We start from the raw sequence: 72089 nt of genomic DNA, 5'->3' as shown, positions 1-72089 counted from the left end.
GGGAAAAATAGCTTAAAAACTATTGTGGTATTGAATATGTACTTATGCACTTTATCTCTTATTAAGTTGCTTGTTGTGCGATAACCATGTTTCCGGGGACGCCATCAACTACTCTTTGTTGAATATCATGTGAGTTGCTATGCATGTCCGTCTTGTCTGAAGTAAGAGAGATCTACCACCTTAATGGTTGGAGCATGCATATTGTTAGAGAAGAACATTGGACCGCTAACTAAAGCCATGAATCATGGTGGAAGTTTCAGCTTTGGACACATATCCTCAATCTCATATGAGAACATTAACTGTTGCCACATGCTTATGCATTAAAGAGGAGTCCATTATCTGTTGTCCATGTTGTCCCGGTATGGATGTCTAAGTTGAGAATAATCAAAAGCGAGAAATCCAAAATGCGAGCTTTCTCCTTAGACCTTTGTACAGGCGGCATGGAGGTACCCCTTTGTGACACTTGGTTAAAACATGTGTATTGCGATGATCCGGTAGTCCAAGCTAATTAGGACAAGGTGCGGGCACTATTAGTATACTATGCATGAGGCTTGCAACTTGTAAGATATACTTTACATAATACATATGCTTTATTACTACCGTTGACAAAATTGTTTCATGTTTTCAAAATAAAAGCTCTAGCACAAATATAGCAATCGATGCTTTCCTCTTTGAAGGACCATTCTTTTACTTTTAATGTTGAGTCAGTTCACCTATTTCTCTCCACCTCAAGAAGCAAACACTTGTGTGAACTGTGCATTGATTCCTACATACTTGCATATTGCACTTGTTATATTACTCTATGTTGACAATTATCCATGAGATATACATGTTATAAGTTGAAAGCAACCGCTGAAACTTAATCTTCCTTTGTCTTGCTTCAATACCTTTACTTTGATTTATTGCTTTATGAGTTAACTCTTATGCAAGACTTATTGATGCTTGTCTTTAAGTACTATTCATGAAAAGTCTTTGCTTTATGATTCCAGTTGTTTACTCATGTCATTACCATTGTTTTGATCGCTGCATTCATTACATATGTTTACAATAGTATGATCAAGGTTATGATGGCATGTCACTCCAGAAATTATCTGTGTTATCGTTTACCTGCTCGGGACGAGCGAGAACTAAGCTTGGGGATGCTGATACGTCTCCGACGTATCGATAATTTCTTATGTTCCATGCCACATTATTGATGATATCTACATGTTTTATACACATTATATGTCGTATTTATGCATTTTCCGGCACTAACCTATTAACGAGATGTCGAAGAGCCGGTTGTTGTTTTCTGCTGTTTTTGGTTTCGAAATCCTAGTAAAGAAATATTCTCGGAATTGGACGAAATCAACGCCCGGGGTCCTATTTTTGCATGAAGCTTCCGGAAGACCGAGGGGAAAGGAAGTGGGGCCACGAGGCGCCGCCACAACAGGGCGGCGCGGCCCAGCCCTAGGCCGCGCGGCCTCGGCGTGTGGGGCCCTCGTGTGGCCCCCGCGTTGCCCTTCCGCCTACTTAAAGCCTTCGTCGCGAAACCCCCGATACCGAGAGCCACGATACGGAAAACCTTACTGAGACGCCGCCGCCGCCAATCCCATCTCGGGGGATTCTGGAGATCACCTCCGGCACCATGCCGGAGAGGGGATTCATCTCCCGGAGGACTCTTCACCGCCATGGTCGCCTCCGGAGTGATGAGTGAGTAGTTCACCCCTGGACTATGGGTCCATAGCAGTAGCTAGATGGTTGTCTTCTCCTCATGTGCTTCATTGTCGGATCTTGTGAGCTGCCTAACATGATCAAGATCATCTATCCGTAATTCTATATGTTGTGTTTGTCGGGATCCGATGGATAGAGAATACTATGTTATGTTGATTATCAATCTATTACCTATGTGTTGTTTATGATCTTGCATGCTCTCCATTATTAGTAGAGGCTCGGCCAAGTTTTTGCTTTTAACTCCAAGAGGGAGTATTTATGCTCGATAGTGGGTTCATGCCTCCATTAAATGCAGGACGGTGACGAGAAAGTTCTAAGGTTGTGGATGTGCTTGTTGCCACTAGGGATAAAACATTGATGCTATGTCCGAGGATGTAGTTATTGATTACATTACGCACCATACTTAATGCAATTGTACTGTTGCTTTGCAACTTAATACTTGGAAGGGGTTCGGATGATAACTCTGAAGGTGGACTTTTTAGGCATATATGCATGCTTGGATAGCGGTCTATGTACTTTGTCGTAATGCCCAATTAAATCTCACAATATTCATCATATCATGTATGTGCATTGTCATGCCCTCTCTATTTGTCAATTGCCCGACTGTAATTTGTTCACCCAACATGCTATTTATCTTATGGGAGAGACACCTCTAGTGAGCTGTGGACCCCGGTCCATTCTTTTACATTGAATACAATCTCTTGCAATACTTGTTCTACTTGTTCTCTGCAAACAATCATCATCCACACTATACATCTAATCCTTTGTTACAGCAAGCCGGTGAGATTGACAACCTCGCTTGTTTCGTTGGGGCAAAGTACTTTGGTTGTGTTGTGCGGGTTCCACGTTGGCGTCGGAATCCCTGGTGTTGCGCCGCACTACATCCCGCCGCCATCAACCTTCAACGTGCTTCTTGGCTCCTCCTGGTTCGATAAACCTTGGTTTCTTTCTGAGGGAAAACTTGCTGCTGTGCGCATCATACCTTCCTCTTGGGGTTCCCAACGAACGTGTGAATTACACGCCATCATGCACCTGGATGCTCTGCATAGCCGTTGCTTTGGTTCCACCCGTCAGTTTTACTGTCTCCAGGTAGTATACTAGCCAGTCCTCAGGATCTTGCAACCCGTCGAACTTCTTATAGTTGTCAGGCAACTTGAATCCAGACGGGACCCGCGTTTTGAAAACTCGTCGAGTAAAACAAGGGAGACCGCACATATCTTCCTCATCTACCTCAGGTGACTGCCGACGTTCTCTCCTTTCTTGTCGCGCCCTATCAACCCACGCCTGTGTCGCTGTATCTCTTGCCGACGTTCTTTGGAGGATCTTGCGCTGCCATTGTAGGTCGTGGACTATTTTGTCTTGCAGTACCTTCGGGAGGTGTACTTGTACCTGCGAATGCCGTCCCCATGACTCCAACTCCTGCCATGGCCATGTTATACAATGCCTCTCTTGGATCTCCAGCAGGTGGCCTACTTGCCAGTATGTATGCTTGTGTCACCATATATCCTGCTTCCGGTGTTTTAGGGATAATGTTTCCTCTCGTGTCTATTGACATAAAAGACATGTCGAGGTTTTGGATCAGATGCTCCCTCTCGCCTTCAGGTATATTCTGCATCCGAGATCTTCTCCTGTTGCGAGCGTCTCTGTGATTATTCCCCGAAGTTCCTGATTCTCGACTCAACTCAGCTCTTCGCCTGCTTGACGCGGAAGCGGTGGCTCTCCTCTTTTCAAGTTCAATTCTCTGTTTTTCGAGTTCTCATCCAGCACGGGCGAGTTTATATTGGTACGCATGCAACTCTTCAGCTGTTGCAGTTGTATTCATCGGCTTTGTGTCGTTCATGGCTCTTGCCGCTCTGTCCCAGGCTACTTGCGGGAGTTGCACCATCTGTCGCGTTGCAGGCCCGACATATTTTGTGCCTAAACCTCACATAAAGGTCAGCAAGATCGATGTATGGATTTCCCACATCATCGAAAGCTTCCGACGTTTCTGCCTTCGGTCGACTTAACTCTCCAATCACATAAATTTGATGATATTTTGAAGTTTGATTTTCATCAGGGTCGATGACACCGTCGTATAGATCGGCGACGACCTCCCGAATAGAAGTGGATTGGTCGATGAAGTCGATAGTATCGACGCTGTCTGAGCCGCTGCTTATATTTGAGTCCGCAGACGACCCGAAGGACATGTTGCTGAAGATCTTGACGAGTTTTCCGCTTGAAGCGGGCTTGGCGAAGATTGCCGACGAGATCTCTTCGTCGCTGGATTCGAACGACGACACCAATCCCGAGGAATCGGAATCGACTTCGACTGATCTCGACGAATCCGGTATCGCGAGACGGTAAGATCCTTCCTTCCCGACGTGGAAGTGGAACCTTCCGAACTTCATCTCCATGGGCTCCTCCAGATTTGCATATGCATCCACACGGGAGGGTGGGTGAGGAACAAAATCGACTAGAACAGTTTCGATCTATTTACCTCGATCCATCGTGTTGCTTGCTACCGAGGACGTTATCGATGTTGCCGAAGATGTTGGTGATGCCATCAAGATCGTCTCCTTGTCGCCTCTAATTCCCACAGACGGCGCCAATTGACAAGGTATTAACTTATCAATGCCTACAAGTTGTAGACTAGGGTTTTGTTGGAAGTAGAGGGCAAGTAGATCTCGAAGGTTTCAGCCGGAAAAGTACTCGACTGCTATGAAAACTAGGGTTACATGGACAATGATTCGATCCTCTCTTTGTCCCTCGACTCCCCCTTATATAGGAGGCGGGCCGAGGGTTTAGTGATGTACAAGTTACAAAGTCCGGGAGACTCTTTGAGTTCGTCCCGTAATAGTTACAAGTCGATATTCCTAATACAACTCTATATTTCCAAACTATTTCATAACTGGGCTTTCGGGCTTCATAAACTTCGGGTCGTGGGCCTTCAGTAAACCCCGAGTACCTTCTTCGGCAGGCCCATTGGGGATGCCTATGTCACTGAGCAGCTCTAAGTAGAGAAATGGTGAGTGATCGATCGTCCCCCCGCATGAGAGGGGTAGCGCAGCTTGTATAGGCGCTGGCAGTTTACAAAGAAGTCCCTATGACCTACCGGCCGGCACCGCCGGCTCCGGCTTTAGCGCTCCTTCCCGAGGCGCTGGCGTCAGTAGCCGTTGAGGCATGTCCGTCCTTCTGTCGAGGTCAGCGGCGACAGGACGTGCCAGGCGATGTGGAGGAGGTGTCTCTGTCGGCACCTGTAGCCTGTATCAGTACGGCGCAACCTAGGCCACGATGGCTTATTCGACGTGGGGCACTGTTTCTCCACAGTGCCCCTTACTTTACGGGAGATGAGATCAGCGTGGACTTCTGCACCCGGATCACCTTTCCAGTTCCTTCTCCTTCAAGGATCACCAGCCTCGAGCCGGTCAGGGGAGAGACAAAACCAAGACGGACATGGCACGTAGAAGCCGGCCCAGCCACAACGCAGACGGCCGTGGCCAGACCAGCATAGATTTGGAGCCAGCCAGCTCTCAAGGCAGCCGGCCACAGCTCCAGCCGGCTGCTCCTCATTCGGCCTTTGCCGCGGGCCAGCCGGCCTCGAGCCAACTGCTCCCAATCCTTTGCCATACCCGGGGTCTTCCCCCCGACATTAGCCCCTGAAGCTGGCAAGGTCCTGCGTAGAGAAGGGCCTGGGCAGGTTTTCCTGGCCGTTAGTCTTTGATCCCATGAATCTTGTTTGAAAAGCACTCGAGGGGCCGGGTGAGAATTCTCCTTCAGCCGGCTGCACCCTCATTCGGTTCGCTTCATCCGGCTGCTCTCGAGCCGGACGCCGCTTAGGTTTCGTGGATTTGTTTTTCATAAGTACTGGAGGCATCTCCGCCTTGTTAGGAGAAAACGGGCCGGCTTGGGAAAGGACGTCCGGCTGCGGCTTGGGCGCCGGAGTCTCCGCCGCCTCGGGACCCGAACCCTGACTCGACCGGCCCTGACCGAATCTTCGCGTCACGTCGCTTCGTCTGGTCACTTCATTGTCCCCTCCGGATTTTATGCGGTCGTGGCTGACGTGGCCAGCGAACCGTTACAGCCTTATAGGAAACCGTCGGAGAGGTGGGGGTCGTGGGCGCAATTAATCCGGCCCACGACCCCACTTGCCGTGGTCTTTAAATAGCGGCGGGGAGGGCACCGAGGGGGCTCCCCGCACACTTCATCTTCTTCCTCTCCTGCGCCCGAAGCTCTCTCTCGCTCCTGCGCTCGATCTCGCCGGCGCCAGCTCGATTCCACCGACGATTCTTCGGCGAACTTCTGCAATCGGCCGCGGTTGACCTACTCCGCCGTTCCGCAGCCGCCGCGCCGCCGTTCCGGCACCACGGGGGCCCGCACGTCCACGGTACGCTCTCCTCCGCCGCGCTCTTCCTCTTCGAGCTCTTCTTCACCATCTTCTTCTTCCTCTTCGGCCACGGCGGACGTGGCGCATCCGAGCGGATCATGGGAGGGATCAAGCGTCACGGACGAGGAAATCGCGCGCCTCGTTCGGCTGCACCGCATTCCACCGCAGGTGCAGGCGCGCGCTCCGGGGGAGGAGGTGGAGCCGCAGCCCAGCGAACGGGTGGTCTTTGCCTCCCACTTCGAGCGCGGGTTCGGGCTGCCGGCTTCCGCCTTCTTCAGGCACTTCCTTGACTTCTTCGGCCTGCAGCCGCATCACCTGCCGGCCAACGCCTTCGTCACGCTGAGCTGTTATGTGGCCTTTGATGGCGTGTAAGACACACGTCCGTTGGGAACACCAAGATGAAGGTGTGATGCGCACAGCAGCAAGTTTTCCCTCAGTAAGAAACCAAGGTTATCGAACCAGTAGGAGTCAAGGAAGCACGTGAAGGTTGTTGGTGGCGGAGTGTAGTGCGGCGCAACACCAGGGATTCCGGCGCCAACGTGGAACCTGCACAACACAATCAAAGTACTTTTCCCCAACGTAATAGTGAGGTTGTCAATCTCACCGGCTTGCTGTAAACAAAGGATTAGATGTATAGTGTGGATGATGATGGTTGTTTACGAAGAACAGTAACGAACAATTGCAGTAGATTGTATTTCAGATGTAAAGAATTGGACCGGGGTCCACAGTTTACTAGTGGTGTCTCTCCCATAAGATAAACAGATGTTGGGTGAACAAATTACGGTTGGGCAATTGACAAATAAAGAAGGCATAACAATGCACATACATATATCATGATGAGTACTATGAGATTTAATCGGGGCATTACGACAAAGTACATAGACCGCTATCCGAGCATGCATCTATGCCTAAAAAGTCCACCTTCGGGTTATCATCCGAACCCCTTCCAGTATTAAGTTGCAAACAACGGACAATTGCATTAAGTATGGTACGTAATGTAATCAACACAAATATCCTTAGACAAAGCATCGATGTTTTATCCCTAGTGGCAACAGAGACATCCACAACCTTAGAGGTTCTTGTCACTCCCAGATTCGATGGAGGCATGAACCCACTATCGAGCATAAATACTCCCTCTTGGAGTCACAAGTATCAACTTGGCCAGAACCTCTACTAGCAACGGAGAGCATGCAAGAACATAAACAACATATATGATAGATTGATAATCAACTTGACATAGTATTCAATATTCATCGGATCCCAACAAACACAACATGTAGGATTACAAATAGATGATCTTGATCATGATAGGCAGCTCACAAGATCTAACATGATAGCATAATGAGGAGAAGACAACCATCTAGCTACTGCTATGGACCCATAGTCCAGGGATGAACTACTCACACATCACTCCGGAGGCGACCATGGCGGTGTAGAGTCCTCCGGAAGATGATTCCCTCTCCGGCAGGGTGCCGGAGGCGATCTCCTGAATCCCCCGAGATGGGATTGGCGGCGGCGACGTCTCTGGAAGGTTTTCCGTATCGTGGCTCTCGGTACAGGGGGTTTCGCGACGAAGGCTTTAAGTAGGCGGAAGGGCAGGTCAGGAGGCGTCACGAGGGGCCCACACGCTAGGGCCGCGGGCCAGGGCCTGGGCCGCGCCGCCCTAGTGTGGCGTCGCCTCGTGGCCCCACTTCGTATCTCCTCCGGTCTTCTGGAAGCTTTGTGGAAAAATAGGACCCTGGGCGTTGATTTCGTCCAATTCCGAGAATATTTCCTTTGTAGGATTTCTGAAACCAAAAACAGCAGAAAACGACAATCGGCTCTTCGGCATCTCGTCAATAGGTTAGTGCCTGGAAAATGCATAATAATGACATATAATGTGTATAAAACATGTGAGTATCATCATAAAAGTAGCATGGAACATAAGAAATTATAGATACGTTTGGGACGTATCAAGCATCCCCAAGCTTAGTTCATACTCGCCCTCGAGTAGGTAAACGATAACAAAGATAATTTCGAAGTGACATGCTATCATAATTTTGATCATACTATTGTAAAGCATATGAGATGAATGCAGCGATTCGAAGCAATGATGAAGATAATGAGTAAACAAATGAATCATATAGCAAAGACTTTTCATGAATAGTACTTTCAAGACAAGCATCAATAAGACTTGCATAAGAGTTACTCATAAAGCAATAAATTCTTAGTAAAAGCATTGAAGCAACACAAAGGAAGATATAAGTTTCAGCGGTTGCTTTCAACTTCAACATATATATCTCATGGATAATTTTCAACACAAAGCAATATAACAAGTGCAATAGGTAAACATGTAAGAATCAATGCACATAGTTGATACAAGTGTTTGCTTCTAAGATAGAAGGAAGTAGGTAAACTGGCTCAACAATAAAGTAGAAGATTGGCCCTTCGCAGAGGGAAACATGGATTACTATTTTTGTGCTAGAGCTTTTCATTTTGAAAACATAGAAACAATTTTGTCAACGGTATTAATAAAGCATATGTGTTATGTATAAGATATCCTATAAGTTGCAAGCCTCATGCATAGTATACCAATAGTGCTCGCACCTTGTCCTAATTAGCTTGGATTAACATGGATTATCATTGCATAGCATATGTTTCAACCAAGTGTTACAAAGGGGTACCTCTATGCCGCCTGTACAAAGGTCTAAGGAGAAAGCTCGCATTGGATTTCTCGCTTTTGATTATTCTCAACTTAGACATCCATACCGGGACGACATAGACAACAGATAATGGACTCCTCTTTAATGCATAAGCATTCAACAACGGTTAAAATTCTCATAAGAGATTGAGGATTGATTGTCCAAACTGAAACTTCCACCATGGATCATGGTTTTAGTTAGCGGCCCAATGTTCTTCTCTAACAATATGCATACTCAAACCATATGATCATGAAAATCGCCCTTACTTCAGACAAGACGAACATGCATAGCAACTCACATGATATTCAACAAAGGTAAAAGTTGATGGCGTCCCCAGAAACATGGTTACCGCTCAACAAGCAACTTATTAAGAAATAAGACACATAAGTACATATTCTTTACCACAATAGTTTTTAAGGCTACTTTCCCATGAGCTATATATTGTAAAGACAAAGGAATAGATTTTTTAAAGGTAGCACTCAAGTAATTTACTTTGGAATGGCGGAGAAATACCATGTAGTAGGTAGGTATGGTGGACACAAATGGCATGGTTATTGGCTCAAGGATTTGGATGCACGAGAAGAATTCCTCTCAATACAAGGCTAGGCTAGCAAGGTTGTTTGAAGCAAACTCAAGTATAAAAGGTGCAGCAAAGCTCACATATGAACATATTGTAAGTATTATAAGACTTTACATTGTCTCCTTGTTGTTCAAACACCTTAACCAGAAAATATCTAGACTCTAGAGATCAATCATGCAAACCAAATTTTAACAAGCTCTATGTAGTTCTTCATTAATGGGTACACAGTACATGATGCAAGAGCTTAAACATGATCTATATGAGCACAACAATTGCCAAGTATCAAATTATTCAAGACATTATACCAATTACCACATGCGGCATTTTCCGTTTCCAACCATATAACAATGAATGAAATAGTTCAACTTTCGCAATGAACATTAAAGATAAAGCTAAGAACATATGTGTTCATACGAAACAGCGGAGCGTGTCTCTCTCCCAAACAAAGAATGCTAGGATCCGATTTTATTCAAACAAAAACAAAAACAAACAGACACTCCAAGTAAAGCACATAAGATGTGACGGAATAAAAATATAGTTTCACTAGAGGTGACCTGATAAGTTGTCGATGAAGAAGGGATGCCTTGGGCATCCCCAAGCTTAGATGCTTGAGTCTTCTTAAAATATGCAGGGATGAACCACGGGGGCATCCCCAAGCTAAGACTTTTTCACTCTTCTTGATCATATTGTATCATCCTCCTCTCTTGACCCTTGAAAACTTCCTCCACACCAAACTCAAAACAAACTCATTAGAGGGTCAGTGCATAATTCATATATTCAGAGGTGAAATAATCATTCTTAACACTTCTGGACATTGCACAAAGCTACTGAAAGTTAATGGAACAAAGAGATCCATCAAACATAGCAAAACAGGCAATGCGAAATAAAAGGCAGAATCTGTCAAAACAGAACAGTCCGTAAAGACGAATTTTTTAGAGGCACCAGACTTGCTCAGATGAAAATGCCCAAATTGAATGAAAGTTGCGTACATATCTGAGGATCACGCACGTAAATTGGCAGATTTTTCTGAGTTACCTACAGAGACTACTGCTCAAATTCGTGACAGCAAGAAATCTGTTCCTGCGCAGTAATCCAAATCTAGTATTGACTTTACTATCAAAGAATTTACTTGGCACAACAATGCAATAAAATAAAGATAAGTAGAGGTTGCTACAGTAATAACAACTTCCAATACTCAAATATAAAACAAAAGTGCAGAAGTAAAATAATGGGTTGTCTCCCATAAGCGCTTTTCTTTAACGCCTTTCAGCTAGGCGCAGAAAGTGTGAATCAAGTATTATCAAGAGACGAAGCATCAACATCATAATTTTTTCTAATGATAGAATCATAAGGTAACTTCATTCTCTTTCTAGGGAAGTGTTCCATACCTTTCTTAAGAGGAAATTGATATTTAATATTACCTTCCTTCATATCAATGGTAGCACCAACGAGTTCGAAGAAAAGGTCTTCCCAATATAATGGGACAAGATGCATTGCATTCAATATCCAAGACAACAAAATCAACGGGGACAAGGTTATTGTTAACCATAATACGAACATTATCAATCCTCCCCAAAGGTTTCTTTATAGCATTATCAGCAAGATTAACATCCAAATAACAATTTCTCAATGGTGGCAAGTCAAGCATATCATAAATTTTCTTAGGCATAACAGAAATACTTGCACCAAGATCACATAAAGCATTACGATCAAAATCATTGACCCTCATCTTAATGATGGGCTCCCAACCATCTTCTAACTTCCTAGAAATAGAAGTTTCAAGTTTTAGTTTCTCTTCTCTAGCTTTTATGAGAGCATTGGTAATATGTTTTGTAAAGGCCAAATTTATAGCACTAGCATTGGGACTTTTAGGAAGTTTTTGTAAGAACTTTATAACTTCAGAGATGTGACAATCATCAAAATCTAAACCATTATGATCTACAGAAATGGGATCATTGTCCCCAACATTTTTAAAAAATTTAGCAGTTTTATCAGTTTCAGCAGTTTTAGCAGTTTCAGGCAATTTTGCACGCTTTGCACTAGGAGTAGAAACATTGCCAACACCAATTATTTCACCATTGATAGTAGGGGGTGTAGCAACATGTGAAGCATTATCATTACTAGTGGTGGTAATAGTCCAAACTTTAGTTACATTATTCTCTTTAGCTAGTTTTTCGTTTTCTTCTCTTTCCCACCTAGCATGAAATTCAGCCATCAATCTAATATTCTCATTAATTCGAACTTGGATGGCATTTGCTGTAGTAACAATTATATTATAAATATCCTTATTAGGCATAATTTTCAATTTTAAAAGATCAACATCAGAGGCAAGACTATCAACCTTAGAAGCAAGAATATCAATTTTATCAAGCTTTTCCTCAACAGATTTGTTAAAAGCAGTTTGTGTACTAATAAATTCTTTAAGCATGGCTTGAAGACCAGGGGGTACACTCCTATTATTGTTGGAAGAATTTCCATATGAATTACCATAACTATTACCATTAGCAGCAGGATATGGCCTATAGTTGTTACCAGAATTATTCCTATAAGCATTGTTGTTGAAATTATTACTTTTAATGAAATTCACATCAACATGTTCTTCTTGGGCAACCAATGAAGCTAAAGGAACATTATTAGGATCAAAATTAGATCTACCATTCACAATCATAGACATAATAGCATCAATCTTATCACTCAAGGAGGAGGTTTCTTCAACAGAATTTACCTTCTTACCTTGTGGAGCTCTTTCCGTGTGCCATTCAGAGTAATTTGTCATCATATCATCAAGAAGCTTTGTTGCCGCCCCCAAAGTAATGGACATAAAGGTACCTCCAGCAGCTGAATCCAATAGGTTCCGTGAAGAAAAATTCAATCCTGCATAAAAGGTTTGGATGATCATCCAAGTAGTTAGTCCATGGGTAGGGCAATTCTTCACCAAAGATTTCATTCTCTCCCATGCTTGAGCAACATGTTCATTATCCAATTTCTTAAAATTCATTATGCTACTTCTCAAAGATATAATTTTAGCGGGAGGATAATATCTACCAATAAAAGCATCCTTACATTTAGTCCATGAATCAATACTATTTCTAGGCAGAGATAGCAACCAATCTTTAGCTCTTCCTCTTAAGGAGAAAGGAAACAATTTTAATTTTATAATGTCACCATCTACATCCTTATACTTTTGCATTTCACATAGTTCAACAAAATTATTAAGATAGGCAGCAGCATCATCAGAACTAACACCAGAAAATTGCTCTCTCATAACAAGATTCAGTAAAGCAGGTTTAATTTCAAAGAATTCTGCTGTAGTAGCAGATGGAGCAATAGGTGTGCATAAGAAATCATTATTATTTGTGCTAGTGAAGTCACACAACTTAGTATTCTCAACAGTACCCATTTTAGCAGTAGTAAATAAAGCAAACTAAATAAAGTAAATGCAAGTAACTAATTTTTTTGTGTTTTCAATATAGAGAACAAGACAGTAAATTACCCTAAAGTCACCGGATGAATTAACAAAATTGCACCAGTTTTGAGAAAGATTACCCCTCACAAATTAACGTGAGAAAAAAGAAGTTTGTATGAGATAAGAAAATATAATCAAATCCCAAAAAACTGAGTGGTGCAACACAATATGCCCTATATTTTGGAATTTTTTTTTCTCAAAAAAATATACATCATATATCAACGAACAGAGGGAGTGTATTTCTCTTTGCCCTTCGGTAGTTTAAGTATCCTTATTTTGACAATGTCACTAGGCCTAACTTCCAAGTGCATTCGTGGACGCGGTTGTACCAATGAGAACGTACAATGTGCGTCTCTGTGTCGATCGAAAAAATTCTCCCGATGCAACGCACGGGCTTATTTTCTAGTAAAGTAAAACTAGCAACTAATTTTTTTTGTGTTTTTCATATAGAGAGCAAACAAAGCAGTAAATAAAGTAAAACAAAGCAAGACAAAAACAAAGTAAAGAGATTGGATGTGGGAGACTCCCCTTGCAGCGTGTCTTGATCTCCCCGGCAACGGCGCCAGGAAAAGAGCTTGATGGCGTGTAAGACACACGTCCGTTGGGAACCCCAAGAGGAAGGTGTGATGCGCACAGAAGCAAATTTTCCCTCAGTAAGAAACCAAGGTTATCGAACCAGTAGGAGTCAAGGAATCACGTGAAGGTTGTTGGTGGCGGAGTGTAGTGCGGCGCAACACCAGGGATTCCGGCGCCAACGTGGAACCTGCACAACACAATCAAAGAACTTTGCCCCAACGTAACAGTGAGGTTGTCAATCTCACCGGCTTGTCGTAAACAAAGGATTAGATGTATAGTGTGGATGATGATGGTTGTTTGCGAAGAACGAGTAACGAACAACTGCGGTAGATTGTATTTCGGATGTAAAGAATTGGACCGGGGTCCACGGTTCACTAGTGGTGTCTCTCCCATAAGATAAATAGATGTTGGGTGAACAAATTACGGTTGGGCAATTGACAAATAAAGAAGGCATAACAATGCACATACATATATCATGATGAGTACTATGAGATTTAATCAGGGCATTACGACAAAGTACATAGACCGCTATCCGGCATGCATCTATGCCTAAAAAGTCCACCTTCGAGGTTATCATCCGAACCCCTTCCGGTATTAAGTTGCAAACAACGAGACAATTGCATTAAGTATGGTGCGTAATGTAATCAACACAAATATCCTTAGACAAAGCATCGATGTTTTATCCCTAGTGGCAACGAGCACATCCACAACCTTAGAGGTTGCTTGTCACTCCCAGATTCAATGGAGGCATGAACCCACTATCGAGCATAAATACTCCCTCTTGGAGTCACAAGTATCAACTTGGCCAGAGCCTCTACTAGCAACGGAGAGCATGCAAGAACATAAACAACATATATGATAGATTGATAATCAACTTGACATAGTATTCAATATTCATCGGATCCCGACAAACACAACATGTAGGATTACAAATAGATGATCTTGATCATGATAGGCAGCTCACAAGATCTAACATGATAGCATAATGAGGAGAAGACAACCATCTAGCTACTGCTATGGACCCATAGTCCAGGGATGAACTACTCACACATCACTCCGGAGGCGACCATGGCGGTGTAGAGTCCTCCAGGAGATGATTCCCCTCTCCGGTAGGGTGCCGGAGGCGATCTCCTGAATCCCCCGAGATGGGATTGGCGGCGGCGGGGTCTCTGGAAGGATTTCCGTATCGTGGCTCTCGGTACTGGGGGTTTCGCGACGAAGGCTTTAAGTAGGCGGAAGGGCAGGTTAGGAGGCGTCACGAGGGGCCCACACGCTAGGGCCGCGCGGCCAGGGCCTGGGCCACGCCGCCCTAGTGTGGCGTCGCCTCGTGGCCCCACTTCGTATCTCCTCCGGTCTTCTGGAAGCTTCGTGGAAAAATAGGACCCTGGGCGTTGATTTTGTCCAATTCCGAGAATATTTCCTTTGTAGGATTTCTGAAACCAAAAACAGCGGAAAACGACAAGCGGCTCTTCGGCATCTCGTCAATAGGTTAGTGCCAGAAAATGTATAATAATGACATATAATGTGTATAAAACATGTGAGTATCATCATAAAAGTAGCATGGAACATAAGAAATTATAGATACGTTTGGGACGTATCAGCCTTCTACGAGCGCTACGCCGGTATGTGGCCGGATGTGGACTTCTGGAGCCGTCTCTTCTTCATCAAGGCCCAGACCACCGACGGCCAGATGCGGGCATGCGGCGCCGCCTCCCTCTACTCGCGCCCGTCGACACCCTTCCCGAGGATTCCGACTGTGGACTCGGTGAAGAAGTGGCAGGCGACGTTCTCCTACGTGAAGAGCGAGAACCCGACCTTCGACTGGGTGAACCTGCCAGAGTTCTCCCCCGCGCCACCTACCGCCAAGCTCAACTGGGGCTACAACTACAAGCCAGCTGACGCGGAGGCGGAGGTGAACATGCTCTGGAGGCTTATCCGGGAGTATGTCGCAGACGAGCGGCTGTGCGCAGCCGACCTCCTCTACTGCTATGCCTCCCGCCGGGTGCTGCCACTGCAGGCACGCGCCCACAAGATCTGCCACATGAGTGGCCGCTTCGTCCCGACCCAGATGTTGAAGCTGGAGCTCTCCAAGGCCAGCATCGCCAAGCGGGTCAACTTTTTTTTTTTGAGGTAAAACAGTGGGAAAGGCTCCCACTGCAATATATATATATATATAAAAGTAAACTGTACAAACATATTTACAAAAGAGGAAAAAATAAAACAAAAAAAGAATTATACATCCGAGGCTAGCTAACTGTCATAGCAAGTTTTGTGTTTCTTTTTTATCCTAAAAGATAGCAATTTCAGCTCTTCCCTGTAAATAGTTTTCCATCCTTGAAAACTTGGTCTCTGTCCTTTGAAGATTTTGTTGTTTCTTGTCATCCAAATAGCCCAGGAAGCTAGAATGATAATCTCCATTGAAAAAGGCAGTTTCAGTTTGTCCTTTAAATCTTGGAAAGCCTCATTTACAGAAAGGTTTCTTTGTCTCATTGGGCAGATATAGTTCCAGCATTCTTCTGCAAAAGGACAGGTCCAGAAAAGGTGTTGAAGGGTTTCTTCTCTGTTGCATTCCAAAGTGGCACAATTATAGGGGGGCAAAATCATTCTCTTCCTTCCCAGCAGATTTCTTGTGTTAAGTCTATCATTGAGCAAGAGCCAGAAGAAGAATTTGTGCTTTGCTTGACAAGAAGATTTCCAAATCCGTGAGAAGAGTGGTACTGCTGGTTGACACCCAATTAGAGCTTTATATGCTTTCTGTGAAGAAAATTCAGAATTTTCCCAAATATAGGACCAGTTATCCTTTTCACCTAGAATCAATTTTTCCATAGCACTCTGACAAGTGATCTCCAAATCATTAAATTCTTCAAAAGCTTCTTGCGACAGGGGAAGGTTAAAGAGGTCCTCTGTGTATTCAGTGAAAATGGCCTCATTAACAAAGATATTTGTTTTTTTTTGCAAAGGTGATTAGATGAGGAAATTTTTGGTGCAAACATTGATCATTCCACAAATCTGCCCAGAAGAACACCGTCTTCCCATCACCAATATTGCATCTAGACAAAGCCTTGTAACTATCCAAAAGTTTCAAATGAGCTTTCCACCAGAAGGAACCAACTAATCTCTGACCAGGAACAGCTCCAGAAGCATAATATGATTTCCAAATTAAGTTTACCCAGGGAATGTCTTCTCTGTTGAAAAGTTTATGAACATTTTTGAGGAGTAAAGCTTTATTTTGCAGATCTAGATTTAAAACTCCTAGCCCTCCTTGCTTTTTGGTCTGCAGATTTTTTTTCCAAGCAACCAGAGCAGATCCTCTAGCCTGAACATCATTAGTCTTTTTTCTCCATAAGCAATGTCTCATGTATTTCTGGACCTGTTCTTTTATTGTAACTGGGATATCCAGGAAGCACATGAAAAAATAGGCAGAGATGCCAGAACTGATTTAACCATCAGAAGTTCTCCTCCATAATTCAAGAAGTTGGCATTTCCACATAATCTTTTTTGTAGCGGGTCAACTTTGTCTTCCAGGCCAAGTTGCCGGACAACTGAGGCTGCGGGATGGAGCCCTTCAGCCGGGATGACCTTCCGCCAGTGGTAAGTTTCTCGTGTTTGGCCGGTTGTCGGCTTGGTTCTGTTGCCAGCCGGCCGATGTTTTTTGTTTGCTAGCATCTTGCTGACGCCTTGATCGTTCGTGCTTTTCGCAGAAGATTGCCCGGCAGTCTGTCGAGGACAGCGACCTGGAGTCGAAGGTGTGGACGCCGGATCACGTTGATCCGGCTGACCAAGCCGGCGACGACGAGAGCCCGGAGGCTGCCGAGCAGGCCACCCATGGGCAGGACGACCCGCCGCCTTCTCCGCAGCCGGAGGAGGAGGAGCAAGGGGAGGAGCAGGCGCCACCTGCCATGGAGCCACTCCGCGTGGTGCCCTTGTCCGTGAGGCCGCCCGCGGCATCTTCGTCTACACCCAAGGTGCGGAAGCGGACCACCGCTCAGCTCGAGGCGAAGCTGAAGAAGCAGCGCCGGGTACGAAGGCGGTCCCGGAAGCAGCCGGGTTAGTTTCTTCTCTTCTATTGTTTGTTTGATTCCTTTTCTTTCTCTTTTTCTTATCTTTCTTTTTTGCTTGACCCAATCTAGGGCCGCCATCAAGTTCACCAAGGGCGCCGGCCCTGGCCCGGCTTCCAGCATTGTATCGTCGCCGCCTCTTCAGCGTCAGAGGAGGGAGCCAACTCCGTCCAGCCTCCGCCTCGGTCGCGCACGCCGCCAGTCATCCCGCCGCCTTCTACGGGGGCGGGGTCTTCTTCCTCTGCACCCTTGCCAGGTGCTTCCGGCTCCGGCTCTCCGAGTGAGCCGGCTCGCCGCGCCGGCCAACCCTCCATCGACGATCTTTTCCCGCGCCGCAGCCGACCTCTAGGGCCTGCGGTCGGAGCCGGCGGGGCCGCGCACGAGGTAGTCATCCTCGACGCGAGCCCGAACGATGCGCCGCCGCCACCGGACTCCACCGTCCCCACCGGCCCATCGGGCCGGGTTGTGCCGCCTCCAGCTTTGGAGCCGGCGAGGGAGGAGCCGGCGAGGCAGGAGACGGCTCGCCCGGCTGACGCGGACGCTAGGGCGCTGGTGAAGGCCAAGGGCCCGGCGCAGGCGCTGGTGAGCCTCCACGTCTCTCCAGCCGCCTCGCTGGTGAATGTCGTGTCCGCCCCCGACTCCAGCCTCGGTTCAACCGGCACCATGGAGAAGGAGTGGCGCGATGCCGACGTCCACGAGGTGACCAGCCGCGACGGAACCAAGGGGATGGCATCCATGGAGATGTTCTTCTCCGACTTCCGCGCCTACGCCAAAGCCTCGGCCGCCGAGGCCGACTACCGCCTGAAGCGGGTGGAGAAGGTTAACAAGGTTAGTCTGCACTTGTGCTGTTTTTGCAATTTTAGTATTGTCCTGGTAGCCCTCCGAGGCACGGGCCGGCAGCTTGGAGCCGGTCTGGGTTTCGCTTGTGTGCTGATTTTTAGCTTCTCTTCCTCAGTCGGTCGAGGACAAGCGGACTGCCCTATACAACCGGCTTGTGGCTAGCTACCACAAGGCCAAGGTCGAGCGAGCCGACATGGCCCGCGAGCTGAAGGCTGCCAAGGGTAAGACTCCTTTCTTTTGACTTGTCCCTTTTCCTTTGGCTCAGCCGGCTGACGGCTTTATCTTGCCGGCTTGCAGCTGCTGCTGCCCGGGTCCCTCAGCTGGAGGAGGAGCTCCGAGCCGCCCGCACGCTGTGCGCTGAGCGCGAGGAGGCGGCCAAGGCCGCCGCCGCCAAGGCGCAGGAGACCGAGGGGGAGCTGGGCCGGCTGCGCCGGCTAGAAGCCAACCGCCTCACCAAGCTCAACTCCCTCAAACGGGTTGAGCAAGAGAAGGTGGAGAACCTCATCAAGCGGCTGGGTGAGGTGGACGAGCAGCGCCGGAAGCTTCGTGACGAGGTGACCTCCAAGTCGAACGAGCTGACAGCCACGACCAAGCGCTGGGTGGAGGAGATCAGCGCGCTTGACCACGGCTTGGCGGGTAAGTCCTTGGTGTTCTAACTCTTTTCTATCTCTTTGCCGGCTTTTGGCTGTCGGCTGCCGGCTTTGGTTTTCTGCGGGCAGCCGGCAGTTGAAAAAACTTGAACATTTGGTATCTCCATCTTCAGGCTGGGGGCAGGCGGCGTTTCTTCGCCGGCTGCCGCCAGTCTTTGCTTTAGACTTCGATGATCTCCATCTTCAGGATGGGGGCAGGCGGCGTTTCTTCGCCGGCTGCTGCCAGCCTTTTTCTTCAAACTTCAATGATCTCCATCTTCAGGCTGGGGGCAGGCGGCGTTTCTTCGCCGGCTGCTGCCAGTCTTTTTCTTCAAACTTTGAAATTTTGTGTTTTTTCTGTCCTTTCCCCGGCTTGCGGCTGATACCGCTGGCAGGGACCTGCCGGCTGCTGTCAGCCGGATCTTCAGGCTTTTAATCACGCTTTATTTTTGCAGCGGCTTTCCCCGAGGCGCAGCATGCAGCGCTGGAAACGGATGGCAAGGCGCGGGAGACCCGCCAGCAAGCCACCGGCGAGGAGAGCTCCCCGCACTTCTCCATGGATGATTACCTGGCGTCCATGGCCGCCCGCGTCGAGCCAATCACCATGCTGGGTTACGAGCTCAGGAAGGCGGCGGAAGAGCTGTTCCGGCTGCTCTGGCCAACGGAGACGCTGCCGGGCGAACTCGCCAAGCTCATCAAGTGGCTCGAGAGCGCGCCCGACCGCTTCCTCGACTAGAAGGATTCGGCTGCGCGCGTTGGGGCTGACATGGCGCTCTCCTTCGTGCTAAGGCCTATGCCATAGGATGGCTAAAGAGAGTGGTACCTGCTAAGGCCTACGGCGGTATCCGGATGCGGGTATGAGCACGAGCGACACGGCGACGTACCCAGGTTCGGGGCCCTCGTATGGAGGTAACACCCCTACTCCTGCTCTAGAGTGTATATGATGTATCACAGTATAATGGTGCTCCTTGAGCTGTATCCGGCTGCTCTGGGAGGCTAGAGGTAGACGAAGGTCCCTCTCCCTGAGCAACTCTAAGTATAGAAATGGCGAGTGATCGATCGTCCCCCCGCACGAGAGGGGTAGCGCAGCTTATATAGGCGTTGGTAGTTTACAAAGAAGTCCCTATGACCTACCGGCCGGCTCCGCCGGCTCCGGCTTTAGCGCTCCTTCCCGAGGCGCTGGCGTCTGCAGCCGTTGAGGCATGTCCGTCCTTCTACCGAGGTCAGCGGCTACAGGACGTGCCAGGCGACGTGGAGGAGGCATCTCTGTCGGCACCGGTAGCCTGTAGCAGTACGGCGCAGCCTAGGCCACGATGGCTTGTTCGACGCGGGGTACTGTTTCTCCACAGTGCCCCTTACTTTACGGAAGATGAGATCAACGTGGACTTCTGCACCCGGATCATTTTTCCAGTTCCTTCTCCTGCAAGACTCGCCAGCCTCAAGCCGGTCAGGGGAGAGACAAAACCAAGACGAACATGGCACGTAGAAGCCGGCCCAGCAACAGCGCAGACGGCCGTGGCCAGACCAGCGTAGATTTGGAGCCAGCCGGCTCTCAAGGCAGCCGGCCACGGCTCCAGCCGGCTGCTCCTCAGCCGGCCTTTGCCGCGGGCCAGCCGGCCTCGAGCCAACTGCTCCCAATCCTTTGCCATACCCGGGGTCTTCCCCCCGACAGCCGCATCTCTCCTCCTCCTCCTCCTGCATATTCCTGCACCGGCTTGGCGAAGCCCTGCAGGATCTTCTCCTCCACCACCACCACCACGCCGTTGTGCTGCTGGGATTCCGAGGGGATCTGCCACCTCCGCTGCTCGCTGGAACGGGAAGAGAAATGACTTCATCGACACCATACGTGTGACCGAGTACGGAAGTGCTGCCGGATTGCAGCACTGGAACGATAGTCTACATCAACCACGAGATTTGATCTCGTTAAGGCTTTGGATCTTCGAGGGTTAGCCTCTCTTCTTCCTCGTTGCTCCAATCTCATAGATTAGATCTTGATTTTTTTCATAGATTGGATCTTGGATTTATCTGTCTTTGCGGTAGAATTTTTTTGTTTTCCATGTATCGATCCCATCAGGTCCGTGCTAAGCGTGTGAGCGGTGGACCGGTCTGCTGAGTCAGCTTGACAGTTTATCGTTTCTTTTTACCTAGTACTGTTCAATTGTAGGTGAGCCGGTCAGCCGGTGCTCAGCGCTCACGCTTTTCAACCGCTTTTCAACCGGCGTAAGCCTGTAGATAATATCAAAAGAAGTTATCGTTATGGATACCATGGGCATTAAAACGCATAGCGTCGTTAGCTGGCGCACATGTGCTTCTCGTTCAAACCATTCCTCGACCTATTCGACCGGTGAGAAGCCATTGTGCTGCCGAAATGGATGTCGCTCACAAAATTTGAAATATAACTTGAACTTTGAAAAACGTGTAACAACAAGATCAGCGGTGGAACAAAAGATTAAATCTCTCCTTGTTGTGCAGCCATTTTTCCAACAGGGCTACCGACTTTTCCATCACTTTCATATTGGAAACAAGTTCTTACAAGGAGCAAAAAACCAAAAAACAAAAAATGGGAAGGAAAAGGCAAGTTGGATGGAGGTGCTAGCAGGAAACCCGCTGTAAATGTTCGACCTCGAACACCTCTACGGGACAAAAACCTGCTAGTATTTATCACCCCTAATAACCTTACAAAATACTAATATTACAGGACCAAACTTCTTGTTTGCATGGACATAGCAAAACTGTTGTACATGCTTCATTGTTCAGAGGCACTGGGCAGCCATTGCTCATCAGATGTCAGGGATAAGGTCTGAAAAGAAGGATCTGCTTTATTGTTCAGAGGCACTAGGCAGCCATTGCTCATCATATAATCAGGGATAAGACCCCCCGAGTTCTCCCGCTCCTGAAATTTATTGTACGCAGACATTTTCCAGCTGTTCACTTTAAGCTGTAAAAGAATGCTTCATTTATGTCATCGCCATCACAATGTAATTTTGGATACAACAAAGCATCTAAAGATCAGGCCTTTATAAAACCTTGTAAATACTCAAACATGATTGTTTTAGCGCATAACAACATATTGGTGCAAAAAAAGTTTTCTTTTTGATAAAGTTTTCTTTTTGTGGATTTGCATTAGGTACACTAGGGTTCTCTCTTAGCTCCTTTCTTTGTTGAATTCCTTGTGCTCGAAGGCAGTGATCCGATTTTCTATACATTCTCAAATGTTTTGTTCGAATAAAGTCACCTTTTTTTCACAAGACCTACAAACCAAAAATGTATAGAAAATTTCCTTCCAACCTTGCAGTGTAATTCAAGCACAGGGACATGGTGCCGACACAGGAACACAACAAGGTGGGAATCAATTTTCTACGTATTCTAGGTTTCTAAATCTTACAAAAAAGGAATTTTAATTGAGCAACAATACATTTACAATCATGAGGTCATACTACATCTTAGTGCGCGTCTTATGCTACTTTTGCCCTTATGAATAATCTTGTACAGTCATTGCGCATTCTGGAATTTTCTAGCTCTCTCAAATTCTCACATTACAGAACAGAGCGTCCATGCATCACTACGATAGCTTTTTTTTTTCGGGACCAGCGACCAGCTAAAACATTAGTTTGATCAAGCAACGAGCCAGCATGATGAAAAAAATGCACGCAGCCACGGCAAAGGCACAAAAATAATTGAGTGCAATACGAAACAGAAAATATTTACATGGAGTGGCTTGTATCTTTTTATAAACCTTTCTTACTAATCTTGGACCCCAATTTTTTACTAATATTTTTTACATACAGTTTATATGTATAAAATCTGAGCAATCAAAGTTCAAAAAGTTCTTTGATTTCTATCGATGAACAACCTCCAAATCGGAGTATTGTTTTTGTATGGGAACGTGGAGTAAGTTGCTCATATTTGTCACCTTTTTATAATGTTATGATTCCTATAATTATCATTTCTTAGTAAGTGGAACGGATGCATTTATCGTATATTAAAATACTTATAATATATTTTCTCTGAAAAAATACAATTAAAGTATTAGGTATGTCCTAAGTAAAAACAAAATAGAATGAGACCGGATTTGTAGAAAAATTGGTAAATATCTATAATGTCAAATCTATAGTACTAGATATATTTTACAACAAATCTAATGAAACTAAAATGCCGTTATATACATCAATATATTTTTCTATAAACTCGGACAAACTTAAAGTTGTTTGACTTCCGCCAGTCCCGTAAATTAAATCATCTTGAAATGGTGAAAGTAGTATTTATACACATTTACTTTGACAAAAAAAGGCCAAGAGATTATCATATCTAGGCATGTGTTAACATAAAGCACTCGGGGATGTGTGTGTTAATGTATGCATCTTGCTTAAAAATAAGTTTAAAAATCACTAAGTATCACACATTAGTATCTTTAGAGAGGGAGTCCTGGGTAAGATACAGTAGATAGCCTAGCCTCCAACAGCCTGCACTAATCCTGTTGACATAGAGTAGTTTCGTTTTGTTTCCTACTATCGGAAAATACAGTGTGCGTGTGTGTACACCGAACACTGACAGTTAGTTTCAGAGTTAGGCTTTTAGTTTCTGTCTAGCTTGCTGCGAGGGTTTCTCGTGGGATGGCACGAGACTGGCCGTTCGTGGCGAGGTTGTGGGGGAGATGGGCACAAGGAGGAGTAGGTTGGCACTTCCCGGTCAGCTCGGGCGTTAGAGCATCTCTAGCAGCCGTAAACTAGCCAAAACCAAAAAATAACTGCAATGTTAAAAGTTCGGTTCGTAAATCGGCGCAGATCAGGTACCGTAAAGTAGTTAAAACTGAAAAAAATCAGGCCGAGACCGAAACCCCCTACTCGGCCTGTATTTGCATAGGGGCCGAACGAGCGAATCGAACGCAGCCCGAACAAAATCCCTAGTTTGCGCGTGAGGGAAGTTTCACCTCCTCCTAACCGCCGCCGATCTGCGCGCCCTTACCGTCCTCTGGGCCGCCGTCGTCCAATCTCGCCGCCATGAGTCTCAAATTGACCCAGCCGGCCGCCGTTGCTAGCTCGCAGGCCCCGCCACCCTCTCCCGCGATTGCCGGAGCTTCCGCTACACCAACCAGCCCCGCCGTCGTCGCGACCATGGTCTCGTCGATGAGCATGCTCAAGCGGCGGCGCGTGGGAAAGCATGTGGTCCCGCAAGCCGTGTCGCGGCGGCCAATGCTGATGTCCCGGCTGTCGCCAAAGGGGAGGACACATCGAAGCCGAAGGCATCCCGCGCCAGACCGAAGAATTCGGCGCCAAAGAGGATAAAATCGAAGACGACAACGAGCCATGGTGCCCCGCCTCCGTTCCCATCCCCATCAACGCCGCCGTCGCCGGAAGCCAACGTACAGGACGTGCTCAACGACGGGTCAACAAGGTACAAATTACAACTCTTTCTCGGTTTTCATTGCGAGCAGCAGAAATTGAGGCCGCATACTATTAGGAACGACAACACCTCGTACATGGAGATGTTGGACAAGGTAAACATTACCCCACTCGCTCCGTTCGATGTTGGGATGGGCAGAGATGAGGAGGATGACGCAGATGAAGAGGAAGAAGGGGCCGAAGGGGAAGAAGATGAAGGGGACGAGGGTGTGGTCGAGGTCGAGGCCGATGGGGCCGAAGGGGAAGAAGAAGAACCGAACAACTACACGGAAATAGAAGACACGACCTTGTGCCGAGCTTGGGCCGCCATTGGGATGGATGCAGTCTCCGGCACCGATCAAACCGGGAAGCGCTACTGGCAACGTATCGAGGACAAATTTCATAAACTGATGCCGCGCGTTCGCCATCCTGTCGATCGCACGTACCGATCCCTCCAAGGACATTGGGACGCGATCAAACCGGCATGCAGCTGGTGGGCGGCAGCAATGGATCAAGTGGTGTCGAATCCTCCTAGCGGCGCAACTGTGGACGAATATGTGAGTGAATTTGCTTGCTTTTTATGTTTGCAGAATTTGTGTTTGGTTTGGTGACCACATATTGACGATTTGTGTTTGGTTGTGCAAATGTAGGACCGCATTGCCGATGCGAGGTACATGGACATGGCCGACAGCAAGGGCAAGAGCTTCACCATGCGTCATTGCTTTGATGTTCTTCAACACCTCCCCAAGTGGCAATTGGGGGGACGAAGAAGTAGCACCCAAGAAAGCTGCAATGGTTGCGCTGGACGATACCGAGGATGAGAAGGAGGGCCGGAACAATGACAAGCCGGAGGGAAACAAGAAGGCCAAAGAGAGGCTCAAGCTCGAGGGGGAGGCAGCATTGTTGAGGGACAAGTTTGATCAAATGATGAAGTCCAAGGAGGTGATAGCGGCCAAGACTTTGGAGACCAAGCTTGTGATCATCGAGAAGAAGAAAGAGGTAAGTCTTGCCAAGGTTGAAGCCAGCCGAGAGGAAGCAAGGAACAATGCCAAGTTGGAGGAGATGAGGATCAACGTGAAGAAGGCCAAAATAATGAAGCAACTATTGGCCGAAGAGAGGGAAATCATGATGATGAACACAAAGGACATGAATGAGCAACAAATGGAGTGGTGGAAGGAGGCGTCGGCGGAGATCATGGAGAGACGAAGACTAGCTCGTGAAGAGGCAAGTGGTGGTGGTTCGGTGACTCATGGAGGTGGTGGCGATGATGGTCACGGCGGTCCAACCTTGGTTTGATGCTGGCGGTGAGAGGAGATGGTGAACTATGAACTATTTGCTATGATTGTGTCATTTAATGTTTGCACTATGAACTATGCATGAGTTGTTTGCATTTGATTGTGTCATTTGTTTGATCATATACCAATTCTGTGATAAACCCTGCCTTTACGGGTTCGGAAGCCGCTGGCGCAGAACAGAGCCCGTAAACCAAAATTGTAAAACAGAATATTCTGACGCGGTTCTGTTCTGCGCCAGCGATTTTCCGACCCGTAAACACGAGTTTGGTGAACTGAACTCCGGGTGAACTCCGGGTTTTCAGTTCAAGTTTATACGGGCTCTGTTAGAAATGCTCTTAGATCCCGTTTATTAGGAATCAGTTTGTAACTGAAGAATAAAAGAGAAGAGAAACAGAAAAGTGGTTCAGTTGAACACCACACCAAAAACTATCGTGTGTCTCTCTTGATCTGCTCTTGTGATCATGTGAATTTTGATTCAGCCATTGTTGGCAACAACAAAATCCGCATAGCCCCTCGCGGCCCTGCCATCAACAACGCCCCCATCCTATGCGAGTCCATCACAACAGAACCGTCACTAAAGCCTCGCTAGACCGAGACTCATCATCGTCGACCGGAAGAAGCACACCACTCGACCTCTTACCTCCACCATCCGACAGCTGCTCTAAAAGCAATGCGCTCACGAGGGAGAGACACCATTTTCCCCCGGAGCAGCCCGAGTGAGTAGACACGGGCTGCAACGGTGATGCTTTCAACAAGATAACAACAATACACTGTCATCGCGCGCCATGACCGGAGCCGGATCCGGGACCAGCAGCCGCGCCCTCTCAACTCGTCACCAGGACTAGATGTGGAATTATGAGATCAGCCACAACCAGCCGGCTGACCACCCCCGACGGAGGAGACCACCACCGCCATGCGTAGGGACAATGCCCTCTCCTTCCTCATGCTGTAGGCCTAGCCCAGCAGCATTGCCAGTTTCCATCACCATTGTCGTCAAGATGCAGGTGTGCAGGTCGCAATCCGTCCAAGCCCATCTGGTCCTAGATCGGGTCCGCCTGTTCCACTCCACCACCACGCGCCGCCCACCACCGGCAGCCTAGCTGCCGCCGTCGCCTGCATTATGCTGCAGATGGCTAGAGTGGGTCCCGCTGCTGTGTCTCCATGGCGGCCAAGGAGATCCGCCACCGCCACGCCACACAGGCTTTGCCCGGCGAAATCTGCGGCGGCGCCAGGAGGGGCTGTGCTAGGGCGGGGGAGGGTTAGGAGCCGCCGGCGCCGGGCATGCCGGTGCGGCGTGGTGTGCCTCCACACAGGGGCACTTTGTTAATTATGCAAAGCAATGCCCTTCTCTCAACGAGGTCATATGATTATATGAAGATTAAATTCCACAGTGGAAGCGGAGGATCGGTTTACAGACGAACTTCGTTTTGAATCCATGCATTGGTACTAACTATGTTGATAATAACATCATTTTATCCGATCCACCTCAGGCCCGCCCATGGCTGAGGGTGACTTCGCGGAGTGGTGGTCGCTGGTGGTGCGGACCGCCCCTCGCCAGCTGCGCAAGGGCACTTCGTCGATTATCATGCTCACAGCATGGTGGATTTGGAAACACCGAACGCTGCGGTCTTCGACAACACGCGGCCTTCGGTGGCATCCTTGTTCAACGACATCACTGCCGACGCGCGGCTTTGGGCGACGCGGGAGCCCGGGGTGTGCGCCAGTTACTCCCCTAGTTTAGGCTTTTCCTTTTTCTTGGGTCGAGTTGTACGGCGTGGTGTGTCCGTTCCTCGGGCTTGTACATAAACTCTTCTTTATCTATCAATGCATCGAAACGCAAGGCTTTTGCGTTTTCGCGAAAAAGATAATAACATCATTTTTACCATTTTTTTGGAAGGGAAACTATAAGGGGAGCCCGGCAATATAAATAGGAATGTCTACGAGGACCTGAAGCGGCGGTGGGGTTGTATTCTCCTCCACTCCCCCAGCCAAGTAAGCTAGACTCACTTCTCTAACACCATTTTACCTTGTTTTTCTTCAGCAATGTTGGAGATAGGTTAGCCAACAGCTGTTCAGGATGACACTAAATTATTCTATTTTCCAAAAGAAAATCTTTGCTACGTGCCTTAGTAAGCGTGACAACATTTACAAGGTGACTGCCACTCTGCCAGCACATTAGTATTTTAGCCAAAATCAACTGCTTAATTGAGATGGAAGTTTTTTTTGAAACGGAATTGAGATGGAAGTGGAACAGTATGAAATGTATACCTTCAGAAATTGATCAAGTTCTGTGATAGGAACATACAATCCATTGATCACCACACCGACAAGATCATAGAAATCGTTGAATAAGAGTTCACAATTTTCCTCTGCAACTCTATAAGAAAAGATCTCATCCCCCGGAGCACACGTGGTGGCATGTTCAATCATGGTACTCCAATTACGTTTCTTCATGCCTGTAAGCTAATTGCCAGAAATTAAGAGTTCTATTAGCAATTAATGAAATTCTAGCAGATTATAGTGTAAGTGAACATTTAGCAATACATGCAGTGTAAATAAGTCCTAGGATGCTGGATATCATTTGGCAATACATCCAGTCTTCAGTGTTTCAAATGACCTGCAAACAGTTGTTACTTAACAGACTGCAGAAGTATCATTACAACTGGATATTTACCTTTTGGAGACCAGATTTGTCTACATGATACTGACGTATCAAGTGCTTCACCGTAGTGATATTTTTTTCCGCAAGGGCAGTGCAATATTTGCCATTACGGGAAATTTGTTTCAACCGATATACCGGATCTCCCTTAGATGGATGATGACTCTTTTCATGTACTGAAATAGACAAAAGGTTGGGTATGTTCAGACATGCTAGTATGAAATCGGTTAATTTTGACCATCTGATAGTGGTAGTATTTAGCGAAGGATTAATATAGATGATAAATTATAAACAGTTTACCATGCATATAAGATATTAGTATGTCAAGCTCATGCAGTTGCGCAACCAAAAGTCTGAACCGGTGGAAAGTTTTAGTGCATTTAAGGGGACTATACAAACACAAAGGGGGACAACAATAATTTTAGGATAAATTGTGAAAGGTAGGATTCGAACTCAAGATCCAGAGCTCTTATCATACCAACCTTCATGCACTAGCCACCAAACCAAAAATCCAAACTGACGGAAATAGCTAGTGCAATCTACTTGTAAGTTCACAACAATTATTAATACTATACAGAATTAGAAAATTACAACGGTACCCACCTTATTCTCCATTACCCAAGAATACAAGTCCGCATAAATTTTTACTGAGCCAAGAAAAGTGCTACCCTAAATTCCACTTGGCAGTACTGCTATTGTTTGTGACAGAACTAGCCATTCCCTTCTAAAAGCAGAATATTTGTTGTCACAGCTTAATATTCTCAGTTAAATAATAACATTGCGTGTATAAGGTCACAAACAGTTCTTTGAAAGATATAATACTACCTCCATCCCAAAGCTTAAGGTTTTTTAAAAAAAAAAGTCAAACCAAGTAAACTTTGACTAAACTTTTAGAACAATCTATCAACAAATATAATATTTTGTAGATACCATACGAAAAAATATTTTGTTATCTATTTAATGATATTAATTTTGTATTTTGCATGTTAATGATTTTTGGTAAAAGCTTAGTCAAACTTGACATAGTTTGACTTTCTAAAAATAATATAAGCCTTAAGCTTTGGGATGGAGGTAGTGTGAGCTTAAAATTTTATTTTACTTAAATCAGCGTGAAATCCACTTAAAAGAGGAGCCTGTTATTCAGCTATGACAAACAATTATGCTTCAACAAATAAGCAAATTAGAAAGTGTGTGAGACTTTCAAATTTGGTGTAGTTACAAAGTACTGATGCTCAGAATGGATAGTTGGATATACTCACATTCATTTCGGCGGTCTTTGACGACAAAAGGATCAGTGATTGCTTCTTGAACTCGGTCGGCATGATCCTGCCTTTTCACTCTTGCCGCCAATCTTAAATTCTTCCTGTTGGAGCTCTCCGTGAAGAAGAAGGGACCAAGACAGGCCTCGCCATTTTTCAGATTAACAGTTGTCAAGACTGATTCTTTCCCTTTAGGCATGTATATCTGTTTGTTGAAATCCTCTTTGGTGAAGTCCTCTGGTCCTCGCCCAGTAAAGAAATCAGCATGAACTGGTAAAATCTCAATTTGCAATTTAGAAAGATCGCCGCCCATGATTTGCTTCTCATTTTGGAATATTGCTACCTTAGCATTTTCTCCATTCTGCCATTTCACCGGACAACCAGTGAAAAGTGGATGTTCTGGTCTGTCAGCATCAACAAACAGTAGCTTTACTACTCCAGAGCTGCCTCCAGTTTCAGGAAGACCTTTCGATATCTCCCTAAAAGTTAAATTAGGATAAGATTATATAGAAAGCACTTGGTTTGCTACGTTTTAGTACCATAACATGAACCAGATACTTGTAAAAAGAATTTCCAGTGGTCTCAACTATTAATGGAGAATTAGTATTCACAATTGTAGAAGAGAATATAGAATAAAAATAAAATGGCAAATATCTCGAGCTCAACGGCTCATCAACACCAGTAGGAAGCAAAGCTGCTTCTGGTTCTGGCTCGCAAATGCGAGGGCAAAATTTGAAAATATTTTGAAATATATGAACGATTAAAATTCGAAAAAAAATATATGAACGATTACATAGTATACTATACGGTTAGGATTAATACAGTTCCAGTCACCACAAATTTTATGGCAAATACAAAACACGTAAGCGGGGAAACATCTTTTAATCAACTTTAATTTGTGGTGAATGATTACTTTAAGATTTATAAATTGTATCAATGATATAACTTAGTTATTGTAGGCGACGATATTAGACCAAATCATTGAATTAAATTCGTATGACAAGTGAGCATAATATCTGTATTTGATGTTACGTCAATGCATGGTTAAAACTTTGATTATAGTTTGGGTATATCTATTCAATTAATTTAGATTTAGTAAAACAAAGTCAATATCTTCATAATAATTCTGATATTGCGAGATGACGCTTAGGTATAGTTACCGAGATATATTAATCATGGTCTATTATAATATAGAACCATCAAATTAATGGTTAGATGATGTTATACAAATTCTGCACATATATTAGTTCTTGTGTCTTAATTAAAAGGTTCAAGAGATCAATATGTATAGGAAAAATAGTTTTGTTAGAAAAGTGAAAAAATGATTCTTGTTGACGGTTAGGGAAACTACATAGTGAGCATTTTCAATTTATCCTGTCCATATTAATATTTTTCCCTCATTTACTCCCTCGGTTCTGAAATACTCAACGCCCTCTGTCTCCATTAGAATATGTGACGTTTACACAAACATTGTTTGTAAGATGTATTTTGTCTATTTTTATGAATATGTTCTAAAGGTAAAATTGAAAATCAAGAACTTGGTGTGCTTAAATACATTGTGATTGTCTTGTTTGATCGCTACTATCGAGATCATGATCTACACTGAAACTGAGGTTGCCATATTTTTATCCATTTTCTTTACCTCTCTCCTTTACATCTTATATTGTTCAATCCAGTCATTCTAAATTCTCGGTCACATGAGTTGTTGTGCCATGTGGCATCTTAATTAATGGGCCATATGTCATCTTGAAATGAAAATGTTACAATCCCAACATCTAACTACCAAATACTTCCCTAATCAACAACTCCTCTTTTACTAGCCTAGTTATAGCACCCCAATGTTGTAGGGAAAATATTGGATTTACACAATTAAAAACACACATGCATATAAGAATGCACAATTGCAACGGCACGTTCTCTTATATGTTAATGTATTATAAAACACTAAAACTAAATAAGCCAAACGCACAAAAAGACAAAAGACTGTTGTTACAGTTAGAAAGGTAAATAGATACCTGGAGGCAGCATCTTTCCCGGAGCCCTTCTGAATGGTTACACGATTTTTTAGGTCTTCCTCAACAGGCTCAGCCTTTATTTGCGGAGTCATGTGGTTTTTCTCTTGTAACCTGTTGTCCTGATCATCTTTCTCACCAAATATCTGATCTACACACTGTATGTTGACTATAGGACGTCCTGGATGCATCCTAATTGCGTCGCTCAATGCTGACTCGACTATCCTTCGAACTGGTTCATTGGCACTGGCACCCCCAATTTCTGCAGAGATCTCCTTAAGACCTGACAAGTGATGGAGGCCAGCAGGTATAAGACCGTATTGGATTGCTCCTTGTGCAACAAAACCTAGCTCGATTTTCTGAAGATTGGGCATTATGTCCGCCTCAAACTCCCCCCCAATTTTCGCAGAGATCTCCTTAAGACTTGACAAGTGATCGAGGCCAGCACATATAGGACCGTACTGAATTGATTCATCTGCATCAAAACCTAGCTTGAGTTTCTGGAGATTAGGCATTACGTCAGCCTCAAACTTCAGACAAGGTACACTGCACCTGAATCTGAAGTACTTGAGAACCAGGAACCCTCCCTTGGTGAAGACATTTATTTCCGCAGGCTTTGTGCGGACATACAAAGACAGATCAATGAGCGCAGGCAATCCTTTGAGAAGATCAACGTTATTTCTCACTAGTTCCCTGACCCCAATTTTTAAAACGCAGAGCTTGCCCAGATGTCCAATCCACTCCGGGAGGCTGGAGAAGGTACAGACACGCGGTAACCACTCAAGTCTCTGAAGAAGTGCTGGAGGAGAGGATATGCTGCTCAGCACATCACAGCAAATGCTCATGCTCGAAGGTCGACGACCAAGTTCCACTACTCTTGAACTATTCAGAGTTAGACTCTTCAGATTGCTGAGTTTCCCCAGAACTGAGCTCAGACATTCCATTTGTTTCACCAGATAGCAAGAAGAGTCCACTGGTCTACAGGTAAGCTGAAGATCTTGGACATTGGTTAGCTCACCAAGGTCCCGTACATTATCTATTGAGTTAGTGCTGAGATCAAAATGTCCTAGTGTACGTAGAGATGTCATGTGGCCAACACCGCTGAGAAGATTTGTGTCAGCAGGAAGCCTGAGGTGCAACAGGCGTGGTAAATGAACGATGCCTGATAGCATTCTACTTCCTCTTGCTGCATCTATTTTCAGTGTCTCCAAATATTGCAGACGTCGTAGCATCTGCACTTCTTGTATCTCTAAGGTGACATTGCATGTGACCTGCATATATCTCAGACGAAAAATCTCCGAAATGCTACTGAGATCAAACTTGATGCTCTCTTCCTCACCCCAAAAGTGTAGGATAAGAACCTGAAGAAGCCGGAACTTGATAACAGCAGGCATACACTTGAAGGCCCCAAAAAATGCAAATGTTCGAACCTGTGATAATCTCATATTTGTGGATAGAGTCGCATCTTCTGCATTACCGAAGTGAAGAGACAGTCGACGAACCTTGTGAGCGAATCTTGTAGCTGCCTGAGAATGATCTATTGCAGCGATGAAATTCTCTACAATGGACTCGTGCATAATATGTTTACGCATCATGTGGTGCATGGTGCAGGACAAAACTTTACCATTACCATCTATATGAATAGGATGGATCAATCTGATACTGATAAGCTGATCAAAGTAGCTCCTTGAGATTTCTTCTTCATCTTTTTCTTGAGTTGCACAGATAAAACCTTCAGCTATCCATTGCTTTACCAAATCATCCGTACAAATTATGTAGCCCTCTGGGAAAATGCAGATATAAAGCATGCATGCCTTCAAATGCTGAGGAAGATTTCTGTAACTAAGGCTGACCACTTGTTTCAGCCCTTCCAAAGTAGGATTTGTCATCAAGCCATAACCCAAGGATTTATTAACATACTCCACATACTCCCTCTGCTCTGTTTTGCCTATCCGACTTGCTAAGAGGCTGGCAATAGTAACAATTGCTAGAGGAAGACCACCGCATTTTCTAATGATACTGCTTGAAACATCACCGAGTTCTTGGGAGCAACCAACTATACTGTAAAATAATTTTCTTGAGTCATCCTCACCAAGGGGGTTCATCTTGTAAACATTCTGAGGTTCATAACCACAGCATTTCAGAGCAACGTCTTCAAGTTCTGACGTTATCAGTATTCTACTGCAATGATTGTCATCCGGAAAAGCAAGGTTAACAATATCCCACGTTGATCTGGCCCATATATCATCAATCACAATCAAGTACCTGAGACATGGCAAGTGGACATGTAAGATGATATTTATCTCTTGAAACAAAATCTAGAAATAAAGACGTGTGTTCTACACAACTATGAAAGAATAAAATTAGGTCTAAAGGATTCGAAAATTCAAAACTGCATATTCAGTTCGGACTCTGGTTAGCTCATCAATTCAATATGTTATATCAGAGCCTTGAGGTCTCAGTTTAAGACCCGGGTAACACACTATTAATATAAAATATTTGTGGCCTTTCATCGATCCGAGGTCTAAGTCCTTTGTACAGCTACGGTCTACCAGTAGTCCTGCATTGACGTGAGGGATGTTAGGGCAATATGCTTGTTGTATTACCAGGGGGCCAAAGGCCACAATATATAGTACATGTACAGGTGCACATATGCAGAAAGCCCCCTAACATATGGAGAAACTACAATATACAGATATATACATCTAACACCCCCCCTCAAACTCATGGTGGATCCACAACACTGAGTTTGGAGAGTAAAAAATCATGCTGCGCTCGAGTTTGTGCCTTCGTAAAGAAATCCGCCAACTGCAAATAATGAACCGCAACAACATCATCCTGCATCTGAGCACGTGTGTAAAAAGCATCAACACCAATATGCTTGGTCAGCTCATGCTTGACCGGATCACGTGCAATACTGATAGCACATGTACTCGTCAGACAAAAGTGGAGTGGGTGTCGTAACAGAGACCCCAAAATCTGCAAGCAACCACCGTAACCAGGTCACCTCAGCAATCAACAAAGCCATAGCCCGCAACTCAGCCTCAACACTCGAACGAGAAACTGTTACCTGTTTCTTCATCTTCCAAGCAACAAGCGAACCACCAAGAAACACACAGTAAGCAGAAAGTGAACGACGATCCGTAGGATCACTCGCCCACGTAGCATCCGAGTAGCACTAAAGCTAGAGAGAGCTGGAACGGGGAAAGAAAAGGCGACGAGTGATCGTGCCACGAAGGTAACGAAGAACACGGAGGAGATGACTATAGTGAACAGTCGTAGGGGCTGAGACAAATTGACTCAGAATATGAACAGGACAAGAAATATCAGGACGAGTGACAGCAAGATAAACAAGACTCCCAACAAGATGGCGATAACGAGTGGGATCAGGAAGAGGATCACCATCAGTAGGACGAAGCTAAACATTAAGCTCCATAGGAGTATCAACCGTGCGCTCATCCCCAAGAGCAGCACGAGCAAGAAGATCCTGAATGTACTTTTCCTGAGAGAAAGAAAAGCCATCAGAAGTGGAGGAAACCTCAATGCCAAGAAAATAGCGAAGAGGACCAAGATCACTCATAAGAAACTAATCGCGAAGACGAGCGACGAAGGCAATATACTCAGGATCATCACCAGTAATGATCATATTATCAACATAGAGAAGAAGAAGAGTACGTCCACGAGGAGAAGTGTGAACAAAAAGTGCTGGATCATGAAGACTAGGAGAGAAACCAGCAGCAGTCACCACAGAGGCGAAGCGCTCAAACCAGGCACGAGGGGCATGTTTGAGACCATAGAGAGAACGTCGAAGACGACAAACCATCCGATCGAGAACGTAATACCCGGGAGGAGGCTGCATGTAAACCTCCTCACTCAACTCGCCATTAAGAAAAGCATTCTGAACATCAAGCTGGGAGATAGACCAGCGGCGAACAGAAGCAACAACAAGAAGGGTACGCACAGTAGTCATATGAGCCACAAGGGCAAAAGTCTCATCATAGTCACGGCCGTGCTCCTGCTGAAAACCACGAGCCACAAGACGCGGTTTATAGCGCTCAAGAGAGCCATCAGAGCGAGTCTTAATTTTATAAACCCACTTACACGTGATGGGACGAACACCAGAAGGGGGAGAAACAAGATCCCAAGTACCAGTGCGCTCAAGCGCAACGATCTCCTCAGCCATGGCAAGCTGCCATTCAGGATGATGCTCGACATCCCGAAAATAAGTCAGCTCGGAAACGACAGAGAGACCATACTGACTAGGAGAGTAACGAACTGGAGCACGACGCTGACGAACAGGCTGTGAAGGGGGAAGCTCATCTGCAGAAGACAAGTCATCAGAAGAGGAAGAAGGGACAAGCATCGAAAGGATCCGAAGCCGGAGAACGAGGAGTACTAGGTGGACTAGACGAACGAGAGGATGGCGCCGAGGGGGCGCATCGAAGTAGGAGTGGGAGAAGGGACAGCAGGGGGTGCATCCGGAAAAAGAAGAAAAGAGATATCATCCACCGGGTAAGTACCCGAGGTGGGGCGAGGATAGAAGGGACGCGTCTCATCAAACGTGACGTCACGAGAGATGCGCATCCGACGACCAACAGGATCCCAACAGCGATAGCCCTTATGCTCATCACTGTATCCGAGAAAAACACACTCAACAGACTAAGCGGTCAGTTTGGTGCGTTCGCGAGGAGGGAGAAAAACATAGCAAACGCAACCAAATAAGCGAAGAGTCGAGTAATCCGAGAGCTACCGTAAAGACGCTCGAGAGGAATGCCACCTTGAAGGGCAGCAGAAGGCTGAATGTTAATGAGGTAAGTCGACGTAGCGACAGCCCTCGACCCGTAAATGCGGCGGAAAAGAGGAAGCAATCATCATAGCACGGGTAGTCTCAAGAATCCGACGATGCTTACGCTCGGCGACACCATTTTGAGCATGGGCGCCGGGACACGAGAACCGGGCAAGAGTGCCCTCGCTCAGCGAAGAACACCATGCGAGTGCTTCGGGAGATACTCTCCGTGCAGAATCAGCACGAAACACACGAATAGGCGTGGAATACTGAGTACGAACCATGGCGGCAAAACGCTGATAAATAGAAAGCACCTCACTGCGAGAGTGCATAAGAAACAACCAGGTGTACCGTGAAAAATCATCAATAAACAAAATATAGTATCGATGACCCCCTTTCGAAGGAAAGGGAGCCGGACCCCAAACATCCGAATGAACTAAATCAAAAGGTCGTTGAGATACAGACGCACTAGTAGGATAGGGAAGCTGGATTTGTTTGCCTAACCTACAACCCTGACACGAATGCAAAGACACATCTCCTGAGACAGACCCCAGAAGACCACTACGAACTAATGACGATAAACGGGAGCCACAGAGGTGACCCGACCGATGATGTCACCGCCGAAAAGATCCAAGTGATGTAGCAAGCAACCGCAGGAGAACCGGCGGATGAAGTGTCGCCAGAAGGAACGCGAAGCCAGTCTAACTCCCAGAGCCCCGGGGACTCAAGGCTGCGAGGGCCAGCTCCAACCAAGGCCTGTGTACGGCGATCCTGAACAGCACAACAATCAGCGTCAAGAATGACGCGACAACCAGAATCAGTGAGCTGACTAGCAGAAAAAGGTTCATCTTAAGACTAGGAACATGAGAAACATCAGGAACAGAGAAAGATGAAGTAGAAAGGGTGCCTCGACTGGAAACAGGAAGAGAGGTACCATCAGCCGTGATAACACGAACAGGAGAAACAAGAGAGCGAAGAGCAGAAAGAATAGAAGACGCAGAGGTCATATGAAAAGAAGCTCCAGAATCCAGATACCACAGGGATGACGTACCTGACTGTGTAGAAAGTGGTGGTCGCGCGGTGCCAGAAGAGCCAGACACAGAACCAACAGTGCCCGTCGAGGAAGAGTCTGTACCAGCGAGCAGACCACGAAGACCACGGATAATGTCCTGATCAGATAGCGCAACAGCAGAAGATCCTGAAGAACCAGTCTGACGACGAGTATGCTGCGGCGAACGTAAGCTGGGATCCCTCCGCCGGCAGGTAGAGATAGTGTGACCGGCCCCGCCACAGTAGGTGCAAGGAAGTGATGTCGAACCACGAGGCTGCCGGGGCCGACGCCGGCCCCGGAATGGAGGAGTAGGGAGTATCGCGTCGTGCCGGAGACCGCAACGAAGCCGGCGGCATAGGAGGTCCACGAGCGAGACGGCACGGGAGGGCCACGAGCAAGCAAGAACAAAGGGAACCTCAAGAAGACCAAGCACCATGAAGACGAGTCTCCTCGGCACGAAGCTCGGCAAGTACCTCAGAGAGCGGAACACGACCACGGGCAAGCAGCTGGGCACGGCGCGGCTCAAACTCCTTGCGGAGCCGCGACAAGAACTCAAAAACGCGCTGAAACTCCAGATCCGCGCGCACAGTCGGACAGCAGGGACAGGTGGCACACACGAGCGTACGGAGAGAATCAAGCCGACGCCAAATAGCAGCACTCGAGTGTAGAACTCATCAATAGTAGAATCACCCTCGTCGAAGGGCATGCTCTCGGCGGACCACGGACGAGTAAAGAGCATCCCCGGACGGCCGATAACGCCGACGAAGAAAAAAGTCCACCGAGCAGCAGCGGTGGGAAGAGCCATAAACTCAAGCAAGATACCGAGGCGTAACACCGGAGGTGAGAACGAGCAGCAAGACGAGCATCCTCATCTATCCACCGACCGTACTCGGTCGCGATCCAGCCGATAAGTCGCAACGATAGTAGAGTGGTCCCTGGACCTTCCGGTCATAATCGGCCGAGCGAGTGTCATCGGCACTCTTGGTTGCATCCTTATCCGCCTAAGTAGCATCAGGGGCAAGGGCAACAGGTGGCGGTGCAACAGGCACCGTAGGAGCAACGGGGCGCGGCGGACAGGAGACCTCGCCAGAAAGGACACCCCAAAGACGAAGACCGGCATGTGGACGCGCATGAAGGCAGCGAAATCAGGGTAATTCGCGCCATCAAAGATCACCGGGCAGCGAGAGATCGCAACATAGCCCGAGGAAGAGATAGCTCTTTTTTTCTCTTTTTTTTTGATTTTTTTTTACCTCAGATCGAAGAAGTCAACTGCAGGCGGCGCGGACCAGCGCGGGAGCAGAGCGAAGCAGATCAGCGCGGAAGCGGATCAGCGCGGGATGAGCAGGTAGGGGCGGGCGGATCTTGGCGCGTGGGAGCAGGTACGAGCACGCGGAAGCAGGAGGCAGGTAGGAACGGGGCCGGAGGAGATTGAGCCACGCGCGGGGAAGAGCAGGCGGCCACGCGCAGGGAGCAGAGCGGAGGAGGGCCACGCGCGGGAGCAGAGCGGGCCGGAGGAGATTGGCCACGCGCGGGAGCAGAGGCCACGCACAGGCGATCAGTCGAGGAGCAGATCAGTCGAGGAGCAGAGGACGAGGAGATCGATCGGGGGATGAGGACGGCCGATCGAGACGAGGACGGCCACACGAGCGATCGGATCGGGGAGAAGCCGGCGGTGGAGCGGCCGGGAACAAGTCTTCAGGAGGACCAATTTTGCTCTGATACCATGTTAGGGCAATATGCTTGTTATATTACCAGGGGGCCAAAAGCCACAATATATAGTACATGTACAGGTGCACATATGCAGAAAGCCCCTAACATATGGGGAAACTACAATATACAGATATATACATCTAACAATGAAGAGTGTTGAAATATATATAACGGTTCGGACTTTTAAGTGAACTGCCTTGTAGAGTTATTGTCGAGAGGCATATGGCCTCGGGTTTGTTTTCTTTCTTTGTCGAGTCGATTTTGTTTGTCTTACGACTTTTGAATAATGAATAATATGTGGCTATGTGCATCAATGATCTCGATGTAGAGGTCTGGGAATATCTTCCATTTTCCAAAATCTTGTGTCGAGGCAGGCCGGGACATAGCGAGGCTGAGCGGCAGCGGCGATGACATCATTGCTGGGGAGTTGCCTTTGTGGTCAATGTTAGGAGAGAGGAATAGGTGGGCCTTCCGTTTACTACCGAACATAAATCTTGTGTTCGACACCCCCAAGAGAACCCCTGTGAGGCCTTGTTCGGTTATTCCCATCCCGGCGGGGTTAGTGGCCCAATCCCGGTCAAACCACGTGGTTCAGTCCCACCGAGATGATTTCCGGCCAAGTTCCATTGATGCGTTCGGTTAACACCGGGGCGAGAAATTTCCCGGCCCAATCCACCCCGATTTCCTCCAAACCACCGGGGAAAGAAAAATCGTCTCCTACCCCGTGGAACTGTTCCCTGCAGTGACAAGAAAAATCCTCTCGCAAGCTGAGCGGTGGTGGCGACGCATCCTGGATCGGGGGCAGAGGCGACGCGTCCTGCAGGCTGTAGCCAACGGCGGCAGGGGCAACGGGTGGAGCTGGCGGCGACGGTGACACGTCTTGGTAAGTCCTGAATCGAGGGCCGCGCTCACTCAGGGCATCTCCAACGGGGCGACGTATTTCGGCCGCCCAAAAGTGGTCGCGAGCGTCCATTTGCGTCGCCCCGCGGACATATTTTATCCGCGCGTCCTTTTCCGTCTAGGTGTGCTCTCACCGGGGCGACCCATTTTTAGATTTGCAACATAATTGAAAGCAAAGAAAATAGTACATTTGAAAGCATAGAAACTATACAAAGTAGTTCTAGAACCCTAGACTACTTGTTGCCTGACGGGCCGGCCCCGTCGTTGCGTCGCTCCCTCGCCTGCTTCTCCGCTGCCTTCCGTGTGGCCGCTAGGGCTTGGTGCGCTGTCGCGTCCTCTTGCAAGCACTGCTGCAACCTCGCGTTGGCGGCGGCGTCCTTGAGCGTCTCGAAGGACTCGATTATAGCCCTCTGCTCCGCCGCCCTCTCCTCCGGGGTAGGCGCATCAGGGTCATCGGAAGACCATGATATGTCGCAGTCGGAGTCCTCTGCGGCTGTGACGGCCACGACCCTGCGCTGTTCCAGCTCGGCGTCGACCGCCGCATGGGCCGCCCGCTCCTCCTCTCGCTTCCTTCTCCGCTCGGCCCGGGGCCCCCGCGTCCCTGGCCGGGTCGAGGAGGTCGGTGCTGTCGTCGGAGTCGAACTCCGCGTCGAAGCTCGAGGCCAGGGGAGGTGGAGTGGGAGGTGGAGGTGGAGGTGGAGGCGCGGCAGCCTGGCCGCGGTCGGCGCTGCTCATGGTGGCTCCGGTGGAGGCTGAGCGGCAGCGGCGCTACGGTGGAGGTTGTGTGGCGGCTAGGGTTTTGTGGGGAGGAGATGAGATGCTCGCGCCCCTGTTTATATAGATCGGAGGCAGGGCAATGGCCGCGGCACGCGTGGCATCGCCATTACCCCGCAGAGGTAGGCGACGGCCGCGCCACGCGAAGCATCGCCATTTACGCGGCCGTAGACTGCCGAAGCGACGCCTCTGCGCCAGTACTGGCGGAGAAGACGCATCGACGCTGGGTCACTGCCAGGCGGGCCAGACGAAACGTCCACCAGACGCGAGCGGACACTTTGCGCGTCCACGCAGCGTCCGCAGAGACGCATCCGAGGCGCATATTTAGGTCAGGTTTGCGTCACCGCGAACGGCCCGGTCACTTTGCGTTGCCCACTGGAGATGGTACTAGACGTATTTGCCCGATAGATGCAAATGGTCGCTCAGCGTCCATTTGCGTCGCGCCGCTGGAAATGCCCTCAAGTTATGTACTCCGCGATGCCGGCCCAACCGTGCTCCGGGAAACTAGAAATACACGCAGTTTTTTTCCTGTTGGCAACACACGGACTGATAGACATATTTACGTACTTCGTAACGATTCAATGTTAATCTAAGGCCACAATTTTGTTCACATAATTATGACACATATTTTAATTCATCATCGATTGCACTTTGAGGTGTGATGATCTAGCCTTGTCAGTTTATGGTCTAGATTATTTTTTAACAGAAAATTATTATTCATGAGAAGCTTATCTTCATTTTTTTTTTTCCAAAATGAGGAAAACTCATCTTCATAGATTAAGAAGTCTCTGTTCAATGGTAACCTGTTTTGTTGTACTATAAGTTGTGTGATACAAAAGGTGTGCGACTTTAAGTGACACAGATCTAGAAAATTACAAGCAATTTAACAACAACAAAAACATTTGTTAATTTTGGTGGACTAACTAAACCATTTTGTAGGTCTTCTAATCTCCAAATTTCACACATTATTTATTGTAACAGAACATAGTTGGAGCATTTTACCTCTTATCTTGCAGATGTGTCCTGATATCGCCAATTAGATTGTGCACCTTCCAATTACCGGGGGGCTGTTGCGGCCGAATTTGAGAAAGAATGCTGATGAGAAGCCTCCTGACATCAGGCTTCTCGGAGGTCCCCACAAATGCCCGGTACTGAAACTGCTCTCCAATTCGACGGTACAGCTCGTTAGCAAGCATGGTCTTACCAACCCCTCCACACCCAACCATGGATACCACCTTGAGCTTCAGGCTATCTCCACCCTTGAGCCACGTTTCAAGCGTGTTGCTGGCGAGATCATGGATACCAACACACCGGTGGAGGACGTGGTCGTTTAGAGGGGGACTCCAAGAGCCGAAGGACTCAACAGATCTAGTAGCAGTAGAGCTGATGCTACCGTCGCTGTCGTCATTTTTCTGTTTCTTGAGAGGGCGGTTAAACGAGTTGTACCGACGCAGCGCCTCTTCAGAGCGTGCGCTGAGTTCTCGCATCTTGTCGAGCAACCATAGGCGGCCCTTGAGCCTCTCAGAGAGCCATGAAGTTACTGGCTTGCTGCTGTTACGGCGACGAGCTAGTACCATGAATCGTCGTCTCTTGTTGTTGGCCTTGGCCAGGCGTACGTGCCGCTCCATCCTCCAGAGAAGCCGAGTGGCATGATCTCTGGCTGGACCGGCGGTGTGCTCGTCGATGCAGTCGTGGATGTCGTACGACAGCTCACGCACCTCCTTAGTCAAGCATCTGATCATTTCTCTTGATGGGTTGCCGTCGCCGTCCTCTTGGATGATTGCCATCATGCTTTCCACATTTTGCTTGATGCGAGGTATCAGCAAGTTCTTTACTTCCCAAGGAAGCCGTCGACACCCTGGACTCCTAATCAGGAGCCCATCGAGCTTTGTGGCAAGTTTGGACATGGCGCCCCCGGCCAAAACGCAGCAGGCCGGATCCTCCTCCATAGATCTGCAAGTAAGTAATACTATCATATATATTATGCAATAGGAGATCAATAAAGAATTAAAGGATGCACGCGCATATTATACCTTTGACTACGATTTCAAGCCATCAGAAGTTCAGAACAGCAGACGATTCAAGCAACTCCGTGAGCAGCTTAGGCACACCGAGGACTCTCTCTCCTCAACCCAACCGTCTAAAGACGATAGGCATTGGATTTGGATGTATGCTTTATGAACTGTTCAGTTGCCCTCGTGCGGACGGCAAAACGCGATGGTACGACGGTTCAAGTTGCGCGCTGTGGAGGCGTGGGACAGGGGTTGGCCAGGGAAGGTGGCCGGAGGAGGTAGAGAACTAGGGGGGGGGGGGGGGATCGGCGGGACGGGACACGGGAGGAAGAGGGGATACCGGAGAAGAGAGAGATGAAGTAGGATAAAATAGAAAACAAATATGGACGCATCTAGCGAGGCTCCGAGTGCTTGTTTGTTCTTTTTTTTTTTAACAAGGGAAGGACCTCAGAAAGGTCCAGACTGCATTAAAAGGTGGGATTACATGTTACATCAAGGGCCTTAGAAGAAAGTAAAATAATAGCGTGGTCCTCAGAATTTACAAGCAGGACCCTACGAAAAGATTTGCAAAAGCAATCGAGTCCCTTCCCACCGAAGAAGAAGATGCACTCGACGTCCTGGCCGTCAGCGCCGCCGCCGGGGACGAGACCACTTGCCGATGACTTGACGATGAGCGCCCTGGCCATCAGCGCCGCCGCCAGGGACGAGACCACTTGGCGATGACTTGACGATGAGCGCCATGACGGAGTAGCTGAAGGGCCTCCAGAATAGCACGCCGGCCAGGAGGTTCATGAAGCTGCGGCACGAACAGCACCGTAGTGCGGAGTGGTTCCGTTGACCATGGATAACCACAGCGTCTATTCGCTGCAGTTGAAGAACTCCGCCAGATGTAGCAGCCATATATCCCTGCCATGTCGTATGTTGCAGAGCTACTTCCGTTTGCTCCCCTCCTCCATCTCCTCGGTGGTTGAAGAAGAGTGAAAGAACCGTAGTCTCCACCATACCTGCATAGCCACTAGCCTCTAGAACTGAATCAAGAGGCTTGACCACGAGCTTATTCAAGGGATGCGCCATGGAGGATCTTTCCAGCAGCCGCCGGCACCACGCCGCCACCACCATCGAGATCTCCACTGCTAACCACAAAACGCCGCTCGCCCGCGCCGGCAGCACGCATCCGGTCGGCATAACGCCAGTCAACGGCAGGAGGCCGAACACCCTACTAGAGGAAAACCTACTTCTACTGGATCTAGTATGTACAGAACAAACTCCAGCACCTCGCGTTAGCCTTTCCCATCCGGCATCGCCGGCAAGATTGGCTTCGGGTCGGTCCGGTCTGGCAGGAGCGACTCTCAAAGCAACCGGAAAGGGGAGGAGCTTTCGGGAGATAAAATTTAGATGCAGCGAATGTATGAGTGCTTGTTTGTTCGACCCAGCCCTCGCCCAGAAAGCGAACGCACGCGCGACTCAAAAAGTATGATCCGTTCTAACTTTCTATGCAAAGCACGCTCGCAGGTTTTTCGCTCACGCGCTACCTGATGCCCGTTTTGGCCCACCTGGTGCACCTTTCCTTTCGTGCGTAATTGCTTGCTAGCAGGGTGAGTCCCATCTATGCAACATGTCACTATGGATGATGTCCCGAGAAAATGCACCCTTTAGAGCATCTCCACTCGCGTCCCCCAAACCGTCTCCCAAACGGTGCCGGATTAAGCGTTTGGGAAACGTGTTTTGTTCGTGCCGTGTTTGGGGGACGTCGCTCCCCAGCCGCGTCCCCCAAACGCCGGCCCCAAACTTTTTTTTTAAGTTTTTTGAAAACACAACCATTTATCAAATATAGCATACAAATAAATATGTTTGCGGAGATTGTTTTCAAATTAAAATACAACAAACAATAAAAGAACTAAATAAATGTAATAAATAGGCTAGATCAAGGTGCCGCGGCATTTTCTTTGATCCTCCACAAATGGTCAACGAGATCAGCTTGAAGTTGATCATGAACATTGCTGTCACGGATCTCTGCGTGTATGGTGAGGAAATCAGCAAAATCTGCAGGCAACTCATGATCAACCTCCGCAAGAGGGTCCTCGCACTCATAGGGACCAACATGTCTTCTGGCATGATTCTTGCGGTCATCCTCGATGATCATGTTGTGCATGATCACACAAGCCTGCATCACCTCCCACGTTTGGTCGTTAGACCAACTTAGAGCAGGGTATCAGACAATTGCAAATTGTGCTTGAAGCACACCAAATGCCCGCTCGACATCCTTCCTGCAAGCCTCCTATCGCGTAGCAAAGTGAGAATTCTTCAGACCTGATGGATTCAAGATTGTTTTCACAAAAAGTGGCCCATTTTGGATATATACCATCGGCTAGATAATAGCCTTTGGTATATTCATGGCCATTGATCTCATAGTTGCATGGTGGAGCATGCCCTTCCACTAGTCTGCTGAACACCGGAGACTGTTGCAACACGTTGATGTCATTGTTTGATCCTGCCATGCCAAAGAAAGAATGTCAAATCCACAAGTCATAATCTGCCACAGCTTCAAGCACCACACTTCAATATCCATGACGCCCTTTGTTTATACCTTGCCAAGCAAACGGACAGTTACCAGTGCATGCAATCGATGCTTCCAAGCATTTCAGGAAATCCTCTGGCAGCATTTTGTGTCATGATCCTTGCAGTCTCTTCCTCAGTTGGCCCTCTTAAGTAGTATTTGCCAAACTTTCCTACCACATCTCTGCAAAACTTGTACATGCACTCAATGGCAGTAGACTCACTCATGCGAAGGTAGTCGTCCTGTGTATCGGCAGGTGCTCCGTATGCAAGCATCCTCATGGCGGCGGTGCACTTCTGAATTAACGAGAACCCTACAACGCCTACATCGTCGTGCTTGAGCTTGAAGTAGGGGTCGAACTCTCAAACGTCGTGGAGGATATTCATGAACATACCCTTGCTCATCCTGTACCGGCGACGAAAATTGTCGGCATATGTTGCATCATCTGCGAAGTAGTTGTTGTGCAGCATGGTATGCCCCTCCATCATCTGCCGGGGCTTGGACTTCTTTCTCCCCGGCCTTGATCCTCCGCGGTGCGGCCTCTTTCTCTTCTCCGCCTCGGCGTCAAGCATGTTCTGGAGGGACGCGATGATCAGCAAATGCTCCCGGAGGTCGTCGTCGAAGGCTTGCTCGTCCTCCAGCAGCAGGGCAAGCATCTCGTCGACGCTATCCATGTTTGTAGCAAAATCAATGGTTAAAATTACGTCGCGGCAGACGAGACAACGAACAGCGACCAATCGCGCCTACCTGGCAAGTCGTCGAGCACCTTGTGTGCGTGGAGGTGGGGCGGATTTGACGCCACGTTTTGGGACACGTTGGCGAAGCAGCGGCGGTGGAACGACCGGCGGGAGCACCAGCTGCGACGACGGTGCCGACTCTCAGAAGAGATCAGACGCCGAAACGGCCGGCAAATCCAGCGGCAGCGGAGGGGTGGGAGGCGCGGGAAGGAAGGAGTGACGAGAAAAAAGGCGCGAACCAACTATTTATGCAAATAGTCGCCGACATGTGGGAGCCGGCCTCCCTTTTTGTTGTGTCCGGCGTGCCCGGTGCGTCCCCTGTGGGGCAGGGACGGGCTCGGGGCGCCGGACACCGTATCGGGGCGCGCCGAACAAAAAACGGCTTTGGGGGACGCGGCTGAAAGCGTTTTTTCTGTCCGGCGCGCCCCAAATCGCTTTGGGGATGATACGTCTCCAACGTACCTATAATTTCTGATGTTCCATGCTTGTTTTATGACAATACTTACATGTTTTGCTCGCACTTTATAATGTTTTTATGCATTTTCTGGAACTAACCTATTAACAAGATGCCGAAGTGCCGCTTCTCGTTTTCTCGCTGTTTTTGGTTCCAAAAAGGCTGTTCGGGCAATATTCTCGGAATTGGACGAAATCAACGCCCAGAACCTTATTTTTCCCGGAAGCTTCCAGAGAGCCAGAGTGGGACCAGAGGGGAGCCCTGGGGGGCCCACACATGGTGGCGGCGCAGCCTAGGGGGCGCCCCCCTACTGTGAGGGGGCCCAGTGGACCTTCCGGCTCCGACTCTTCGCCTATTTAAGCCGTCCTGACCTAAATCCTCGATACGAATTAACGAAACTCCAGAAAGACTCCAGGGGCGCCGCCGCCATCACGAAACTCCATTTCGGGGGACAGAAGTCTCTGTTCCGGCACCCTGCCGGGACGGGGAAGTGCCCCCGGAAGCCATCTCCATCAACGCCACCGCCTCCATCATGCTCCGTGAGTAGTTCCCCCATGGACTACGGGTTCTAGCTGTAGCTAGTTGGTATTCTCTCCCATGTACTTCAATACAATGATCTCATGAGCTGCCTTACATGATTGAGATTCATCTCATGTAATCGGTGTTGTGTTTGTTGGGATCCGATGGATTGTTACATTATGATTAGTCTATCTATAAAGTTTGTGAAGTTATTGTTGCTGCAATCTTGTTGTGTTTAATGCTTGTCACTAGGGCCCGAGTGGCATGATCTTAGATTTAAGCTCTATACTTATTGCTTAGATTGTATCTACAAGTTGTTTGCACATATTGCTTGTCCGGAACCCGAGGCCCCAAAGTGACAGTAAATTGGGACAACCGGAGGGGAAGGTCTGTGATATGAGGATCACATGTTTTCACCAAGTGTTAATGCTTTGCTCCGGTGCTCTATTAAAAGGAGTACCTTAATTGCCGCAGATTCCCTTGAGGCCCGCTGCCACCTGGCCGGTTGGACAAAAGATGTTGTACAAGTTTCTCATTGCGAGCACGTATGACTATATATGGAAAACATGCCTACATAATTAATAATCTTGATGTTCTGTCTTAATGCTATTTCAATCCTATCAATTGCCCAACTGTAATTTGTTCACCCAACACTTGTCACTTGTTATTGGAGAGTTACCACTAGTGAAGATAGCTGGGAACCCCGGTCCATCTCTCATCATCATATACTCGTTCTACATGTCATTGGAAGTAGTATCAACTATCTTCTGGTGCCATTGCTCTCATATTACTGCTATCTGCTGCCGTGTTACTCGTTACTATTACTCTCATATTACTGCCGTTTTCATATCACCCTCGTTACTAGTGCTTTTCCAGTGTGCAATTGAATTGACAACTCAGCTTGTTAAGGCTTATAAGTATTCTTTACCTTCCCTTGTGTCGAATCAATAAATTTGGGTTTTACTTCCCTCGAAGACTGTTGCGATCCCCTATACTTGTGGGTTATCAAGACTATTTTCTCGGCGCCGTTGCTCGGGAGGCATAGCTCTACTCATAAGTTCACCTGGGGAGTACACTCGACCTCTCTCTCTGTTTTATTTTATTTTGTTTTGCTTAGTTTACTTTTGTCTAGTTTGTTTGTGCTTAGTTTATTTCTGTCTAGTATTATTTTGCTTAGTTTACATTTGCCTAGTTTGTTTTTGTTTTGTTTTATTTTCCCTATATACCCGAAAATCCATAAAAATTTGAAAAACCAAAAAATTAAAAACTGTTGTTATGGAAGAACCCACAACCTATTTGGAGCTTATAGAATTATATAATAATCTTATATTTACTAATTGGAGGCACCGTAAAAAGCTCCACGTTAATCCACATCATCAAAATAATTAAAGCAGTTAGATCTAAAATTTACGGTTAAGATTAGTCTAAAAAAATCTTAATTTATAATGTACCGTACATGTAACATAGTCACGTTACGATTGTTTTCGGTTGTTTAAAGCAGGTTGCTTATCCGCTCGACGTAATATTAAACGACAATCGCCTAACCCACGCACGCGGGTCATCCTCTACTTGGACTCACACCGTTTCCATTGAAAGGGGAAAAGTGAAGAAAATCTGGACGTCATTTTCTCCAAGGATTCTGATATCCTAGGCTAGCAGCCACGAACCACTCCATGTGTACATGCCCGCTATTTCCACCGGCCAGCCGACAACGCAGGATGTGCATGGCCGATGACTACCGATCCAGATCCATGGCAGTCTAGCAGATGTAAATTAACTAGCGGAATATGTCGACGTGACCAGAAATTATGCCTGCGATCTACCGACATGGACCTCGCCTTAACCGTCGTCATCAGTTTCAGCGTTCCATCCACGCTGAAATCAATCAAGGAAAAGGTACAAAATCCGCCCCGTGCCTCCCTAATCCCCTTAATCTCCAACCTGCAGAAAGGATGATTGTCAAGAAAGATCCGTCAGGCCAGTAGCCCAGTATAAGCTCGCCAACTAGCGGCATGCAATTCACGTGATGGTAGATGCAGTTGAGTAGCAGGCGTATCCGTGGCAATTTGAAGAAAAAAGGTTGTACATCTGCCATCAGCAGAAACCATGGCGGACTCCCCAAGCGTCATGTCGCTCCCCTCACATCAGCCTTGTGCTATATATTAGAGCAACGAGGCTAGGATGTCCAGCGGCCAGCGAAGCATCCAAAGGGCAAAGGAATTCGCACCCAATGTTGTGTGGCAGGCAATGAGGTACAGGAATTTTGGTAGTAATTTCTCACTCATCTCTTCCGCGTAGACATTCAGGAGTCAAGTATTTTCCAATGTTTTAGGCTGAAAACTAGAAACATTGTGACTCTTCTATTGTTGCTTTTTCTGCGCTATGGAAGAGAGATTCCAGTTCATAGAGTTTGGTCTCCTTGCATATTTTTTCTAATTATTTATTTCGTGAATTTAGTTTCTAATTGTCTATGACTTCCCCCTTTACCAGTCTTTGCATTAGGTTAATTTAATGAAGTTCATAACCGTGAATTCAGTTTCTATGTTTTCCTTTTTTCAATCAGCAAATTCAGTTTATATGGCCAACTGCTTGATGCGATTTCCACGGATAAAATTTACATTACAGGAAAGACGAAATAAAAAGATTGAGATTAATTTTACTGGAAGTACTTCGTGTTCTTTTTGTGTCATATGGACATTAGACAGGCTCTGTATGCAGCTTAATTTGTCTGTCGTAATCCATGGCGTCCTCAGCAAATCGGTACGTGGCATGGTAGAGCATGGCATCGCAAGCATCCTTCTCTTATCTCCATCCTATGAACGAGGACCAAAAGCCATATAGCTATACTGGTGCTGGACTGGTGCTTCACGTGCAACATCCTAAAAATGGATGTGATTAGCATATTCATCATGATTTTCACGCATTGATGCACTATGCGTAGTGTTGTTGGTCTGAGTACTCGAGTTTTTGCCATTAGTGCATGCACTAGGATCACACAGCTAACACAAAAACACATTTAGGAGGAAAAAATATTAATGCCTTACTTCTTAATGTTGGTCTAAATAATCCACACTGATAAAATTGCTTATTTGAATTTATTAATTCTTGCTTGAATAGCCGTCTAAGTGATCTTTCCATCTTGGTTCCTAAATTTGGTTTGCATCTAACCTTCTACCTATATTTGTGATGCGTTCAACAAGAATATTTTTACTAGCACAATTTTATTTAAACATATAATGTTACTAATAACTTTTTGTCTAATAATATTTGACCTGAACTTCCACATGTTATTAAATATTCGTATATTTCACGTTTGTCGCCAGCCCGTGCTGGAGCACGGGTTTATGGCTAGTTATAGAGAATCAAGAACGGGAAAAGTTATGAGTGCTGTGATAGAAAAATTGAATACAATTGCTAAAATCTTGCTTAAACGCCATGATATAAACTGATGCTCTAAACAGGATACTAAACATCTTAAATTTCAATGTGGCTTTAGTGAGGAAGTTTTAATTAAGAACTATAATTGGAATAGCTATATTCATTTTGGGTTCGAAGAAGTAGAACAATTTGTTTTGTTTATGGGAGCCTTTGAGATAGAATCCTTCATGTCTAAAAATTATGAAACTTGTGATGTTTGTAAGGACCTTAAAGATTATGTCTCCTATCCTTAATTTTTGCATAGAAAGTTACAGCAATAATCCTTATATCATTGATTATAAAGAGAGACTGATTAATGCACAAGAATGCACTCACAATTTGCAGGAACCAGTGGAAGAAGAAATTGATGAACCTGAAAGCTCGTTGGATGAAAAAGAGGAGGAAATTGATGAACCTAAAAGCTCATTGGATAAAAAAGAAGAGGATAGTGATGAACAAAAGGAGGAAGAATGGATTAGCTACCCATGCCAACCTTCTAATGAGAGTAACTCTTTATCTCTTACACTATTTGATTGTCCTCCATGCTTACCGAAGGAGGATGAATGTTATGTTCCTGTGGATTCTCTTGAAATATTCACTATGAGTAAAACTTGCGAGAATAATTATGCTACTGATATTCATGATAATCCATGCTATTTTGATAAATCTTATGATAATGCTTTGTTTGTGCCTGATGTCGAAATGCATGGTACTAAAGAGTTTTGCTTGGCAAATGTTTATGATAAATCTCTAGATGATGGTCCTAAGTTATTTGATAATATTAATTGTACTACTAATGAAAATGGGATTGGAGAGATCTTGACTTTATCTATGAGTCCCATATCTTTTAAGATTGATCAATCATCTTGTTACATTATTGATAAAAGTGGGTTTGAAAGTTTTAATCCCACTATTTTTGAGCTTGATAAAAATTATGTGTTTGTAGATCATGGAAAGCATGCTATATGTGATAGTTATATTGTTGAGTTTGTTCATGATGCTACTGGAAATTATTATGAGAGAGAAAAATATCGTTGTAGAAATTTTCATGGTACTAAAACACCTCTCTACATGCTGAAAATTTTGAAGTTACTCTTATTTTATCTTCTTATGCTTGTCACTTTGTTCTTCATGAATTTATTTGTGTACAAGATTCCTATGCATAGGAAGTGGGTTAGACTTAAATGTGTTTTTAACTTGATTTTTGATGCTCTCCTTTGCTTCAACTCTTATTTCTTGCGAGTGCATCATTAAAATTGTTGAGCCCATCTTAATGGCTATAAAGAAAGCACTTCTTGGGAGATAACCCATGTGTTTATTTTGCTACTGTTTTGTTGTGTTTTGGAAGTTGTTACTACTGTAGCAACCTCTCCTTATCTTTATTTTATTGCAATGTTGTGCCAAGTGAAGTCTCTAATAGAAGGTTGATACTAGATTTGGATTACTGCGCAGAAACAGATTTCTTGCTGTCACGAATTTGGGTATGATTCTCTGTAGGTAACTCAGAAAAATCTGCCAATTTACATGAGTGATCCTCAGATATTTACGCAACTTTCATTAGTTTTGAGTTTTATGATTTGAGCAACGGAAGTACCTCTTAAAAATCCGTCTTTACTGGCTGTTCTGTTTTGGCAGATTCTGTCTCTGTTTTTTTTGCATTGTCTCTTGTGGACTTTAAGTGAGGCTTTCTAGACTTGGAGAGTTGTAGATAATGTTTTATTGAGTTCTTGCAATGTGTCACTACAGGACCAAGGTGGATTAAAGTTTTTTTTTAGTACTAACCCCTCTAATGAAGTTTATGAGAAGTTTGGTGTGAAGGAAGTTTTCAAGGGTCAAGAGAGGAGGATGATATATGATCAAGAAGAGTGAAAATTATAAGCTTGGGGATACCCCCGTGGTTCATCCCTGCATATTTTAAGGAGACTCAAGCGTCTAAGCTTGGGGATGCCCAAGGCATCCCCTTCTTCATCAACTTATCAGGTTTCTTCTATTGAAACTAATATTTTTATTCGGTCACATCTTATGTGCTTTACTTGGAGCGTCTGTGTGTTTTTATTTTTGTTTATGTTTGAATAAATTCAGATCCTAGCAATCCTTGTGTGGGAGAGATACACGCTCTGCTTTTTCATATGAACACTTGTGTTCTTCGTTTTACTTTTAATGTTCAATGACAAAAGTTGGAAGCTATTGCATTTATTGCTATTTGGTTGGAAAAAGAAAATGCTTCATATTGTCTTGGATAATTTGATACTTGGCAATTGTTTTGAGCTCTCAAGTAGATCATGATTAAGCTCTTGCATCATGTAGTTTAAACCTATTAGTGGAGAAATACCGTAGAGCTTGTTGAAACTGGTTTGCATGATTGGTCTCTCTAAGGTCTAGATATTTTCACGGTAAAAGTGTTTGAGCAACAAGGAAGACGAGTGTAGAGTCTTATAATGCTTGCAATATGTTCTTATGTAAGTTTCTGTCTGTACCGGTTCATACTTGTGTTTGCTTCATACAACCTTGCTAGCCCAAAGCCTTGTACCGAGAGGGAATGCTTCTCGTGCATCCAAAACCTTGAGCCAAAACCTATGCCATTTGTGTCCACCATATCTACCTACTATGTGGTATTTCACTGCCATTCCAAGTAAATACTTCATGTGCTACCTTTAAACCTTCAAAATGCTTCTCAATTTGTGTTGATGTTTTATAGCTCATGAGGAAGTATGTGGTGTTTATCTTTCAATCTTGTCATTTACTCTGACGAGACTTTCATAATGGACTAGTGGCACATCCACTTATCCAATAATTTTGCAAAAAGAGCTGGCAATGGGGTTCCCGACCCCAATTAATTAACTTGCATTAATAATTCTCTTCACGTGTTTTGCCACGATCTATCAGTAAGCAACTTAATTTTGCAAATAGACACTCCTTCATGGTATGTGAATGTTGGAAGGCACCCGAGGATTCGGTTAGCCATGGCTTGTGTAAGCAAACGGTTGGGAGGAGTGTCATCCATAAATAATGAAACTAAAATACATGTGTTAACAAAAGAGAAGAGAGATAATCTACCTTGCTGGTAGAGATAACGTCCTTCATGGGAGCCGCTCTTGAGAGTCTGGTTGATGAGGTAGTTAGAGTGCCCACTACCATTCGTTGACAACAACAAACACCTCTCAAAACTTTACTTTTATGCTCTCTATATGATTTCAAAACTTAAAAAGCTCTAGCACATGATTTAATCCCTGCTTCCCTCTGCGAAGGGCCTTTCTTTTACTTTATGTTGAGTCAGTTTACCTACTTCCTTCCATCTTAGAAGCAAACACTTGTGTAAACTGTGCATTGATTCTTACATACTTGCTTATTGCACTTATTATATTACTTTGTGTTGACCATTATCCATGAGATATACATGTTGGAAGTTGAAAGCAATTGCTGAAACTTAAATCTTCCTCCGTGTTGCTTCAATGCCTTTACTTTGAATTTATTGCTTTATGAGTTAACTCTTATGCGAGACTTTTGATGCTTGTCTTGAAAGTACTATTCATGAAAAGTTTTGCTATATGTTATCTATTTGTTAGCAACTATAGATCATTGCCTTGAGTCACTGCATTCATCTCATATGCTTTATAATAGTATGATCAAGATTATGTAAGTAGCATGTCACTACAGAAATTATTCTTTTTATCGTTTACCTACTCGAGGGCGAGCAGGAACTAAGCTTGGGATGTTGATACGTCTCCAACGTACCTATAATTTCCGATGTTCCATGCTTGTTTTATGACAATACTTACATGTTTTGCTCGCACTTTATAATGTTTTTATGCATTTTCCGGAACTAACCTATTAACAAGATGCCGAAGTGCCAGTTCCTGTTTTCTGCTGTTTTTGGTTCCAGAAAGGCTATTCGGGCAATATTCTCGGAATTGGACGAAATCAACGCCCAGAACCTTATTTTTCCCGGAAGCTTCTAGAGAGCCAGAGTGGGACCAGAGGGGAGCCCTGGGGGCCCCACACATGGTGGCGGCGCGGCCCTAGGGGGCGCCCCCACTGCGTGAGGGGGCCCCGTGGCCCTTCTGGCTCCGACTCTTCGCCTATTTAAGCCGTCCTGACCTAAATCCTCGATACGAATTAACGAAACTCCAGAAAGACTCCAGGGGCGCCGACGCCATCATGAAACTCCGTTTCGGGGGACAGAAGTCTCTGTTCCGGCACCCTACCGGGACGGGGAAGTGCCCCCGCAAGCCATCTCCATCAACGCCACCGCCTCCATCATACTCCGTGAGTAGTTCCCCCATGGACTACGGGTTCTAGCTGTAGCTAGTTGGTATTCTCTCCCCCATGTACTTCAATACAATGATCTCATGAGCTGCCTTACATGATTGAGATTCATCCGATGTAATCGGTGTTGTGTTTGTTGGGATCCGATGGATTGTTACATTATGATTAGTCTATCTATAAAGTTTGTGAAGTTATTGTTGCTGCAATCTTGTTGTGTTTAATGCTTGTCACTAGGGCCCGAGTGGCATGATCTTAGATTTAAGCTCTATACTTATTGCTTAGATTGTATCTACAAGTTGTTTGCACATATTGTTGTCCGGAACCCGAGGCCCCAAAGTGACGAAATTGGGACAACCGGAGGGGAAGGTCTGTGATATGAGGATCACATGTTTTCACCAAGTGTTAATGCTTTGCTCCGGTGCTCTATTAAAAGGAGTACCTTAATTGCCAGTAGATTCCCTTGAGGCCCGGCTGCCACCGGCTGGTTGGACAAAAGATGTTGCACAAGTTTCTCATTGCGAGCACGTATGACTATATATGGAAAACATGCCTACATAATTAATAATCTTGATGTTCTGTCTTAATGCTATTTCAATCCTATCAATTGCCCAACTGTAATTTGTTCACCCAACACTTGTCACTTGTTACTGGAGAGTTACCACTAGTGAAGATAGCTGGGAACCCCGGTCCATCTCTCATCATTATATACTCGTTCTACATGTCATTGGAAGTAGTATCAACTATTTTCGGGTGCCATTGCTCTCATATTACTCTGCTATCGCTGCTCGTGTTACTTGTTACTATTACTCCCATATTACTGCTGCTTTCACATCACACCTGTTACTAGTGCTTTTCCAGGTGCAGCTGAATTGACAACTCAGTTGTTAAGGCTTATAAGTATTCTTTACCTCCCCTTGTGTCGAATCAATAAATTTGGGTTTTACTTCCCTCGAAGACTGTTGCGATCCCCTATACTTGTGGGTTATCAGGGGACGCTTTGGGGGATGCGACTGGAGATGCTCTTAATTCATGTTATGCCAGTTATTTGTTTGCAAAAAATTTCTACTTCATATTAGTTGTGAAGCAAAGTCTCTGAAGTTTTGGTTGCCCACAAATCGTGTTTCGATAAATACAACGGCTAGTTAGTTACAACCTGCCTGCCAATTACGGTCACATACTACCCTCCTTGGTGAGTTTACCCAATTCACCGTATATGCCCACAAGGTGTTCGGCGAAATAATAATTAGCAGGACAACAACCATAGATCACATAATCAGTAGGGCTAGCATACAGATAATATTTATAGAAATGGAGTTGCACCACGAGTTCATGAGCAGCAACCCGTGATGTAACATAACTTCATAAACCAAGGGGTTGCATAAATATCACCTCGCAAAATATACAAACGTGTCATCTGTGTAGATCACCCTAGTTACTTCCAAAATATACATCATGATTGCGGTGTTCATCATCAGCAGCAGAACAAGCACGACAAGAAGCATCCAATGCTCCGGCTCCTCACAGATAATACTTCATCAGGAAGGCGTCGAACCAGGACATCCTGCCATCTGGGGTCATTGTGAGATACCTTTTCTCTCGTGCCTTGTGATCCATGAGATGGCTTAGAGCACGGTGAACCGCGGCGGGAGTGAGCGGAGTAGCTGGAACATGGCCGGCGTAGATCTTCTTCATCAGAGCATAGTTCCATATGGGCTTTTTGATGAGATCCGGGTCCCTTGGGTGAGTCTTTGATGATGAGGTTACTTAGTTCTTCCTCATGTGCAAGCTTTCTTCATCTTGATGCTACCTAATGTATGGGTGGTCTCAAGGTTTTGGTTTCCTTGTAACATGGTACTAGATGATCAAATGGATGAAGGGTGTGGCTCCTTTTATAGGCTTGGGCAAGCTCTAGTATCATGACACATAGGTGTGTGACTCTTGTTTTGGTTTGATGAGTAAGGTGCTTGGTTGTCATGCCCTCATCCATATAGAAATTCTTTGAGCATGAGGTGGCATAGCTTGGAATGCAAGTCATGTAGATATTTTCATACTATGTGGCATGGATATTATCCTCTCATATGATTTGTTTTTGTGATAGCCAAGTGGCATTTGTAACTAGATGTTTTGTGAATGCTTTTATACTAGTGAATAATGCACCATATCATTATGATTGGATTTATGTTATAATATTGGTCAAAAGGTCAAGGTTGAGGGTTATTCCTCAATTTTGGATAGTTGGTGTTTGATTTCACCAAGGCATGATCATATGAGTTTCAAAATACTCATAGTTAGTTTTATTCAAATAGTTTGAACTATAATTCGTAATGTAAACGGATTTAGTTTTATGATATTCCATATATTTAATAAGTTGTGATTTAAATAAGAATGTGTAGTTTATGCACTTTAGACCCTGTGGTTTACCTTATTTAGTAATAAGTTTAGAAGTGAATTAAATTACACACAAAGGTAGTTGCTAACTTTTAAGTGTTAATAAGTTAGGGTTTGATTGTTAAAGAATGTGTTGTTGTAAGGAATACCATGTTAAGATCCTTTATAAGATTTGGTATTTGATCCTCACTTAAAGTGTTGTTATTGTAAAGCTAATCCCATTTGATCTAACCCATAGATCAAATCATCTCTACACAAAACAAGGTTTTAGCAAAGATCACAGTGAAGTTTATAGCGCTTGACTTGATGATCTACTTCAATTCCAGAAAGTCAAGTGAAACTTCAGTTACTATGAAATTTTTTTATTTGAAAGCGCGAAATTTCCCCGGATTTTCTATGCATGAATGCAATGCACACTCCGATGTTCTCTCATTTTGTAGCATCTAAACCTAGGATATTACAGCCTCTCCCCCTTAAACTGAACTTCGTCCCGAAGTTCGAATGCTCTCACGTTTTGGAATGTGGAACTGACTTGAACAGATCACGATCCTTCTCATACTTCGTACTGATCTCATTAGATATAATTGAATATATCCCTTTTCCAGATCCTTCCTGGAGTATTCTAATGTCTGGCACTGATACTTTCTTCAATTCTATGATTTCTTCTAACACTCTAAGCTTATAGTCTTGCTATCCAAAGATCCTTGGATTAGGACATCTTCTTGTGCTTAAGGCTTTACTTTTAGTTCTTGTGACAGTTTCCTATTTTGTATCAAAAAGTTGGGTTCTGAAAGGTTTGGTTAAGGTACGGTTTTGTTTTCCCTTACTATCATAACTATATTAATGGTATTTAGCAAGGTACTTACAATAGGCATATTCCTAGTGGTTTATTCCTACAAATGGATTAGACTCATTTAGTCCATCCAATCATGGCGTATAGCTTATACTAATTATCCTCATGTTGGTTTCTTTAGGTTCCATGAAAGTAATCTTTCTACTAATCATTAGTTTTGGTATGGTGAAACCTTGGGTCATTAGACTTCTTAATCTTTGGTTGTCCTCCGACATCCTCCATCCGACTTCATTAACTTAGACTTATTTGAGCTATTTTATTTCTGAGTAATTATTAATTACCCGCTCAAGTTAGGGTCTAATCCTTACTTCTTCGAGATATGAACCTCGGCTTCTGGTTTGACATCCTCCTAAGAGTACCATTATATGGATATTTTCCAACAACCTTATGAAAATAAGATGGGACTTCCCCTCAGTTCAGACCTTCTTCTTGGTCTATCATACTCCAATGTCATATCTCAATAGTTCTCATTCAGCCTTTCTCTCCCCCTTGGAGTTTACTAATGGTCTTCAAGCTCGTTTTCTTCTAATCCTTAAAATCCAAGATTAGAGAATTGGTCTTGGTCTGGCTTATAGTTTGTACTTTTCTAGAGTCTATCGAAGAATTATTGCGGTGTATCCACACAATTGTGGGTATCCGATGTGAATCCTCCGACTAAATGTTTATATAACATGACTATTTGAATGGTATGGTTTTGCTTGATAAAAATTTCTTGTTATCAATACATCAGATGTGGACTATCTGGTACCAGTTGTGGTTTATCTGATACTAGATGTGAATCCTTTTATGGTTCTAGTCAACATCTACCTCACTTCAAGTGCTTTCTCTTCATGATTATGCTATATCAGTTGAGGTCTTATTATATCAGCCGCTGCTTTACTTGTCCATTTTCCTTCTTCCAGGGTTTGTTTTGCAAGAAAACCACTCGTTGACACTACAAAGGTAGTATCGTAAGTGACTTCACTTGCATTCCCTCTTCCATAAGGACTATGGATCTACTTCTACTTCTCCATCTTTAATATTTTTATCAATTTCATCCTCCTTCGATGTTGAAGTTCTCCTTGGTTGAGGATAAAAGTGAGTTTGATTAGTCCTTCCTTTAAAGTATTGTGGTTGCTTCCCACAACTTTACTTCTTTCTTCTAGTGAACCTTCATCTTGTCTTCAAAATCTTCAGAATTCTCATCACTTCCTCACACGAATACCTTTACCCTCTAGATCTATAACATAAAGTAAGAGCTTGATATTGCAACATGCACATGCATATCAAAGTCAAACTTAATGTATGGATCTAGTCAAACAATGAAAATCCAACAAAATCCAAGACTATTCAGCTTTGTGCATACAATACACATCATTATATGCCTGAATATAGTAATTGGGTAAAACATCCCTAAACATCAGGCTCAGATGTGTAGTATATAACACCACATAATATAGGGTTATGTCGTGATACTTAGCACGTATATATGGATTACTACTGTTTGTCTCAATCTTTTCCCTAACTGCTCATTTGTAATCAGATAAACTTGAAGAAATTGGTCTAGAATAGTTGGGGTTGACCTAATTTTATTGGGAAGTGCTAACTTACCTTCCATTCAATTGAAAATTAACCTCACATGATCTCTCGAGACCATAACATGGCTACTCTAAACACATGATCGTTTGAGCATATCACCTATAAATCCACGGTTTCTCTATAAGCTATGCTTTAATAAAGCCTTCTTCAGACTATGGACTATGGTTCTAGCATACTTGGCATAGTTGCCATGGTTTTAAAACCTGCTGATACGCCTCCGACGTATCGATAATTTCTTATGTTCCATGCCATATTATTGATGATACCTACATGTTTTATGCACACTTTATGTCATATTCGTGCATTTTCTGGAACTAACCTATTAACAAGATGCCGAAGAGCCGATTCGCTGTTTTCTAGCTGTTTTTGGTTTCGAAATCCTAGTAACGAAATATTCTCGGAATTGGACGAAATTAAGACCCGGGGTCCTATTTTGCCACGAACCTTCCGGAAGACCGAAAGGGATACGAAGTGGGGCGACGAGGCGCCGCCACCATAGGGCCGCGCGGCCAAGGGGGCCCGCGCCGCCCTATGGTGTGGGCCCCTCGTCGGCCCTCCGACTCGCCCTTCCGCCTACTTAAAGCCTCCGTCGCGAAACCCCCGATGCGAAAAACCACGATACGGAAAACCTTCCGGAGACGCCGCCGCCGCCAATCCCATCTCGGGGGATTCGGAGATCTCCTCCCGGCACCCCGCCGGGAGGGGATTCATCTCCCGGAGGACTCTACACCGCCATGGTCGCCTCCGGAGTGATGAGTGAGTAGTTCACCCCTGGACTATGGGTCCATAGCAGTAGCTAGATGGTTGTCTTCTCCTCATTGTGCTTCATTGTTGGATCTTGTAAGCTGCCTAACATGATCAAGATCATCTATCTGTAATACTCTATGTTGTGTTTGTCGGGATCCGATGGATAGAGAATACCATGTTATGTTAATTATCAAGTTATTACATATGTGTTGTTTATGATCTTGCATGCTCTCCGTTATTAGTAGAGGCTCGGCCAAGTTTTTGCTCTTAACTCCAAGAGGGAGTATTTATGCTCGATAGTGGGTTCATGCTCGCATTGACACACGGGACGATGACGAGAAAGTTCTAAGGTTGTGTTGTGCTCGTTGCCACTAGGGATAAAACATTGGCGCTATGTCCGAGGATGTAGTTGTTGATTACATTACGCACCATACTTAATGCAATTGTCCGTTGCTTTGCAACTTAATACTGGAAGGGGTTCGGACGATAACCTTGAAGGTGGACTTTTTAGGCATAGATGCGGTTGGATGGCGGTCTATGTACTTTGTCGTAATGCCCAATTAAATCTCACTATACTTATCATGACATGTATGTGCATTGTTATGCTCTCTCTATTTGTCAATTGCCCGACTGTAATTTGTTCACCCAACATGCTTTTATCTTATGGGAGAGACACCTCTAGTGAACTGTGGACCCCGGTCCATTCTTTAATACTGAAATACAAATCTGCTTGCAATACTTGTTTTACTCGTTTTCTCTCGCAAACAATCATCTTCCACACAATACGGTTAATCCTTTGTTACGGCAAGCCGGTGAGATTGACAACCTCACCTGTTTCGTTGGGGCAAAGTATTTTGGTTGTGTTGTGCGGGTTCCACGTTGGCGCCGGGATCTCCGGTGTTGCGCCGCACTACATCCCGCCGCCATCAACCTTCAACGTGCTTCTTGGCTCCTCCTGGTTCGATAAACCTTGGTTTCTTTCGAGGGAAAACTTGCTGCCTGTGCGCATCATACCTTCCTCTTGGGGTTCCCAACGAACGTGTGAGTTACACGCCATCAAGCTCTTTTTCTGGCGCCGTTGCCGGGAAGATCAAGACACGCTGCAAGGGGAGTCTCCACTTCCCAATCTCTTTACTTTGTTTTTGTCTTGCTTTATTTTATTTACTATCTTGTTTGCTGCACTTATATCAAAACACAAAAAAATTAGTCGCTAGTTTTACTTTATTTACTGTCTTGTTTGCTATACCAAAAACACAAAAAAATTAGTTACTTGCATTTACTTTACTTGATTCATCATGTTTCCTTTTAATTTTACCTCAAAAAACATATCGGTAGGACGCGGGTCTATCATTGGGAGAAACAATATAGAAGAATTCTTCAGTCATGTTAGTACCGTTGAAGATTTTGAAGATAGACACTTGGTAGAACTTGCTCCTACTTATGAAATTGCTGCTGCTCGCTTTAGTTCGCATGTTGGAAACTAAATTTGTTAATCTCAATCCTATAATCCAACACATGTTTCTTACACTTGGTGATTTGGAAGAGGGGGAAAAGAAAGATTTTGTTTTAGAAACCCTTCTTAGAGAATTTGGTGGTCTAGCAAGAGAGGCTAGAAAGGTCTTTGCTAAATTTAATATGCTTGGTTCTCATACTAATTTTGTTGGTCTCCTTGAAAAAATGGACATGGATAGAATAAGGTACACTAATAATACTAATGATGGTGGGGAGATCAAAGCACCAATACCATGTAAACTCCTAGCTATGAATGATGCACTAGAACATAACTATGCTTGGCTTGTTCCTGAAAATTTGTTCGATGAGAGTAGCAAGCCCAAGACTAATGAGAAGGGAGACGCTGAAACTTATGTATCCAATATACTATGCATGGTTGAGAAAACTCCAAACCCCGCTGTAGATGCACCACCCTCTGATAACACTTGATATACACTTTCTGCGCCTAGCTGAAAGGCGTTAAAGAAAAGCGCTTATGGGAGACAACCCATGTTTTTACTACAGTATTTTTATTTTATATTTGAGTCTTGGAAGTTGTTTACTACTGTAGCAACCTCTCCTTATCTTAGTTTTGAGTTTTGTTGTGCCAAGTAAAGTCTTTGATAGTAAAGTAAGTACTAGATTTGGATTACTCGCACAGTTCAGATTTCTTTGCTGTCACGAATCTGGGTCTACCTCCCTGTAGGTAGCTCAGAAAATTAAGCCAATTTACGTGCATGATCCTCAGATATGTACACAACTTTCATTAAATTTGAGCATTTTCATTTGAGCAAGTCTGGTAGCCTAATAAAATCCATCTTTACGGACTGTTCTGTTTTGACAGATTCTGCCTTTTATTTCGCATTGCCTCTTTTGCTATGTTGGATGAATTTCTTTGATCCATTAATGTCCAAGTAGCTTTATGCAATGTCCAGAAGTGTTAAGAATGATTGTGTCACCTCTGAACATGTTAATTTTTATTATGCACTAACCCTCTAATGAGTTGTTTCGAGTTTGGTGTGGAGGAAGTTTTCAAGGATCAAGAGAGGAGTATGATGCAATATGATCAAGGAGAGTGAAAGCTCTAAGCTTGGGGATGCCCCGGTGGTTCACCCCTGCATATTCTAAGAAGACTCAAGCGTCTAAGCTTGGGGATGCCCAAGGCATCCCCTTCTTCATCGACAACATTATCGGGTTCCTCCCCTGAAACTATATTTTTATTCCGTCACATCTTATGCACTTTGCTTGGAGCGTCGGTTTGTTTTTGTTTTTGTTTTGTTTGAATAAAATGGATCCTAGCATTCACTTTGTGGGAGAGAGACACGCTTCGCTGTAGCATATGGACAAGTATGTCCTTAGGCTCTACTCATAGTATTCATGGCGAAGTTTCTTCTTCGTTAAATTGTTATATGGTTGGAATTGGAAAATACTACATGTAGTAACTCTAAAATGTCTTGGATAATTTGATACTTGGCAATTGTTGTGCTCATGTTTAAGCTCTTGCATCATATACTTTGCACCCATTAATGAAGAAACACTTAGAGCTTGCTAATTTGGTTTGCATATTTGGTTTCTCTAGAGTCTAGATAATATCTAGTATTGAGTTTTGAACAACAAGGAAGACGGTGTAGAGTCTTATAATGTTTACAATATTTCTTTTATGTGAGTTTTGCTGCACCGTTCATCCTTGTGTTTGTTTCAAATAACCTTGCTATCCTAAACCTTGTATCGAGAGGGAATACTTCTCATGCATCCAAAATACTTGAGCCAACCACTATGCCATTTGTGTCCACCATACCTACCTACTACATGGTATTTATCCGCCATTCCAAAGTAAATTGCTTGAGTTCTACCTTTAAAATTCCATCATTCACCTTTACAATATATAGCTCATGGGACAAATAGCTTAAAAACTATTGTGGTATTGAATATGTACTTATGCACTTTATCTCTTATTAAGTTGCTTGTTGTGCGATAACCATGCTTCTGGGACGCCACCAACTATTCTTTGTTGAATATCATGTGAGTTGCTATGCATGTCCGTCTTGTCCGAAGTAAGAGAGATCTACCACCTTAATGGTTGGAGCATGCATATTGTTAGAGAAGAACATTGGGCCGCTAACTAAAGCCATGATTCATGGTGGAAGTTTCAGTTTTGGACATATATCCTCAATCTCATATGAGAATAATAATTGTTGCCACATGCTTATGCATTTAAGAGGAGTCCATTATCCGTTGTCCATGTTGTCCCGGTATGGATGTCTAAGTTGAGAATAATCAAAAGCGAGAAATCCAAAATGCGAGCTTTCTCCTTAGACCTTTGTACAGAGCGGCATGGAGGTACCCCATTGTGACACTTGGTTAAAACATGTGCATTGCAAAGATCCGGTAGTCCAAGCTAATTAGGACAAGGTGCGGGCACTATTAGTATACTATGCATGAGGCTTGCAACTTGTAAGATATAATTTACATAACTCATATGCTTTATTACTACCATTGACAAAATTGTTTCATGTTTTCAAAATAAAAGCTCTAGCACAAATATAGCAATCGATGCTTTCCTCTTTGAAGGACCATTCTTTTACTTTTATGTTGAGTCAGTTCACCTATCTCTCTCCACCTCAAGAAGCAAACACTTGTGTGAACTCGTGCATTGATTCCTACATACTTGCATATTGTACTTGTTATATTACTCTATGTTGACAATTATCCATGAGATATACATGTTACAAGTTGAAAGCAACCGCTGAAACTTAATCTTCCTTTGTGTTGCTTCAATACCTTTACTTTGATTTATTGCTTTATGAGTTAATTCTTATGCAAGACTTATTGATGCTTGTCTTGAAGTACTATTCATGAAAAGTCTTTGCTTTATGATTCACTTGTTTACTCATGATATTACCATTGTTTTGATCGCTGCATTCATTACATATGTTTACAAATAGTATGATCAAGGTTATGATGGCATGTCACTTCAGAAATTATCTTTTGTTATCGTTTTACCTGCTCGGGACGAGCAGAACTAAGCTTGGGGATGCTGATACGCCTCCGACGTATCGATAATTTCTTATGTTCCATGCCATATTATTGATGATACCTACATGTTTTATGCACACTTTATGTCATATTCGTGCATTTTCTGGAACTAACCTATTAACAAGATGCCGAAGTGCCGCTTGTCGTTTTCTACTGTTTTTGGTTTCAGAAATCCTAGTAACGAAATATTCTCGGAATTGGACGAAATCAAGACCCAGGGTCCTATTTTGCCACGAACCTTCCAGAAGACCGGAAGGGATACGAAGTGGGGCGACGAGGCGCCGCCACCATAGGGCCGCGCGGCCAAGGGGGGCCGCGCCGCCCTATGGTGTGGGCCCCTCGTCAGCCCTCCGACTCGCCCTTCCGCCTACTTAAAGCCTCCGTCGCGAAACCCCCGATGCGAAAAACCACGATACGGAAAACCTTCCGGAGACGCCGCCGCCGCCAATCCCATCTCGGGGATTCGGAGATCTCCTCCGGCACCTCGCCGGAGAGGGGATTCATCTCCCGGACGACTCTACACCGCCATGGTCGCCTCCGGAGTGATGAGTGAGTAGTTCACCCCTGGACTATGGGTCCATAGCAGTAGCTAGATGGTTGTCTTCTCCTCATTGTGCTTCATTGTTGGATCTTGTGAGCTGCCTAACATGATCAAGATCATCTATCCGTAATACTCCATGTTGTGTTTGTCGGGATCCGATGGATAGAGAATACCATGTTATGTTAATTATCAAGTTATTACATATGTGTTGTTTATGATCTTGCATGCTCTCCGTTATTAGTAGAGGCTCTGGCCAAGTTTTTGCTCTTAACTCCAAGAGGGAGTATTTATGCTCGATAGTGGGTTCATGCCCGCATTGACACCTGGGACAAGTGACGAAAGTTCTAAAGTTGTGTTGTGTCTGTTGCCACTAGGGATAAAACATTGGCGCTATGTTCGAGGATGTAGTTGTTGATTACATTACGCACCATACTTAATGCAATTGTCTCGTTGCTTTGCAACTTAATACTCGGAAGGGGTTCGGACGATAACCTCGAAGGTGGACTTTTTAGGCATAGATGCAGTTGGATGGCGGTCTATGTACTTTGTCGTAATACCCAATTAAATCTCACTATACTTATCATGACATGTATGTGCATTGTTATGCTCTCTCTATTTGTCAATTGCCCGACCGTAATTTGTTCACCCAACATGCTTTTATCTTATGGGAGAGACACCTCTAGTGAACTGTGGACCCCGGTCCATTCTTTAATACTCGAAATACAAATCTGCTCGCAATACTTGTTTTACTTGTTTTCTCGCAAACAATCATCTTCCACACAATACGGTTAATCCTTTGTTACAGCAAGCCGGTGAGATTGACAACCTCACTGTTTCGTTGGGGCAAAGTATTTTGGTTGTGTTGTGCAGGTTCCACGTTGGCGCCAGGATCTCTGGTGTTGCGCTGCACTACATCCCGCCGCCATCAACCTTCAACGTGCTTCTTGGTTCCTCCTGGTTCGATAAACCTTGGTTTCTTTCTGAGGGAAAACTTGCTGCTGTGCGCATCATACCTTCCTCTTGGGGTTCCCAACGAACGTGTGAGTTACACGCCATCACCTGTGTTTTTGAACTATTCTTTAAAATCTTCCTTCTCATCATACTCTTGTTAACTCACTCATGATGTTCTACTCCATCACATCATGACTCTCAAGTGAATCATATATGATTACCAACTCTATCATGAAAAGTAGACTTATATAGCTCCTATAACTCTTCCTTACCTCCCAAGATTGACTCATCATAGGTATAAACTACCTCATATAATTTATGATAAGGGGTGGCCCGATCTTCTCAGTAAGCAACGGTGGTGATGATGATCACGGGATGAACACAGCGGAGATACACGACGATGTAGTGGAAGATAACTTGTATGACGCAACGAGATCTCTCGATTGGTCCCTGTCGCCAATGCAACAGCTCTCAAACCCTGCAAGATATTCGCAACTCCACACACTTGCGCACGTAGCCGCCAACCATGAAGCGGTAAGTTGCAACCTCCTAATTCCCAATGGAACAGCAGATCACACAAGACTTTCAGAGGTTCCACACCAAATCAATGCAATCGGGTGTAGAGATTCAATAGAGTTGCAAAGCAAACAACTATGAACTAGGGTTTATCTTAAACGTGGTCTAAAGCTACTTTGGGGGCGTCCTGGGGACTTATATAGGCGTTCAGGACGACCTCAGGTAGAAAAGATACAAAAATAACCGATCCAGAATAGATCTGGTCGAGACAGGCTCGGACTCGTCCGGTCTGGAATCCGGTTGACCGGCCGTGGGACCGGGTGGTCCGGTTTGGACCGGGCCTGGGACCGGGTGACAACCGGACTAAGCGTCCAGGATCCCTGGATGTTGGCCCGGTTGGCACAAGTGTAGGATCCGGTCTGGACCGGGCTCATCCGGCGTGGGAGCCGGCCGACCGGGGCTGGGACCGGATGGCCCGGCGCCACGGCCGGTCTGACCGGGCCTGGTGCCGGCCTGAAGATGTCCTCCTCTCGCGCATGCCTCCCGCTCCTCCCTCGCGCGTCCATGGGATGTCTTGACGTCCAGCTCCATGTCCAGCTTCACGTCCAGCTTCTTGTCCAGCTGCTCCTCTCCTCCTCGTGCGATGCTTGGTTCCTCCTCGTACCTGATCATACATAAGTAATACGACTTAGGCAGTATAAAGTTCTCATCGATCAAAGTATCGCTTAGGAACAAGTTCACCTGTTGTTTAAGTAGCTTCGTACGAGCTCGTGTCATTGGTCCAATCCTAACTTCATTGGACTTGAGATTCACAGCAACTTCATCTTCATCTTGTAATGACAGAGGTAGTAGTGAGGTAGGGATGTCCTGATCATCTCCCCCCTTCAAAAGGCGTTGACCTCGACGCTCCAAGGTCTTCTCCGTCATATGGTGTCAAATCAGCCACATTGAAAGAATTACTGACATCAAACTCATCATCTGGAAGATCTATCGAGTATGCATTATCATTGATCTTGGCAAGCACTTTGTAAGGACCAGCACCACGAGGAAGTAACTTGGACTTCCGTAGCTTCGGGAACCTATCCTTGTGAAAATGTACCCAGACCATATCACCGGGCTTGAACAATATCTCCTTGCACTTCTTGTTCATCCTTGCAGCATTGCTCTTGCCTTTCTTCTCTATCAACTCTTTAGTCTTCACATGAATCTTTCGCACAAAATCTGCCCTCTTGGATGCCTCCATGTTGACTCTCTCATGTATGGGTAGAGGCAACAAATCAAGCGGAGTAATGGGTTTGAAACCATACACCACCTCAAAAGGACACAACTCCGTGGTAGAATGCACCGCCCTGTTGTAAGAAAACTCCACATGCAGCAAACACTCTTCCCACTCCTTCAGGTTCTTCTTGATCATGGATCTCAACAGTTGTGACAATGTTCTATTCACCACTTCAGTTTGACCATCAGTTTGGGGATGACAAGTAGTGCTGAAAAGCAGCTTCGTCCCCAGCCTTTCTCCAAAGCGTCTTCCGGAAGTAGCTAATAAACTTCACGTCACGATCAGAAACAATAGTCTTCGGGACTCCATGTAGACGTACAATCTCCCTGAAAAACAGGTTAGCAATATGCGACACATCGTCGCTCTTGTGGCAGGCAATAAAGTGTGACATCTTAGAGAATCTATCCACTACCACAAATATAGAATCATGGCCTCTTTTAGTACGCGGCAAACCCAACACAAAATCCATACTAATATCCTTCCAAGGTGTAGTAGGTGCCGGTACAGGAGTATACAAACCGTGAGGCTTCAGCTTGGACTTGGACTTGTTGCAAGTAATGCATCTCTTCACATACCTGTCCACATCCCGCCTCATCTTTGGCCAATAAAAGTGGTCAGCTAGCATGAGTAGCGTCTTCTCACGCCCAAAGTGAGCCATCAAACCTCCAACATGTGATTCCTGCAATAAGAGCAAACGCACAGACGATTCTGGAACACATAGTTTGTTAGCCCTAAACAAGAACCCATCATGTATGTGATATTTTTCCCATGCTTTACCAATAGCACACAAGCGACATGGTTCAGCAAAATCATGATCAGTAGCATACAAATCACATAGTATCTCTAATCCAGGAATTTTAACATCAAGTTGAGTTAATAGCATATTCTTCCTAGATAAAGCATCAGCAACAATATTATCTTTTCCCTTCTTATGCTTGATAATGTATGGAAAAGACTCAATGAACTCAACCCACTTAGCAAGACGCTTATGCAAAGTAGATTGGGCTTTCAGATATTTCAAAGCTTCATGATCAGAATGTATGATAAATTCTTTTGGCCACAAATAATGTTGCCAAACCTCAAGAACTCTAATTAAATCATACAATTCTTTATCATATATAGGATAGTTCAACTTAGCACCAGAAAGTTTCTCAAAAAAATATGCAATTGGGCGACCCTCTTGCATCAACACACCACCAATTCCAATACCACTAGCATCACATTCAGTCTCAAATTGCTTATTGAAATCAGGAAGTGCAAGCAATGGTGTAGAAGTTAACAATCTTTTCAGTTCATCAAAAGCATGATCTTCGGCTGCGCCCCACTCAAAGACAACACCCTTTTTAGTTAAGTCATTCAAAGGTGCAGCAATAGTACTAAAGTTGGGCACAAATCTTCTATAAAACCCAGCTAGACCATGAAAACTTCTTACTTGACTCACATTCATGGGAGTAGGCCAATTTTGAATAGCTTCAATTTTAGACACATCTACTTCTACTCCATGCTTAGAGACAACATAACCCAGAAATATGACCTTATCTTTGCAAAATGTGCACTTCTCAAGATTACCATAGAGTTGATTATCACGCAACACTTGCAAAACATGTCTAATATGTATAGTATGATCAGATTCATGGCGGCGGTAGATTAATATGTCATCAAAGTACACAACCACAAACTTGCCAATAAAATGACGCAAAACATGGTTCATCAGTCTCATGAAGGTGCTAGGTGCATTAGTTTGACCAAAAGGCATTACTAACCACTCATATAAACCAAATTTTGTTTTAAAGGCTGTTTTCCACTCATCCCCTTCTTTCATCCTAATTTGATGATAACCACTATGCAAATCAATTTTAGAGAAAACAGCATCACCACTCAATTCATCTAGCATATCCTCTAAACGGGGAATAGGATGACGATATGGAATAGTAATGTTGTTTATCGCTCTACAATCTACACACATGCGCCATGTACCATCTTTCTTAGGAACTAGAATAACAGGAAAATCAAAAGGACTAAGGCTTATGCGGATATAACCTTTTCGAGTAGCGCTTGTACTTGCTTTTGTATCTCCTTCATCTCTTCGGGATTTGTTCTATATGGAGCCCTATTGGGCAGCAAGGCGCCGGGGATCAAGTCAATTTGATGCTCAATACCACGCAATGGTGGTAGTCCTGCTGGCACCTCCTCCGGGAACACGTCGCGGAATTCCTGCAAAACATTAGAAACACCAAGAGGAAGAGGGGCCATGTCGTTAGAAACCAAAACCGTACCCTTGTACATGAGCACAAGAGGCATGGCTGTAGGGTCCTCACTAAATTCTCTCATGTCTTCTTTGGTGGCTAAAAGCACTAAGGAATTCACTCTCTCACTTTTCGTTATATCACTCATGACATTACAATTCTCTCGCCTATCTAAAGGTGCATCCTCCAAGTTTACTTCAACTTTCTGACGAGATTCATTGACAATTTATTGTGGTGACATAGGTTGTAAATTGATTTTCTTGCCCTTGAACTCCAAGTGATATGTATTCGCACGACAATTGTGTTGCACAGAACGATCATAGAGCCAAGGCCGACCCAATAGTAGATGGCACACCTTCATAGGAACCACATCAAAATCAATGGAATCCTTATACGGTCCAATCTCAAACTCAACACGCACCATGTGGTTTACCTTCATCTCACCATTGTCGCTCAACCACTGAATATAGTATGGATGCGGGTGCGGTAGATACTTCAAATTCAGCTTGGTACACAACTCCTTGCTTGCTAAATTGCGGCAACTCCCGCCATCAATAATGACCTTGCAAGCCTTGTCAGGACCAACTAAAGCCTTTGTTTGGAACAGATTGCAGCGCTGAGTAGATGCACTTGGCAACACATTAAGAGCACGCTGAGACACAACAATAGTGCGAGCATCAGACGGATATGCAACTACACCATCAGTGTCATAGTCATCATCTTCTGGAGCATATGGATCAACATCATCTCCAATCTCATACTCATTGTCCTCATTAACAATCATAACTTTGCGGTTTGGACAATCTCTCTTGAAGTGACCCTTGCCACCACATGTATGGAAATTCATATCGCGGTTGCGCGCTGTAGACATGCTAGAACCACTCGTACTTGCAGCAGATTCGGACTTCTTTGTGTTGGTCACATTGGAGACCTGCTTGCTAGACGGAGTAGAGTACGGGGCAGAGCGCGTAGATGGCGCCGGCGTCGTAGGTGAGGGCGCCCTAGGCGTGAAACACCCAGCTCCCGTAGCACGGCCTTTGATTTGCGCCGCCTCAGCCAACTGTGCTTCAGCTTCTCTTGCATGATGTAGTATCGTCGTGGTGAACAGACAGATGCCATGGGATGGCTTAACTTGGGGCCGAATGTGCGCTAGAGGATTCGGGGGAGGGTTTGGTTAACACAGGGAATTATTCTGGGTGGAAACCGGTATCTTTATTGATGAACTTGGCCTTGGCCAGAGGTTGAAGATGAACAGTACAAGCTCTATGAACTAGCCCTGCCCTAGATCGGTCGTCTAATCTCTCTGAAGTCTCTCTCTCGCGCAGGGGTGTGCCCCCTCTCCTTATATAGGGGAGAGGGTGGCTTACAAGGGAATGAACCCTAATGGCATCTAGTGTGATGTAATCTACTTTATAAAGCTTCTTTGGTCCGAATGACTTCAGTCTTGACTTTAATCAGGGGGTGATGACCTCCTCCGGTACCTTTAACGTCACCTTGGTCCTTTGGCGCCAGGGCTTCGATTAAAGTTACTTTGCTTAGCTCATCCTTGTCCTCTAGTCTTGGAGAGAATCTTTGACCAGAGTGCCGACAGGCTATAGTGAAATTCATACCGGTACCTCTCATGTTTACCGATCTCCGGTATACCCGATCTGGGATACCGGTAGGTTTTAACTTGCTCTTTCCAGCTTTTCAAAACCATCCGGATTGACCTCCAATCCGGCATCTTTAAGAAAGAAACATGGAAACTTTGCCATACCTTTGGCCTACC

The 72089-nt window shown here is 45.3% G+C and overlaps 2 protein-coding genes across 3 annotated transcripts; both read right to left on the bottom strand.

Moving 5' to 3' along the window:
- Nucleotides 1-27618: 27618 nt before the first annotated feature.
- Nucleotides 27619-43005, bottom strand: LOC124704530 (disease resistance protein RGA5-like). Of its 2 annotated transcripts, none has more exons than XM_047236800.1 (6): nt 42767-43005; nt 41736-42686; nt 31516-33777; nt 29501-29979; nt 28257-28417; nt 27619-28045 (listed from the first exon to the last, which is right to left on the bottom strand). In XM_047236800.1, the coding sequence occupies exons 2-6, from the start codon at nt 42680-42682 to the stop codon at nt 27776-27778; spliced, it is 4119 nt and encodes a 1372-aa protein (XP_047092756.1). In that variant the 5' UTR covers nt 42683-42686; nt 42767-43005; the 3' UTR covers nt 27619-27775. The 2 variants fall into 2 exon arrangements, with proteins under 2 accessions (XP_047092756.1, XP_047092757.1); XM_047236801.1 differs by having other exon boundaries at nt 27950-28038.
- A 207-nt stretch (nt 43006-43212) lies between these two features.
- LOC124697674 lies at nt 43213-43930 on the bottom strand. The gene is made up of 2 exons (XM_047230226.1): nt 43456-43930; nt 43213-43394 (listed from the first exon to the last, which is right to left on the bottom strand). Exons 1-2 carry the CDS (start codon nt 43928-43930, stop codon nt 43213-43215), a joined length of 657 nt encoding a protein of 218 aa, XP_047086182.1.
- Nucleotides 43931-72089: the final 28159 nt, after the last annotated feature.

The sequence above is a fragment of the Lolium rigidum genome, chromosome 3 (genome assembly GCF_022539505.1).
Source record: "Lolium rigidum isolate FL_2022 chromosome 3, APGP_CSIRO_Lrig_0.1, whole genome shotgun sequence".
NCBI classification, from domain to species: Eukaryota; Viridiplantae; Streptophyta; class Magnoliopsida; order Poales; family Poaceae; genus Lolium; species Lolium rigidum.
Note: the sequence above shows the minus strand (reverse complement) of the source record. Positions and strands in the feature narration are given on the sequence as shown.

Coding starts and splice junctions, on each gene's coding strand:
- LOC124704530 (XM_047236800.1), bottom strand. CDS start 42,682: ATGGAGGAGGATCCGGCCTGCTGCGTTTTGGCCGGGGGCGCCATGTCC. Junction 33,778..41,735: donor ACACATCTGCAAGATAAGAG/GTAAAATGCTCC, acceptor GCCATGTCTCAG/GTACTTGATTGTGATTGATG. Junction 28,046..28,256: donor ACAAATCTGGTCTCCAAAAG/GTAAATATCCAG, acceptor TCTGGCAATTAG/CTTACAGGCATGAAGAAACG.
- LOC124697674 (XM_047230226.1), bottom strand. CDS start 43,930: ATGCCGACCGGATGCGTGCTGCCGGCGCGGGCGAGCGGCGTTTTGTGG. Junction 43,395..43,455: donor CGTCAAGTCATCGCCAAGTG/GTCTCGTCCCTG, acceptor CATCGGCAAGTG/GTCTCGTCCCCGGCGGCGGC.